The sequence below is a fragment of the Hyperoodon ampullatus genome (genome assembly GCF_949752795.1).
Source record: "Hyperoodon ampullatus genome assembly, chromosome: 1".
In the NCBI taxonomy this organism is placed as follows: domain Eukaryota; kingdom Metazoa; phylum Chordata; class Mammalia; order Artiodactyla; family Ziphiidae; genus Hyperoodon; species Hyperoodon ampullatus.
In genome coordinates this window covers 154873040-154945128 of record NC_136914.1, presented here as the reverse complement: position 1 = coordinate 154945128, position 72089 = coordinate 154873040, and the positions used below count along the sequence as shown (strand labels likewise).

The following is a 72089-nucleotide window of genomic DNA, read 5'->3' as shown; positions in this document are numbered from 1 at the left end:
GCACCCCAATATATAAGGGAAATGCTAACAGCCATAAAAGAAGAAATCAACAGTAACACAGTAATAGTGGGGGACTTTGACACCCCACTTACATCAATGGACAGATCATCCAGACAGAAAGTCAATAAGGAAACACAGGCCTTCAATGATACATTAGACCAGATGGACTTAATTGATATTTATAGAGCATTCCATCCAAAAGCAGAATACACATTCCTTTCAAGTGCACAAGAAACATTCTCCAGGATAGATCACATGCTGGGCCCTAAAGCAAGCCTTGGTAAATTTAAGAAAACTGAAATCATATCAAGCATCTTCTCTGACAAACTATGAGATTAGAAATCAACTACAAGAAAAAAACTGTAGAAACACAAACGTGGAGGGTAAGCAATATGTTACTAAACAACGAATGGATCACTGAAAAAATCAAAGAGAAAATCAAAAACTACTTACAGACATTATGAAATTATATTCATATAATTATATGAAGTTATACCTATTGGTTTATACTAAAGGAGACTATGACCACTGAAAAAAAAAATACCTACAGACAAATGAAAACAAAAATATGATCCAAAACCTATGGGACACAGCAAAAGCAGTTCTAAGAGGGAAGTTTACAGCAATACAATCTAACCTCAGAAAACAAGAAAAATCACAAATAAACCACCTAAAGCAACCAGAGAAAGAAGAACAAACAACCCAAAGTTAGCAGAAGGAAAGAAATCATAAAGATCAGAGCAGAAATAAATGAAATAGAGATGAAGATAACAATAGAAAAGATCAATGAAACTAAAGGCTGGTTCTTTGAGAAGATAAACAAAATTGATAAACCTTTAGCCAGACTCATCAAGAAAAAAAGGGAGAGGACTCAAATCAATAAAATGAGAAATGAAAAAGGAGATGTTACAACTGACACCACAGAAATACAAAGGATCATAAGAGACTACTACAAGCAACTATATGCCAATAAAATGGACAAATTCTTAGAAAGGTACAATCTCCCAAAACTGAACCAGGAAGAAATAGAAAATATGAACAGACCAATCACAAGCACTGAAATTGAAACTGTGATTAAAAATCTCCCAACAAACAGAAGTCCAGGACCAGATGGCTTCACACATGAATTCTATCAAACATTTAGAGAAGAGTTAACACCTATCCTCCTGCAACTATTTCCAAAATTGCCGAGGAAGGAACACTTCTAAACTCATTCTATGAGGCCACCATCACCTTGATACCAAAACCAGACAAAGATACCACAAAAAAAGAAAATTGCAGGCCAATATGACTGATGAACATAGACATAAAAATCCTCAACAAAATACTAGCAAACCAAATCCAACAATACATTCGAAGGCTCATACACCATAATCAAGTGGGATTTATCCCAGGGATGCAAGGATTTTTTTTAATTCTGCAAATCAATCAGTGTGATACACCACATTAACAAACTGAAGAATAAACACCATGTGATCATCTCAGCAGATGCAGATAAAGCTTTTGACAAAATCCAACACCCATTTGTGATAAAAGCTCTCCAGAAAGTGGGTATAGAGGGAACATACCTCAACATAATAAAGGCCATATATGACAAACCCACAGCTGACATCATACTCAATGGTGAAAAGCTGAAAGTATTTCCTCTATAATCAGGAACAAGAGAAGGATGTCCACTCTCACTACTTTCATTCAACATAGTTTTGGAAGTCCTAGCCATGGTAATCAGAGAAGAAAAAGAAATAAAAGGAATCCAAATTGGAAAAGAAGAAGTTAAACTGTCACTGTTTGCAAATGACATAATACTATACATCACAGAAAATCCTAAAGATGACACCAGAAAACTACTAGAGCTCATCAATGAATTTGGTAAAATTGTAAGATACAAAATTAATTCACAGAAATCTGTTGCATTTCTATACACTAACAAAAGATCAGGAAAAGAAATGAAGGAAACAATCCAATTTAACACTGCAACAAAAAGACTACCTAGGAATAAACCTACCTAAGGAAGCAAAAGATCTATTCTCTGAAAACTATAAGATGCTGATGAAAGAAATTGAAGATGACACAAACAGATGGAAAAACATACCCTGTTCTTGATTGGAAGAATCAATACTGTCAAAATGACTATACTACCCAACATAATCTACAGATTCAATGCAATCCCTATCAAACTACCAATGGCATTTTTCATGGAACTAGAACAAATAATTCTAAAATTTGTATGGAAACACAAAAGACTCTCAATAGCCAAAGCAATACTGAGATAGAAAAACGGAGCTGGAGGAATCAGGCTTCCTGAGTTCAGACTATACTCTAAAGCTACAGTATTCAAAACACTATGGTACTGACACAAATTATAGATCAATGTAACAGGACAGAAAGCCCAGAAATAAACCTATGCCCCTATGGTCAATTAATCTATGACAAAGGAGGCAAGGGTATACAGTGCAGAAAAGACAGTTTCTTCAATAAATGGTGTTGGGAAAACTGGACAGCTACCTGTAAAAGAATGAAATTAGAACATTCTCTAACACCATACACAAAAATAAACTCAAAATGGATTAAAGACCTATACGTAAGACTGGATACTATAAAACTCTTAGAGGAAAACATAGGCAGAACACTCTTTGACATAAATTGCAGCAATATCTTTTTGGATCCACCTCCCAAAATAATGAAAATAAAAACAAAAATAAACAAATGGGACTTAATTAAACTCAAAAGCTTTTGCACAGCAAAGGAAACCATACACAAAATGAAAAGACAAGCCCCAGAACGGGAGAAAATATTTGAAAATGATGTGACCAACAAGGGATTAATCTCCAAAATATACAAACAGCTCATGCAGCTCAATCAAAAAATAACAAACAACCCAATCAAAAAATGGGCAGAATATCTAAATAGACATTTCTCCAAAAAGCACATGAAAAGATGCTCAACATCACTAATTATTAGAGAAATGCAAATCAAAACTACAATGAGGTATCAGCTCACAGTGGTCAGAATGGTCATCACCAAAAAGTCTACAAACAATAAATGCTGGAGAGGATGTGGAGAAAAGGGAACCCTCCTACACTGTTGGTAGGAATGTAAATCAGTACAGCCACTATGGAGAACAGTATGGAGGTTCCTTAAAAAAAACTAAAAATAGATCTACCATATGATCCAGCAATCCCACTTCTGGGCACATATCTGGAGAAAATCATACTTTGAAAAGATACATGCACCCCAATGTTCATTGCAGCACTATTTACAATAGCCAAGACATGGAAGCAACCTAAACGTCCATCAACAGATGAGTGGATAAAGAAGATGTGGTACATATGTACAATGGAATATTACTCAGCCATAAAAAAAGAATGAAATAATGCCATTTGCAGCAATATGGATGGACCTAGAGATTATCATACTAAGTGACAAAAGTCAGACAAAATGATACAAATGAATTTATTTACAAAACAGAAACGTATTCACAGACTCAGAAAACAAACTTATGGTTACCAAAGGGGAAAGGTGGGGGAGGGATAAATTAGGAGGTTGGGATTAACACATACACACTACTATATATAAAACAGATAAACAACAAGGACCTACTGTATAGCACAGGGAACTCCACTCAATACTCTGCAATAATTTATATGGGGAAAGAATCTAAGAATAGATGTATGTATATGCATAACTAAACCACTTTGCTGTACACCTAAAACTAACACAACATTGTAAATCAACTATACTCCAATGTAAAATAAAAATTAAAAAATAAATGAGTTCAAAAAAAAGAAAAAATGGTTCAGTTGATATGGATACCATGATTACAACTGTATTCATATTATTTTAAGTGTTGTTATAAAAGGTGTTATAAGCCACTGATCATTAAAAATATTTAGAGCCTCCACCCATCAGCTGAGGCTCGTAGCTGGCGGCTCTGGGGTCCTTGGGTGGCCGGGGCCAAAGAAGGAGAAGGAAGCCGAGGAGGTCGGGCACGTGATGAGACTTTGCTGGGGAAGAGGAGCAAGTCACATGGAGATCATGGGAAGAACCCTTCAGGGAGAGGAAATGGCACCAAGCAATAGTCCAAGGCAGCGATAAGCCTGGGACATCCTGGATCTGAAAGAAGGCCCTGGAGTTCACTGTCTTAGAAATGGTGACTGCTTAGAAAACTGCACAGCCCACCAACAGCTGATGAAATTAGCGAACAAGCAAATCAACTATGTCTTACACTCCAGGAATTGGTGGTGACCCCGCCCAGCTGGCCCAGCTTATCTCTTCCAACATCCAGAAGATCACACAATGTTCTGCGGAAATACAGAGGACTCTGAATCAACTTGGAACACCTCAAGATTCACCTGAATTGAGGCAGCAGCTGCAACAGAAGCAGCAATATACGAACCAACTTGCCAAAGAAACAGATAAGTACATTAAAGAGTTTGGATCTCTGCCCACCACCCCCAGTGACCAGCGTCAAAGGAAAATACAGAAGGATCACTTAGTGGCGGAATTCACCACATCACTGACAAACTTCCAGAAGGCGCAGAGACAGGCTGCTGAGAGAGAGAAAGAGTTTGTCGCTCGACTAAGAGCCAGTTCCAGAGTGTCTGGTGGTTTTCCTGAGGAGAGCTCAAAAGAAAGGAATCTTGTGTCCTGGGAAAGCCAAACTCAGCCTCAGGTGCAGGTGCAGGATGAAGAAATTACAGAGGATGACCTCCGCCTTATTCAGGAGAGAGAGTCTTCTATTAGGCAACTTGAAGCTGATATTATGGATATTAATGAAATATTTAAAGATTTGGGAATGATGATTCATGAGCAAGGAGATGTAATAGATAGCATAGAAGCCAATGTGGAAAATGCTGAGGTGCACGTCCAGCAAGCAAACCAGCAGCTGTCAAGGGCGGCAGACTATCAGCGCAAATCCAGGAAAACCCTGTGCATCATCATTTTTATCCTTGTTATCGGAGTTGTAATTATCGGTCTCATCATATGGGGAGTGAAAGGCTAAGATTATAAAGGAGCACACTATTGCACTACATTATGTAAATTATGTAGGAAGATTCCTTTAATCATGGTAGTTTTTTTTATTGTTATTACTTTAAAGCTGTTGCTTAAAGGATGGTTCCCATACTTTGTTATTTTTATTTGGGGGGAAGTTTTCTTTGGATTAAATCTGATATTTTCTAATACTAAAAGTTTTTTTAAATATCACTGCTGGCATAGCTTCATGCTTTTCAACCTAGTAACTGTTAGGTTTTTGCCCACATTGTATATGCCTTTCATTTATAATTTATTTAACCTGTTGACTTAGTTTTTGGAATTAGTAAATTCAAAGGTGTGTGTGTGTTCTGTGTGCACCTCTCTGTCACGGTGTAACATGCACCCACGTTTGTGTTACTTCAATTACAAATCTTAAATTTAATTTTGGGGCTTCCCTGGTGGCGCAGTGGTTGGGAGTCCGCCTGCCGATGCAGGGGACGGGGGTTCGTGCCCCGGTCCGGGAGGATCCCACGTGCCGCGGAGCGGCTGGGCCCATGGGCCATGGCCGCTGGGCCTGCGCGTCCGGAGCCTGTGCTCCGCGACGGGAGAGGCCGCGGCAGTGGGGGGCCCGCGTACCGCAAAAAAAAAAAAAAAAAAAAAAAAAAAAATTTAATTTTGATTTGGGCCAGCAGAGGAAGTATTGTCAATAACTTTAAAAATTAACATATATGTTTGTGTTTGGAGTTTTGTTTTTATCTAGTTCACAGCAACACAAATTGTCTATTTAACCTTTACTGTTATTTTTCTCTTAAGACCCTTGTTTATTCTGAATGAAATCAGTGAATAACTTCCTAGTATATCTCTTACTCCTGATGTGTATATAGTAAGCATTTGCTGTAGATTGGCTAGTAAAATGCTAAGGATAGATTGTTTTTATATAGGTTCTGTTTAAGTCTGACGTTTGTTTGCAGGGGATTGTGTGGTCACTAGAAATGTTTAATGTGATTTGGAGGAAGAGTATGACAAATCAATACCTATTGTGTTAGAATTCTAAAGATCCCAACTTGAATTCGGCTGTGTATTTCCACAGCTGTTATGATGGAAAATTAATTACCTTCTCTTATGTCCTATAGAATAATAAAGATTACTTTTGGGAAGTAACTTTCCCACAATTACCGTTTCTGAGCACCGAACAATTAAAATTCTGTTTCCCTTCATACCATTTTGTACCATCCGTCATTAGAAAGGGAACTGATGTTCGCCACTTAACTCACTTGCCTTTTTTAATCAATGTTGTTTTAATGCACTAATCTGAATACTGTAAAGAAGATTATCTTAGTTTATAGCTTGTATTTTACAATGTTCTTATATAGCAGTTTGATAGTGAAGGCAATGTTTTACATGGCAAGCTATGAGACTTCAAACGGGAACAAATAAAATATTAAGTAACTAAGTAAATTGTATCTTTGCAGCCAAAATAAAGATGATTTTAAAAAGTGAAAAAAAAAATATTTAGCATTTCTACTGGTGCCAGTTTTTACTAAGTGCTATGAACCGAACTGTGTCCCCGCCAAAATCATATGCTGAAGCCCTAACTCTCAATGTATTTGGTGATAGGGCCTTTGGAGGGTAATTAGGGTTAGATGAGGTCATAAGGGTAGGGCCCTCATGACGGGATTAGTACCCTTATAAGAAGACGCACCAGAGAACTTACTTTCCCTTCACCCCTTGCCCCTACCATGCAAGAAGGCAGCTGTCTGCAAGCCAGGAAGAGAGCTCTCACCACAGGAAAGTGTTGGCTAAACCTTGATCTTGGACTTTCTAGCCTTCAGAACTGTAAGAAATAAACTCCTGTTGTTTACATCACCCAGTCTGTGGTATTTTATTATAGCAACCTGGGCAGACTAATACACAAAGCAAGCAAAAACTCAACAGTAGAAGAAACAACATCACAGTCAAACCAAATCCATGATTTATAAGCAGAAATGACAAATGACAATATCTTAGCTTTTCTGTACAGAAAGCTAAGGAAAAAAATGAGATAGGAATAAGAGTTTTAAAAACAAACCAGGTACTTCCCTGGCGGTCCAGTGGTTAAGACTCTGCCCTTCCACTGCAGGGGGCGCAGGTTTGATCCCTGGTCAGGAGCTAAGATCCTACATGCCACAGGGCGCTGCCAAACAAAACAGAACAAAACAAAAACCAAATCCACTACGTACAACTACATGGAAATACTATTCATTGATTTCACTTTTTGACTAAGCGACTGCTCTTATCTTGATGCTTTATATTTTATCATCTGTATGGGCAGTTGAAGTCTAAAGATTCTCCTGGACTGAGACAATTACAGTTCTTTTCTACATATTTTTCTTAATTTGGTGTAAATACCTTCAACAGACCAATTTCCTTCACCTGAAAGACATTGAAACGGATGAGAAGCATGAGGGGAAGCCTGTTGGGTCACAGAAAGATCTTATCACTGTGTTTTGTATGAAGCTGTACAGAATTCCAACCTGCTTTCCCAAACACTTGAAACTTTAAATTCCTGATTATTAATCTCCAAAGGCCGTTATGCTACTTTATTTTTCTAGTACATTCACTTTCTTATTTTCCTCAATCTCCAACACTTCTATTCCCACCTTCTCACTCAGCTGATGACCTCAATTCCTACTTCACTGAGAAAACCAAGGCAATGAGAGGGTAACTTGAACACTACCCACCTAACTGGCATCTGTGCCCATATCCTCTCTGCTCCTGGCCAATCTATTTATGTACTAGAACTCACTCCTCTCACCTAAGGACATGACTCCAATAATTAATTCTCCTTCCTCTCTCCCTCATTAGTGTTTTTACTCTCTGCTGAATCATTCTCAAAAGCATACAAATATGCTGTTATTTTTCCTAATGAACCGAAAACTAGTTTTTCCATGATCACCCCTCCCCCCCCTTTCAGTTAATGGCAACTCCATCCTTACAATTATTCAGGCTGAAAACTTTGGAATCCTTTCTTAGTTTACTCACACCCTCCTTCTAAGCCATGAGCAAATGCTTTAGGCTCTTCCTTCAAAATATACCCCAAATCCAACCACTTCTCACCACCTTTATTGCTACCACCCTGAACAAAACTACCACGTTTGGTCTGAATTTTTGCACCTGCCACTCCGCCTCCATTCTTGCTCCCCCACCTCTCTCGACCCTTTTTATTCTGAGCACAACAGCCAAAGGGATCCTGTTAAGATATCAATTACTGAATAAATTGATGACTTATTCATAATTCTAAAAACATTTTACAAGCCAATTTTGTTTTCTATTTTTAAAGGAAATTGGAAATTTTCCTTCCTCAATCTTTTCTGCTGTCAGGGAGAAAAAAGTTAAAAGAAAAAAACAGTGATCATTAAATTTGCTCCCCTAAGTAACTTTATTTCACTCTCCATAAAGCCTTGTTCCCACCCTAGGGAGGATGGCCAGAAGGAGCGAGTCTCCATAATGCTGGTCCTTCACTAGAGCAAAGATAAATGAATGCAACAAATCTGTGCCCTTTAATCCGACACCTCGCCCTCCGTTAAGTCTTTTTTTTAAGGCTCCCTTGACTTCTTTACTGTGACTATTAAACACCCCTTAATCACCATGCTCCTTTAATTTTGAGATTTGTCTGTTTCTGTTTGGTTCTGATTTGGTCACTAACATTCCAAAATACAGGAAAGGTTGAGATAGTGTTCCAGGGAGACTTCTCAAGTAACAGCAATTAAAGATCAATCTTCATTATGTTGGAATTATCAACACAGTGACTTGGAACCACAGTCCTATGAGCAGACAGTACTTACTAAGTACTAAAAGATTTTCACTGAAGCATACCGTTTCCTCAATTCTCGAGTTCATTTGTGTTTTTTATGCTGGAGACCTTGCTCTAAACTCCAAATGGTAAATTTTGTGAGGTTTGTGGAAGAGAAGAGGATTAAGAAAAAGGAAAGATTAAAATAATACTTTTAATAAGAATAGTATCCATTTAACTTCAGAGATATTTTAAATGTAATAAACTAAACTAAATAAATAAACTCTAGAACGCTTGACTCATAATAAATTTATGAAGACCGATCCTTCCAAGTCTTTCCTATCTCGGTAAATGGCAACTACATCCTTCCTCTGGCTCAGGCCAAAACCTTCAGAGTCATCCTTGACTGGCACTTCAGCTCTGGTCCTTTACACTTGCTGTTCCCTCTGCCTGGATTGTTCTTTCCCTAGATCATCACAGTGCCACCTTCCCCATTTCAGATTTCTTCCCAAATATTATCTCATCAGTGAGGCCTTCCCCCAACCTATTTAAATGAGTAAACTAACGCCTCCCAACACCGCCACTGACGGTTCCCCTGCTGTACTGTTCTGGAAGCACTGGCACACTTCAGATGTATACACACTGCAGATTTGGCTTGTTTTACTTATTCTTTAGTTTACTGTCTCTCCCCACCAGAATGTAAGCTCCATGGACAGAAATTCTGTCAGTTTTATTCACTGCCAAATCTCCAATTGGTACAATGCCTGACACATAGCAGGCACTCAGTTATTTGTTTAATGAATGGGGATGACTAAGTAAAACTATGACATCTGCCTCAGGAAAGGCAACCATTTAATCTTCAAATTACTCACTTATTCCTCCTAACAAGCTCTACAAAGACAAAAACATCCTTCCTGATTGAACACTGGTGGTAACGTTTAGGCATACATTTAAGAAGGGATGAAATTTAGCAGTTCATAGCATACAAGATATAGTTCATTCTTTACCTCCATTAACAGAAAACTAGAAATTATGACCACATGTTGCATCACGTTTTCACATAACAGATGTCCCTTTTCAATTCACCTACGTATAGTCCAGTTTTACCTCTAAAGTCCTTTAGTTCCCTATTATTTTGAGCTGCCAAGCATTAAATTAACTAGGCCCAAAACCTTGTCCACTTCTATGGGAAACATGATCTCCCAATTACTTTCTTAGCATTTTGAAATTCAAAAAAGAAGCCCAAGTACTTTGTCTGAACTATTACAACATCTAAGCATTCAAAAAAGTCAAGTGCTTCAAAAGAAAGATCTCTGCCTGAAATACTAAGTTATTATCACCAACAATGCCACCAAACAAGTTCTCAGATTCAAACAGAATTAAAGTTTAAAAATATGAAAAAGTAAATCAAAAGAATAATATTAATAGCAACTAACAATGAGGAGGCAGAGTCAGTGGTATCTAAGGAAAGAAAATTCCTGTCAAGTACTGCTAGAATCATTTCCTAGAAGAGTTAATCAGAACTCTTTCTCAACAGTAAAGTACACCAAAAGTCTGTACAAAGGTCGCAATTTATTGTCTGTAGCTTTGCAGAAAAAAAAAAATTTAAACCAATTCTTGAGAAAGTTAAAAAAAAGCATGACTTTAAAATTCCTGGTTATGTTTTGCGTGTTCAGCTGACTAATTTAAAGGCGCTAAAATCAGTCGGTTTCACTCCATCCCCATGACGCTATGTCACTAAGTTCTTAGGCAACTTTCATGCAATTTCAACAATAACAACAAAAGTAAATCAGACGCAACGAAAACAGAACGGAGAGTACGCTCTCAGGCGATCTCTCACATTCTAACAATAGTGGCGTGAACTCGTCAGCAGGTTTCTCAATCACAAGAATGGCAAAAATCTAAAGAAGTTTTTCCAGGGCCAGAGGACACCATCAAGGTCTGGCCGGCATCTCACACCTCCACAACCTCGGTCCCCCCCAAAAGCCCTGAAAGCACGGGCCTCGCAGGGCCTGGGGTTCCCCTCACCGTCATTGCACTTATACTGGCAGAGCCCGTCCTCGCCTCCCAGGAGGTCCAAGGCGGCGTTCAGGTACGTGTCTATCTTGTGAACGCCGTTCCGGATGGTCTTCAGGGAGGCTCTCCAGTCGGTGGTCTGGGCCTGCTCCTGGCACCTGAAAGCGGCGGTCAGGAGGAGAAGAAGCACGGCGAGCACGGGACGCAGGAGCAGGGCCATCCGCGCAGCGCCGGGCCGTGATAGGCCGCACGGGTTCCCGGAGCCGCGCCCTACGCAGCGTCCCTCGGGTCGCCCTAGGCAGCGGCGCGGGCCCGGGTCTTGGCGACGGCGGCCAGCTCCATGCCCACGCCTCCTGCCCGGCTGGGAGGCGGGCCCTCACCGCCTGCAACGAGCTCCCGCTGGGAGACAGTGAACCGGCGGAGATCAGGTTGCAGCACAAGCGCCCACCTGGGCGGGCCGCGGCTCCTGTGCGCCTGCGCCAAGCGTGGTGCGTCAGAGGAGCGGAGGAGGCGGGCCAGAGCGGCCGCTGCGTCCTCCCCACCCACGTGGTGGTCGCGGCGCGCCCTCTAGGCCGGCTCACCTGGCCCTCGTTAGTACTACTTCAGGGGTTGGTTGTACTAACTAAATGCCCGTGCCGGGCCCCGTACCCCAGACAGGCAGATTAGTTCGTCCCGGTGTCAGTGGACATCGGTATTTTTTTTAAGCTCCCGGGTAGTTGTAGGGTGCAGCCAGGTGGTGCAGCCCGGCCACCCCGAGCGACAAGCGTTTCAGGGTGTAGACAACGTCAGAGAAATGAGCCACCCCCACCCTCCCTACCCGTAATCCCCCGCAGAGAGCGCTGCTTGAAATCGTGATTCTGCGGGATACGTGGGCCGAACGCGCATCTCACCTCCTCGGGTCCTTACCCGGTCCTCTTGAACCGCGGTGGCCGCGGTTGGGGGATCGGAATTGGAACATTTTAACCCAAGGCCGTGGTGGTGCCTGGCTGACAAAGACGAGCTAGATGCTAGTTTAGAAATTTTGGAAGAAGAAAATGGTTTGACAATAAAACCATGAGTTTTCTTCCCTGGTAAGGAAGAAGCCGTACTCCATACTTCAACGCAGTTAAAAAAAAAAAAAAAAAAAAAAAGGAAAGCACAGTTTTCCTACTCAAGATATTTTGTAACTTGATGGCTCCAGTGACATTTCCCTGTATTTTTTCCCAGTGCAGCGCAGAATCCTTAAATAACAATTGCAGTAATTTCTACCAGAGCTATAAATAGTTATCTTAGTATCCTGGCAGTTTCCAAGAATTTTACAGTAAGATCCAGGGCAATATTGCGAGTGTTGAGAAAAGATGTGTCCTTTCTATAAGAATTACCAATAAATTCTAGATTGCCGTTTTGTGTTTCTTACAAGCTTCATGAGTTTATAATAAACGTGCAGTGCAGAGCTCATAAGAATTATCTCTCTATTTAGAGCTTAGTCTGTGCCAGGCACTTCATGGACTTGATCTCTCACACTCAGAACACTGCTTTTCAGGAATACAACCTTTGGGCGAATTAGAAACAAAAAAGGCGGTCAACCTTTGGGCGAATTAGAAACAAAAAAGGCGGTCGCCAGGTGAGCCCAACCCCAGGCTAGCTTAGTGGAGAGTGGCCTGTCTTAAGTCTGCCCTCAGATGCTCAGCCAGGCACCCTTGGGCTGTGATCAACTTGAACTACAGTGGAAGGAAGAGGAGAAATGTGCTTGAGAGGTATTATCCTTTTTACAGTAAAGGAGTTGAGGTGCCCGCAGAGCAGTCATGTGACAGTATCCAGCCAAATCAAGGTGGCTTGCGGCATCTTAGTTGTCCCACCAGGGATGGAACCCTGGCAGTGAGAGTGCCGAGTCCTAACACTGGACTACCAGGGAATTCCCAAGGTCTCTTTCTGCCATCACGAGATGCCAAAGATTTTTTTTTTCTTTGATTTTTGGACAGCACATTTCAACAGTTGGGAAAAGGAAACAGAATTCTTTTTTCTTTTTTTTTTAGCTTCCTGGAGCTTTGGGTTTCACATCTCTAAAGTTTGGATGTTGTACCAGATTACCTCTGAGGTCCCACCAGGGGAACACTTAAACCAGGCTCGGCTCTTTCAGAGAAACTCACTGGTATGGGAATAAGTCTTCAGAAAGAAAAGATAGAATACTGTATAGTAATGTTACCTGGTTCCAGCCCTGTTATAGATGCCCCAAATCTCTCCTTTTTACCTTTTCTGTATACATTTACTCCTTGGTGATCTCATCTAATTTCTTTATCCTAAATACAGCCTCAGCTCTGAGGATTCAGGTTTAGTCTTTTTTGTCGCATCTTTCCTTAGGGATTAAATTCTCAAACTCCATTTCCTCTGGCTGATAGAGATCTTCTCTTTTTCTCTCAAACAGATCTCCTTTTCTACTGTGTTCTTCATGGAAATCACTGCCATCTTTCCAGAAGACAAGATTCTAAGTTTTATTTTCACATTCTTTCATAATCAATCATTAAATATTTGTTCTGCTGTAATGATTCCAAGATTTACTTTTTCCTCTTAATTCCTGCTGTCAGATACCAGGGTATGGCATTGACCACAGGATCAGCTATGTGATTGCAAGGCCCCTTGTTCAAAAATTATTAAGAATTTCAAGGTGATAACGGGAGATATGAAAGCAAGTCTGGAACCCTTCTCGGTTCAGGGCCTTGTGCACTGGCATAGGATGCTTGCTGGTGAAGCCAGCCCTGACTGACCATATCACATAACTCCTAGATGACCCACTTTCATCTTTTCTTCCAAATAGCATTTGAGGCTTCTTTACAGGGTACTTTCATCTACTCAGCAAAACCTGTTATTATCGAGACAGACACTATTGGTTGCAAACCCACAGCTTCCAGGTCTTGCCTGCATGCAAATGGCTAGTTTGTCTATATATACTTTGACTGTGGATGGACAGGAGCGGAAGTCAGGAAGCCAGTTAGCGCATTGTAAACTAGGTAAGATATTATTATGGCTTGGCCCAAGGAGGAAGCAGTAGAGGTGTGAAAAGTGGTCACATTCTAGATGTAACTTCATGGTAGATCCAACAGGATTTACTGATGGATTGAATGTGCTGTAAAGGGAAAGAAGACTCAAGGATAACATTGAGGTTTTGGCTTAAACGGTTGGAAAGATAGAGAGTTCTTACCAGCTAAAATGGGGAGGATTCCAAAAGAAGCAGATTTCAGGGAAAATTTAGAAAATTAATTTCAGACATACCACGTTTGAGAAGCTGACACTGAATTTGTAGTTCAGAAGTAAGATAAGAGCTGGAAATAAACTTGGAAGTCGTCAGCATAGAAATGGCTTTTAAGCCATGGGACTAGATAAGATCCTCTAAAAAGTGAGCATGTAAAGAGGAGCGAACAGGGTCTAAGTCGTAGGAGGTCAGGTAACTAAGCAGCAGCAAAGGAGACTAAGAAGGAACAGGCAAGTGCAGCAGGACAGTGCTACATTCCAGTGTGTCTAATGAAGATAGAACCATCACTTCAGCGGGTGTGCAAGAAGGTGAGGACAGGATATTGATCACTGGATTTAATAACATGTAGGTTATTGGTGAACTTCACAAGAGACGTGTCCATGGAGTACTGGGGAAAAAACACAATTGTAGTGCAGGAAGAAAACATAGAAAGAGGAACTAGGGAAAGAAATTATGGTCAAAATTATCAAAACAAATTATGAAAATATAAAATATGCTGTTTTGTGCTGATTCTTGTCTGAATGATTAAATGCCTTGGAATTGGAACTTCTGGGTGGCTGCAACTAGGCTGTGTTTTTTGTTTTTTAAAATTTATTTATTTATTTATTTATTTTTGGCTGTGTTGGGTCTTAGTTGCTGCATGTGGACTTTCTCTAACTGTGGTGAGCGGGGCTACTCTTCGTTGAGGTGCGCAGGCTTCTCATTGCGGTGGCTTCTCTTGTTGCAGAGCACAGGCTCTAGGCACGCAGCCTTCAGTAGTTGTGACTCGCGGGCTTTAGAGCGCAGGCTCAGTAGTTGTGGCGCACGGGCTTAGTTGCTCCGCAGCATGTGGGATCTTCCTGGGCCAGGGCTCAAACCCGTGTCCCATGCATTGGCAGGCAGATTCTTAACCACTGTGCCACCAGGGAAGTCCCTAGGCTGTTTTTTGTTTGTTTGTTTGTTTGTTTTTTGCAGTACACGGGCCTCTCACTGCTGTGGCCTCTTCCCATTGCAGAGCACAGGCTCCGGACGCGCAGGCCCAGCGGCCATGGCTCACGGGCCCAGCCGCTCCGTGGCATGTGGGATCCTCCCGGACCAGGGCACGAACCCGTGTCCCCTGCATCGGCAGGTGGACTCTCAACCACTGCACCACCAGGGAAATAGGCTGTGTTTTTTATAGAGAGCTTCCCAGTACAGTTATAAGCATGATCAGTCAGATACCCTTCTAAAAACCCCTAATGGTCTCTTCACTGGACATGGACATCATGGAACATGATGGTATTAATGAAGTAAGAATGCAAAATTTATTGGGTTTAATGTAACATATTAACTCAGAATGCTTGGAAACTAGGATATTATGCAATCCTTTGTGTTGTGTGAAATAATGCAAAATCAACAAAATACAAACGATCAAGGGCAGTTTCTGTTTTTAGTCTTTTCCAATGTCTCATTAAATGGCCCCAGCAGTGTTATCGTGATGAAAATAAATGCCACATGGTGAAACAATTCCAGCTATAATGATCAATCTTTACCCAGTGCTAAGGCTGGAAGTTTAGTTTCTAAAAGAGGCTCAAATTAAGGCTAAATAAGTGCTAGGTTCCAGCCCCTGCCAGAAAGAAAGAAAGAAAGAAGAAAGAAAGGAAGGAAGGAAGGAAGGAAGGAAGGAAGGAAGAAAAAACCAAACTCAAAAAACAAACAAAAATCCCTCAATGGCTGAGTAGCTTTCAAGCTGGGAATGAAGTGAAGGACAAGAAAAGGCTGTATCAGATCTGTGGACAAGAGCTGGTTCCGTGATATGTTGAAGGTAATGGCTCTTTGCTTGGGGAGGTCTACAATCAGACAAATCTCTCTGGGCTGCTGTAATAAAATACCATAGACTGGGTGGCTTATAAACAACAGAAGTTTATTTCTCACAGTTCTGGAGGCTGGAAGTTCAAGATCAGGGTGCCAGCATGGTGGGGTTCTGGAGAAAGTCCTCTTCAGGGTTGTGACTGCTGACTTTTCACTGTGTCCTCACATGGTGGAAACGATGTGGGATCTCTGAGGTCTCTTTTATAAAAATACTAATCTCATTCGTGAGGGTTCAAACCTCATGGCCTAGACACCTCCCAAAGACGCCACTTCCTAATACCATCACACTGGGTATTAGGATTTCAACATATAAATTTGGGGGCTTAACCTAAAACAATAAAACACCCAGTTATCTTACCAGCAAGCCAGGTTTAGTCTGGAGCAGCAAAGAATTACATTTCAAGACATGCAACTATGGTGAACCACATGCAAGTCCACATGCAAGCAAAGGAGAGGAAACTTTTATAAAGGAGAAGGGGAAGTTGTCAGGGGCTGAAATAAACAAAAAGTCCATTGGAGAAAACTAGGAGCTTGAAGTATAGTAGCTTTTCATTGGCTGATTTGTGACAGTCTCTCATTGGCTGAGCTGTTGCCAGGCAAGGAGAAAATCTTTTTTCCTTCTGCTGGTGGTAGTAAAGTAGTGGTGTCAATTCCTGCTGGAAAGGCAAAGTAGTCTCTTCCTATTGGGATCTGTACTATTGATTGATATATGGAGTGGTATGTGCATGAGAGCTCGCCCTTCTAGCCTCTCAACTCCCATTTTAGTGAGGTTTCCCTTTGCTAATTTTCACAGGGGGATGCAAACATTCAGACCATAACAATCAGGGAGAGAGATTTTCAAGTGACGTTTGTGGTTAGAATGTATGATTACTTGGCACACAAAGAGGAAACACTGGAGAAGATGGAAAGGAACCTGCTTAGGTGAAATCGCAGGTTTTAGACCATCAGGATAAATTCAGGTGCCTGGTTTCTCTCGGTAGGGTTTCTGGCTACTTTCAAACCTCTGGTTGATTTTGAGCTTTATATTTCCTACTATTTGTCTTCCCTGGGATCCTATAGATAGCACAGCTTCAAAATATCCCTAACTAACTAAACCTACTTCTATTCCTTTCTTCCCTTTATTTCTGCAATCAGTGGCAACACCAATCACCCCATTATCGAAGAGAAAACCTGGGAATCATCCTAGACTTCTATCCCTCTGCCTACTGCCCTACCTATTCTGTCCCCAGATGTCATCTGTTTCACTCCTTAACATATCTAGAATTAGTCCCATTCTTTTTATAAGTGCCCTGCTTTGGTTTCTACATTCATCATTTTTCATTTGGATTACTCCTATAATCTCAACTCTCTTCCCTAACTCATCTCACTTTCTCCAGTATATCTTCCTCAATGCCTCCAGCATGAACTTTCCAGATGTTTCACTGGTGCCAGATCTTTGGCATGAGGCCCTCTGTGATCTGGCCTTTCCTCCCTCTCCAGCTCCTCAGCTGTGCCCTGGGCTCCAGTCATGCTGAATTGCTCTCTGTCCCCTTGATGTTGAGTTTGGCTCCTCAAGCCACAGGGCCTTTGCATTTGCACCTGCCTGGAAAGTTCTTCCATAATTCAGATTAAGCTCACCTCTGGGGAAGCCTTCTTGGACTCTTAAGGCTGATTTATGATTCTCCTATGAGGTTTCCTTACCATTGTACCTGGCAAAGTGATGCTTTATAATTTATTTTTCTCATCTCCCCCCTATAAGATGGTGAGTTCTGAGACCAGGGTTAAGTGAGATGATGGCAGAGCTCCACATTTAGTGACCTCTGTTTGTTGACCACCTTCAGGGAAGACCATGCTAACTCACAGAAGCAGTGATGGCAAAGGGTCAAGCAGTAGTGTCCAATGCCCAGCCTCTGCAGTACAAGCTGTGCATAGATCCTTGGACCCAAGCTAGTGGCAGTGGGAATCTCTGATGAGTGTTCCTACAGTGGTCTTTGTAGCCTTCATCTTTCTGGCTTTTCTGGAGATTCTGTGAACTGCATGATATATTTGAATAAATCTATTTTTTTTCATTAAACCAATTCTATTGGCTTCTGTGGTGTGCATCCAGGAGCCCTCACACAAACCTCTAAATTGGGAGAGCCCGGAAGTCAGGTCATCCCACTTTTGCTGCTCCTGGTCTCTGCCACACAGGGTCACTGTGGAGAAGCGGGCTCTTCACACTTCATGCCCCACCGTGATACACTCTGTTGTGAATCCTCCAGGTCTCGAGTCATCGTGCAGACTGGTCCTTCAAAGGGCCACGATGCTACTTCCTCCTAAGATCAGCTGAGGGTGCCCATATGCTGGGTTTCCCAGCTTGCAGCCCTTAGTACTCTTCTTTTTTTGCTCATAAACAGACACCTGCTAAAGTGCCACATGCTCCAGGTTTGCTGGGTCAGGACAAGGTGGTGGTTTTGAAATATGCCACACATTCTTTGACACCCTTCCCATCAAGAGATGGATTATATTTCTTCCCCTTGAACCTGGTCAGGTCTTTGTGATGGAAGTGAGGCTAAATGACTTTCCAGGCAGGCTAGGTATAAAAAGCCAGCGCAGCTTCTGCAGGTTTTCCTGGGACACTTGTCAGCTGCTATATAAGAAGTCTGGCAACTCCAAGTCACCATGTTGAGAGCCCATGTGGAAAGACCACATAGATAGAGATGCCTGAGAACCCCAGCTGTTGAGTCTCACAGCCCAGGCACTAGACACGAGCCATGAGTGAAGAAGCCTTGGAGATGACCCTTGTTCCAGCCCCATCTGATGGCAGCTGCATGAGAGGATGGAAGAACTGTCCAGCCAGCCCAGTTAATCCCCAGGTGCAAGAGCAAAATCATAAAGAATTGTTATGTAAATCACTACTTTGGGGTTCTTTCTTTCACAGCTATAAGTAACCAAACACCCTCCTGCCTTCAATGACAAAAGGAATTAAAAATGGGCAGCATGGGAGGGGAGGAGGAGTTACTGCTTAGTGTTTCAGGAGTTTCAGTTTGGGAAGATAAAAGACTTCTGGAGATGGCTGCATAAAAATGTGAATGTGGCTTCCCTGGTGGTGCAGTGGTTAAGAGTCTGCCTGCCGATGCGGGGGACACGGGTTCATGCCCCGGTCCGGGAGGATCCCATATGCCACGGAGCGGCTGGGCCCGTGAGCCATGGCCGCTGAGCCTGCGCGTCCGGAGCCTGTGCTCCACAATGGGAGAGGCCACAACCGTGAGAGGCCCGCGTACCGCAAAAAAAAAAAAAAAAAAAAAAAAAGTGAATGTACTTAATGCCACTGAACGGTACAGTTCAAAATGGTTAAAATGGTTTAAAAAAAATTTTATGTATATTTTACTAAAATTTTAAAAAGGAAAAAAAATCTGGGCAGTAACTGATTTTGGAATATATGTAGAAATGGGCATTTGTATTATTAAAGCAATTGGGCTGTATCCAGAGCTGGCCCCCAGGTGTTTTTGCTTTTTTTTTTTTTTTTTTTTACCTCAGGTTTTAAAGGTAATATTTATATGAAAAATATACCTCTGCCTTCAGGACGATGACAGCTGTGCTTTAAAAAAAAATAATAATAATAAAAGCAGTGAGCACCTTTTATGAACAAAGTGCTAGGGATGCTGATGAAAGGAAGCCAAAATCTTTCTTCTCCTGTGTCTTACAGTGTAGTGGGGCCAGTGGGATGGTGGGCGAAGAGGTAGACAATGAAAGCAGAATATGTTGGGTGATGACAAGCGCTACACTGGGATTAAGGCAGGCTCACGTGATAGAAAGAGACTGGGTGCCCACTCTACGCTGAGGCCATGGGGGATTTACTAAGGAGGGAGGAAGGGGTTTAAGAAGGGGCAGAGTTTGGGGTTGGCCTTCTTTCTTTGAAAATATCCAGAAGATATCCAGAAGGAGATGTTAAATGCTCAGGAGATACAGTCTGGAGTTCTAGCAAAGGTCAGGGTTGGAGACATGGATTTGTGTGCCGCCGGACTGTGGTGGTATTTAAAGCTGAATCTAGATGACACAGAATGAGAGAGGCGACCAGAAGGAGGAGGCTGGGAAGGAAGCTGAGACCAGCAGCTGGGGAGGCAGCAGGCCTCAGAGTGTGGCGCCCTGAGGGGCTGACTGCTGCTGCTGCGGGGCTGGGGCGAGGCGCACATGGCTTCCTGGCTGTGAGGTTTGGCACCAAGGAGGTCCGTGGTTGTGTCGTGGTATCTGTGGGGACGTTTAAAGAAAGGGTCAAGGAGAACTTGTGAAACGAGGAACTCAAAATTTTCAAGAGCTCTGAATGCTTAAAGAAGCAGAAAAATGGGACAAGAGTTGTGAGGTCTGTTATTTCCCTGTGATGGGTATTATGTCAAATATTTTCCTTTAGTATGCAGTTTCATTTTCTCAAAATTCCAGTTTCCACTTTAAAAGTGCAAAATGAGACACAAAAAAGATAATAAATTGACCAGGGCCAAGCAAGGAGTAGGTGGTAGGGTTGGGGTTTGAACCAGGCTTATGTGAAGCCAATCCAACTAGCTAAATCTTTAATACAGTCAATACAGCACTCCTGTATGAAGAGATCATTTAATCACATTTTGTAATAAATAAAATATGTATGCTTGACTAGAATTTTTATTTGAGAATTGTACAGAATTCCAAAATGGCATAAACTTTGTAGAGACCTTTAAAAAATGTCCAATAAAATTGCCTTTATTTTTTTCCATGAAGAAGTACTACTTATGCAGTATCATTTCAATTAAAATGTAACTCCTGAGAGAAAAAGCATAGAAAGAAGAGAGAGAGCACAGTTTTTTATACATTGTGCTGAGAAATAAGAGACCTTCCTACATGAAGACTAATCCAGTCAAAATAATTGGCCACTTTTGTGTAAACGCCTGGGAACTCTGAATTCCCGCAGTTTTCACCCCAACTCACAACACCCCAAACATAAGTCACATTGTTGGCGTCCTTACAGACTAAGGGGCCTCCAGAGTCCCCTTTACAGGCATCAATAGAACCATCATCTGTACCTGAGAAAGACCAAGGAAAAAGAAAATCACACATTAATTCCATTTGTCAAGGCTGCCATGCAGGCTTCCACCAATGCCTGTACTGACACTGACTTTCTTACACTTTCCTAACAGGCAATAACACGTGCGCTCCCTTACAGAGTGGGCCCACGGACTTGTAGAGATGCAGGTTGGGAAATGCTGTGTCTTCTACTCATTCTCCAAGTTTAGCAAAGTCTCCCCCTGCTTCCTCTACTTTGTGGAAGCATATACTATGATGAGATAGCAATCTGAAAGTAACACCAAAGGCTGAGTGGGAAAATAATAGAAGTACCTAGTGATCATTGAGTGCTTAATATGTATTCGTCATTCATTGTTTTAATCCTCAACTCAACCCTATGAGAGAAGTATCATTATTATCCCTATTTTACGATGAGACAAGACACAAAGAGGTTAATTAACTTGTCTCAGGTCATACAGCTAATAAGTGGCAGAGCCTGGACTTGAACCCAGGCAGCCAGACCTTGTCCTCTTAACTGTGCTATTGCCCCTTGGTAGATTTTGTGCTATTCTCTCCTTTTGTCCTCTGTAATCCTGAACTCCATTTTAAGATGGGAGGGCACAGGAAATGGCCTGTATACTTTCTTCTTATGACTTTCTAAAATTTTAAATCACTGTATCCAAGAAGTTATAGGAGGTCAATAACTCTGCCTTTTTCTATAACCCACTATTTATAAATGGTTTCAATAAAGTGTCCTAAATGCACTACCCTGGCTGGTACCCTGCCTTTGGGTCACCAACAAAAGTAGGGACTGCTGTAGTTGTGTTAGGTAGTGGCAGTAGCATCTCTGTGATCTTAAAGGAGAGAGTGGAAGGTATTGTGGGAAGCATAAAGGGATTTCTGAGGAGGGAGAATTTACTTCCAACTGGACGCATTTGAAATGAGATTGTTTGGATTTTTACTTAGAAATCTGGGTTTTGATTCTGAATATACCACTTCTTGTGTGTAAGACTTGGGCAACTTATATAACTGCTCTGCATCTCACTTTCCTCATCTATTAAGATCACCAAGGTTGCAGGTGAGGAAACTTGCTCAAGGTCACACATGTAGTAATTGGTAAAAACCGAAATGTAAACCCAGGCAGTCTGGTTCCAGAGGCTGTGCTCTTAATCACCTTGCTAGACTGCTGCATAATGGCTTAAGGAAGATTTTTCCTCTTGGTATCAGATGGTGGAACTTGAGCTGAGGGAAAGGGACTGAAAAAGTTTGATGATGCAATAGCCAGAGGCCAAAGTTAAGAGTTGGAGGCCCAGATAAAGGAGGTGACTCAGTGGGGAGGAAAAACATGTTTGGTTAGTGCGTATAGAGAGACATCTCTGAGAAGCCACTCAGTGCTTACCTGCACACTCCATTTCTTTTTCAAAGTAGCGATCTGGGTAGAACTTAGAGCAGTTTGCTATTAGGCGAACTTCACCCCACTTAAGTGAATAGACTTTTTGGTTATCTAAACAAAGAGAGAAAGCAAGTAGACATTTTGAAGTTACAAATGAGAACTCTAAGTATTTACTTTCATAATTTAGTAAACCATTAGGAACATATAAGAATATATATTTTCTTTAATACATATGTAAACTTTTGAGGATAATTGATTAGCAAACTTAGTCATACAACTGATGGTATCCCCAGTTTCTAGAATTGTCTTTCTAAAAATAGTCAAGGGGCATTATTGAACGTCTGGCCTGGGTACTGTGAGATGAATAGGATAGACTATTCCACTCTGATCACTGAGTCCAGTGGCAGGGCTGGGGGATGGCTAGGAATCTGTTATCAGCTTACGTAAATAGCTCCTGTCTTCTTATAGTCCCTTATTTCCTTGAAAGTGCTTGTTAGAGTGCAAACAACTTTTTTTTTTTTTTTTTTTTTTTTTATTTTTCTTTTTTTTTTTTTGCGGTACGCGGGCCTCTCACTGTTGTGGTCTCTCCCGTTGCGGAGCACAGGCTCCGGATGCGCAGGCTCAGCGGCCATGGCTCACGGGCCCAGCCACTCCGCGGCATATGGGATCCTCCCAGACCGGGGCACGAACCCGTATCCCCTGCATCGGCAGGCGGACTCTCAACCACTGCGCCACCAGGGAGGCCCACAACTTTTTAATATAAGAATTTAAGATGAAGGAAATACATATGAAGTTACCAGTATCTATGTGTTTTTGTTTCTGTGAGGAGCTCTATCTCCTAAATGATCTGAAAGTGATTGAAAGAGGATTTAGGATTTCCTTTCCTTTTAAGTCACAGATTTGCGACTTGAACTTGGTCCAGGGAAAGAGAAAGACCAGGTGCTGTTGCTGATTGACAGTCCAGGGAAGATGAGAAAAACCTAAGAACACAGGGTGAGATGTCTCAGGTACAAGGAGTGAATTTTTGCCCTGTCTCCCCTCTTCCTCTCTCCCAGCTTGCAGCAATTTTTATGTGCTCTAAGAGGGCAGGGGCTAGGCCTGATAAATTCACTGCTGCACCAGCACCCAGCCTCATGCTAGCACAAAGCAGTTACTTAATAAATATTTATGTAATTAATGCAGGAACTCAGTAATTCTATTATACACTAAATATTTTATGCCAAATGACATGGCTCCTCAATTAATCTCTAAACTACCTGGGGACAGAGACCTCTTGCTTATCCTGAGAGGACACCGCCACAGACCCTAGCAGTGTATTGAGCACGTAGTAGTTAACTATAGGACTAATATTCTTCTCTTCTGGGAAGCAGAGGAAGAAACAAATCCACCAATGTATGTAGCAAATCAGGAAAGAGATTTTCTCTCCGTCAAGTCCTACTTCAAGTTAGTCTTAAGATGACTACCTTATTCAGGATAACAGCTTTTCAAAAATTAGTAATTGGGTTTCCCTGGTGGCGCAGTGGTTGAGAGTCCGCCTGCCGATGCAGGGGACATGGGTTCGTGCCCCGGTCCGGGAGGATCCCACATGCCGCGGAGCGGCTGGGCCCGTGAGCCATGGCCGCTGGGCCTGCGCGTCTGGAGTCTGTGCTCCGCAACAGGAGAGGCCCAACAGGAGAGGCCACAACAGTGAGAGGCCCGTGTACCGCAAAAAAAAAAAAAAAAAATTAGTAATTTATTATTTCCCCTAACTCAGGATAAGCCTCCAAAAACTGGGGGCTCTTGTAACATGTGAGAGATTTTTAAGACTCAGGAGGTTGCTTCCTCCCCTGAACTCTTGTTTTGTATGCTTCTTGAAGCCTCTGTCACGTTCTGCTGTCTGGAGATGGCATTCACGTCTGATGGTGCCTCTGTACTGTAAGTCCCTTGAGAGCTGGCCTTTGCCATCCCACTTTGTAGCCTCAGCACCTCTTGTTTGTTGGCTGGGTTCATATTTTTCATCAGTGAGATCTTAGCACTTTAGCCTTACTATCTTGCACTCACAGAAAGGGCTCAATAAATGTGTAGAATCACATTTGATTAATAAATAAATCAGTGCATAAGAGTATATCTACTAGTTTATAGAAAATACATGGAATAGAAGCACATGTTAAATGCCACATCAAGGATACAATCATCCAAACTCAAGGTGTGGAAATGCTAAAATAAGAATGACTCAGTTTCATTTAAAATAAATACGTTTTAAATGAAAGGAAGAGGTAACTGTTCTAGATTCAAAGAGATTTAAGAAAAATAGCCACTGAATGCAATGTGTGGACTTTGTTTTGATCCCAATGGAAATAATCTGATTGTAAAAATTTTTTGTCAATAATTAAGGCACATTCAACACAGCTGGTTATTAGACGATATTACGGAATCATTTTTATTTTGTTGGGTATGAAGGGTGTTGTGGTTTTGTTTTTGTTTTTTAAGTCCTTACCTGGTAAAGATGTATACTGGAGTATTCATGGGTAAAATTACATGATAGCTGGGATTTGATTTGATATGCTGCAGGAAAAAGTAAGTGCATGTGGGGGAATATGTTGAAAAGCTCCTGATTTGTCTTTTGGATCCTTTCTCCACCCTTCAGTGCCCTGCCCTCTGCCCTGAGAGCCTGAGCTGGAGGGATTGCCTCGATAGGAATGCCTTCACCTCTGGTTTCCAGCTGCTTTCCAGCAGAGGACTCCAGCAGAAGGGAAGGAGGGAAGGAAGGAAGGAGAGAGGATAGTGAGATTGGAGCTGGCTATAACCTTCAACCCAAGGTCATTACTTCTCTCAAGGTAGCCTGCTTTACCTAAGACTCTTTCCCCTTCTGGTAATTTCTCCTTCACCTTATACCTTCAGATCCAGGAAAGGGCTCAGTTCTGGTACTGTTAGTCCTGGGTTCCTGCATAGCCCTTGTGGTTCCCCAACCTCCCACCTACATCTTTGTTATTAACTCCTTTATGAATAAACTTTCCTAATTATCCTAGTGTGACTGTGATCAATTCAGGGAGCTAACACAAGAATGGTGGAATATTGATAACTGTGAAAACTGCGTGAGGAAAGGTAGGTTTATTTTACTTTTATCTCTACTTTTGTGAGTACATGTGAATGTACATAATAAAAGTTTTTAAAAAACAGAACATGGAATTCCCTGGCTGGCCAGTGGTTAGGACTCTGCTCTGTCACTGCCAAAGGCCGGGGTTCAATCACTGGTTGGGGAACTAAGATCCCACAAGCCACAAGGTGCAGCCAAAATAAAATAACATAAAATATTAAAATGTTGATATTAAAAAAACAAACAGCCAAGAGGCACATGAGAAGATGCTCCATATCACTAATTATTAGAGAAATGCAAATTGAAACTACAATGAGGTATCACTTCACACCAGTTAGAATGGCCATCATCAAAGAATCTACAAACAACAAATGCTGGAGAGGGTGTGGAGAAAAGGGAAACCTCTTGTACTGTTGGTGAGAATAAAAATTGGTACAGCCACTATGGAGAACAGTATGGAGATCGCTTAAAAATGTGAAAAATAGAGCTACCATATGATCCAGCAATCCCACTCCTAGGCATATCCAATGAAAACCATAATTCGAAAGAATACATGCAGTCCAGTGTTCATTGTAGCATTATTTACAATAGCCAGGACATGGAAGCAACCTAAATGTCCATAGACAGAGGAATGGATAAAGAAGATGTGGTACATATATACAATGGAATATTACTCAGCCATAAAAAGAATGAAATAATGTCATTTGCAGCAACATGGATGGACCTAGAGATTGTCATACTGAGTGAAGTAAGTGAGACAAAGACAAATGTCACATGATATTGCTTATATGTGGAATCTAAAAAAATGGTACAAATGAACCTATTTACAAAACAGAAATTGAGTCACAGATGTAGAAAACAAACTTATGGTTACCAAGGGGAAAGGGGAGGGGGGGGATAAACTGGGAGATTGGGATTGACATATGACATAGTAGACATATAAAGTCTACTATATATAAAATAGATATCTAGCAAGAACCTAATGTATAACACAGAAAATTCTATTCAATACTCTGTAATGACCCATACAGGAATAGAATCTAAAAAAAGAGTGGATATATGTATATGTATAACTGATTCACTTTGCTGTATGGCAGAAATTCACACAACATTGTAAATCAACTATACTCCAATAAAAAATTTAATTCAAAAAAAAAGAACGAATATAAGGACATAATACTTTCTGGATGAATTAATTACTAATAAAATTTTAGTATTTTGTAAATCTTGGGTATTCAAACATACCACAAATCCAGGTTCATTTACATGCATATTTTATACTTTTCAATATGGCAATTATAAAGAATGTGTTGGAATAGGAGTCTATTAGACCAATGCAGTGAAGTTATTTATAAAGAGAGTTTAAGAGGTCAAAAGGAAGCTAAATTTCTAGGCTGACTTTGAGACGAAGGGAAAAGCATTGCCTAAATTAATTCTAATCTATCTCCAATTTAGCATGTCTTGCTAATAATTTGTCCCTAAGAGTCTACATCTCGTATTCATATGAATTTTCACCTCAGGTCTTCTTAGAAGCTCAAAGAATGAATTCTTTATGTTCTCTTTCTCTTTGTGGGTTGTGGAGGTGTGAGGCATGGAGAATAGGGGAGGGCAGTGGAGAGAGCTGAAGGGTTGTGGGATCACTGACTCAGCATATACTATGACTATCCCTTTGAAAACCTTTTTATCTTTCATCCATATCATTCCAAAAAATCCAGAAAGTCCATGCTGTATATCCCCCGTCACTCTATTTTTTTCTTGGTGAATGGTTACCCCTCAATGTACGTTCTATATCACAGAGTATAGGTATCCTTTGAAACTCGAGGCCAGGATCAATTACATAATTTGCAGAACCAAATGAAAATTGAAAATGTGAGGTGGGGCCCCTGCAAAAATTATTAAGAATTTCTTGATGGTGACAATAGAGCAGTACACCAAGCACAAGGCTCTTTGGTGCCCAGAGCCCATGGGCAGCCACACAGGTCCTATGCCCATGAGCTGGCCTTGGCTGGACATTCACTTTTCTGGATTTGATGCAATGTTTCTTTCTGAACACTAGGAGATTAGCTCCTATGCATTTCTATTCCTATTCATTTTTCAGCCCCTGGATTCTGATTAACAAACTGTAAAACATACCTTTTTCTCGTCCCCAGCCAGAAATGATGCATTTATCATTAGGTTGAAATAGATAGGGAGACCAGGGGACACAGGCAGGGACGGAATGAGGCAACACACATTCTTTTCGGCTTGGGTGTTTTTTCATTTCAATCAAAGCTATGTCATTTTGGTAGGTGGCTCCACTGTACTTATCATGGATAATAATTTGATTTACCAACTGAACAGCTATCTGAGAGTCAGGTTTTAACAAGTCTGTAAATGATGTCCATATTTGGTAACGACGAATTTTGCTGATTCTGTAACAGAAAGGAAAAGGGAAATAAATATATTGAGAACAAAAACCAGCAATATAAATTGGACTTCTGATGCTTCATCTTTAAATTTTCCCTTTTTTTTTTTTTTTTTTTTTTTTTTGTTACACAGGCCTCTCACTGTTGTGGCCTCTCCCCCTGCGGAGCACAGGCTCCGGACGCACAGGCTCAGCGGCCATGGCTCACGGGCCCAGCCGCTCCGCAGCATGTGGGATCTTCCCGGACCGGGGCACGAACTCTTGTCCCCTGCATCGGCAGGCGGACTCTCAACCACTGCGCCACCAGGGAAGCCCTAAATTTTCCCTTTTTAAGGAAGTTTTTCATTTTCCCAGATTTTTTTTTTTATCTTTGCTGTCATGAAGCAGTGCAATTAAATTTTCTTAGGACAGAATTAAAGTCCGTGGGTAAATGAAGAGAGGAATAGTTCATCTAACTGCTCAATATTAGGGACATAAAGATCTTACTAACTACCAGATATGCCAGAAGTAGAATGAGTTGGCTGCCTCTGAAGTAAGAGCACCGGCACTGAAGGTGTTTAAGCAGAGACCAGAGAGCATCTAGCAAGAAATGTGCTTGAGGAAATAGGGAGTCAGAGCACAGAACCCCAGAGATTCCCAGGGTGAAGACCACAACAGTCATCATTCTGACCTTTAAAACTGACTTCATCCTAACTTTGCATTGTATTTATTTGCTCACAAGACTTTCTTCCTGTTTGTGCTACCTGAAGTCAAAGATAGTGTCTTATCATCTATAGATAGATGCCTGTGTTGAGTATTATACCTGGAACACAGCAGCTGTTTTAGAATTTGGTTGAAATGGTGAATGGGCTAAATATTGCCTGTCCCAATGCCTCACTCTATTTTCATATCAGTTTTCACCTCGCGGTTTCCAGCAAATTGGGTGTCTACCATCACTTTCTCAGGGAATCACCTTACAGTTAAACAGTGATCTCCTAGAAACTAATGAGTGTTCAGGATGCTTTTATTTAAACTGAGAATTCCAAGAATGCTGTGTTTCATATTACTTTCGGTTGTTTTTCAGGATCAGAGGTCCTGAATATTGTTTAACGTTTAACTGTTGATCCATTCAATTTACTTAACAAATATTTAGTGTGTACCTACTATTACCAGGCACGGTGTTAGCCACTGGGATGCAGAAATGAGCAAATCGGAAATAGTTCCTGCTTTCATGGAACCCAGGGTCTAGGAAAGGATGCAGCATTAAATTGATAATCACACCAGTGAAGATATGTATTCGAGGAACTCACAGCACATGGGTTCTGAGAACATATCAGGAGGGCTTAGACTTTAGGGAGTGGGGGAAGGTTCTCTGAGGACGTGAGGATTGAGCTGAGATCTGAATAATGAGCAGCACTAACTAGGGAAACAAGGTAGGAAAGATGCTTTCAGGCATGGGAAACCATATGTGAAGGTCTCTTTGCAGCAGGGAGCAAGGTACACTTGAATAATGGAAAGAAGGCCAGAGCAGGTGGAATAGGGGCAAGAAGTGACGCTGTGGGGCAAGACGAGATCGGCAAAGGTAAATAGGGGTCACATCACTTGGGGCCTAATGAACTGTGTTAAACATTTTGTTTAGTTTTTTATCCCAAGAGGAATGCAAAGCCATTGGATTTTAAGTGGGAAGTGGTCAAAACCAGGTATGGAACTACTACTCTTGCTTCACAGTAGGCAATGGATAGATGGGGGCAGTGCTGGGCAGAGTGACTGTGGGTAAGCCAATTCAGAAACGGTTGGTATAAGCCAGGAGACAGGTGGGAGCAGGGTAATAGTGGAGACGGAAAGAAGTTTCGAGAATTAAATAATTGGAAATTAAAGATGCCATCTGGAGTTGGTGACATACTGGCTGAGCTATGGTAGGGTTGAGGGAGTGAAGTGTGAAGATTTTTAGATTTCTGCCCCGTGTACCTAGATGAATGGTGCTGTCATTTGCTAAGACAGGGAACACTGGGTCAGGACCATACCTGGGGGAAGGGGCATATCATGAGCTCGGTCTTAGACCTTTTGAATTTGATTTACTTCTGATAGAGCCAAGATAGTCAGTATACTGTAGGGTCAGGGTTGGAGAAGAGGTCTAGGCTGGAAATATCGTTGTGTCAGCATACGGTGGTATTTTAAAGTACAGATAATTTTAGGAAGAAGAAGTAAGAAGAGAAGAGAAAGCCAGGATACACCTTGAGGAACTCAGGTATTTCACGTAAGCAATAATGTTCAGTCACTGGAGGAGGAAGCTGCAAAGAAGGCAGAGAAGGTGTGACCAAAGAGGTAGGTAGAAAACCAGGAGAGTGTTGTGTAACAGAAGCCAAGAGAAAAGGGTCATTCAGAAAGACGAAATTAGAGTTGGTGCATTGCTCCAATCCATGAGGATTTTTATGGGTGTCATTCAACAGATTTCCTATCTCTCTCAACTTTGGGTCACCTGCAGATTTTCTAAGCAGGCCTTCATCTAAGTTACTGTCAGATACATTGAACTTGATTTTACCCTGGCTCTGCAACTGACTTGTAGTGTTGCTTTAGCCAACTTATGTAACTTCTAGTCTCAGTCTGCTTATCTAGAAAATGGGAGGAATAATATTTACCTCTTAGGACTGTTAAGACTATTAAAACAAAATAACATATATGAAAGTGCTGGACACAGTATCTGGTCTGTAAGAGGTGCTCAATAAATGGTGTTTCATTCATTCTAAAGGTCATGACTGAGGGCAGAATTCTGAACCTGTTCTCCATGCTGACCTTGATCCATGCAAATGATCCAAGTGAAATAACTTGGTACGGACAGGTTTGATCTGCCCTTGCCAGCTGGGATCAACAGTTTGGTGTGAGGGGAACACAGTGGGTTCTGGGGAATTGGCCTCTGGGATCCCAATCATGAATACCAGAGGGCGTTTAGCAGATAATAGAGTGGAACTTGTCAATTATTTTTCTTATATATGTTTTTATTTATCACCTGCCACAATCTCTATTACCTAACTTCATTGTTTCAGGAAATCCAACATCTACTGGAGATGTTTTTTTACCTGACACAATGTGCAGCAGTCAGAATCCAACAGCCACCGATATAAATTCCTCCACAGTTGATTTTCTCACCTTCCTTAATTGCCACCTGCCATGGGAAGTCTCCCTGTAAAGACATTTGTGTGGTCACTGCCATCCTCCCAGACAGGTGGCTCAAAGATATTTCCATTGCAAGACTCTCAGTCTCTTGTAATTACCACATTCCACCTCCACCTTTATTTTTTCAAACTTGGGCTGTTCCTGGGAAGTGACATTATAACTTTTTGTGCGGGTTTACCACTTTTGCTGGCTTTCCTCCTACGACTCGTTTCCTTCGAACGTGCACGCTGTTTTTAACTCCACAGGAGAGTTTAGGGAAAAACGATTTTATCCATTTTCTTTCTTTAAGAAAGGAAGAGATTGTATCATTATGATTTTGAAACCATTACCTTCTGGGCAAACTTCTTGATTATCTATGCCATAAAAACAGCAAAGTCACAATTAATATGAAACAGGCCAGATTCATTAGTAAATTATTTTGGATGCTAAACTGTGCTATTCACCTTGTTTAAAAATTCTGGCTTAATATTAAAATTGGCTTGATTCTCTGAAGTTCTGCCCAAGGTGGACTAGTGGCAGAAAGAGGCTGCCTGAGGGGTTAAACATTTACCAGCCTCTGGAAGATAAGAGAAGCCACATGCCCAGGCATTACTACCATGACAGTTCAGGATGGGGGTCACATGCAGAACTCCAGCTTCTTACTTTCATAGTTTTTACTTTCTAGAGGCTGTTTATATGGGACTCTTTTCAATAATATTAACATTAATGATGTTAATGTTGAGTACTTTCTGTCAGGCCCCATGCTAAGTACTTTGTATATAGTTTATATCACTTAATCATCATATTAACCCTGAGAGGTAATGTGCCAGGAACCCCTGGACAATCCAGGAGCAGTGGGCTGGGAGGGGGGTTGTGTTTTTAGCCACTTGACATGTGACGATATTTCCTTCCTCTGTGAGCACTCAGACAAGGCACGTGTGTCACTGCGAGACATGGTAGAGCAAGGCTTAAGACATGAATTTGCAAGAGAATTCATGACAAAGGAGGAAAGTAAAAGTATAAGATGCTCTTCTTATTCTCTCGCTCTATTTTATCATGTCACAAAAATTTCTGCAATCCCAAATGAGAAAGAAAAATTAATATCACTCTCAACTACTTTGAACATATAAGAAGGAGGTAGGTCCTCAAGGGAGAGAAGTTGTGAACAAATGTGGATAAAAGATTTTGGGGGGAGTCCCATCCATCCTAAGAACTGTATTGGGGGAAGAGTGTGATGATAAATTTTAAATTTCTGCTTGGACCTTTGAAAGAAGAGGGACCCCATCATTTGAGGACTATGAAACCAGCTTGGGTAGTACCTGAAAATTAATGTTACCTTGAGTAGAAAATAAAGGGCCTTTGTTGGAAATCCCTCTAACTGATATCTGTAGCTTTGAGATCTAAATCTTTCACTCATTGCCTGATTTTTAAAAAATTGTTGATAGTTTTTGGGCCTGGCAATTGGAAGGGAGTCTTACATGAACTTCAGTTTTTAAACCTCCTAAAATAGGGAGATACTTCATTCCTAATTTGCATTTGAGATTGTTACTCACCTAAGGTCACACAACTAACAGATAACTGAGTCAGGATTTAATACAAGTCAGTCTGACTCAAAAGCTCTTATCAATTACTGTCTTCCCAGAAACTTAATACTTTAATTGAATTTGGCCCTCAGTGCAGAACTGGCCAAGATACAGACCTTCACAGACCTCCTGCTATCATGGTTTAAAATATTGCAAAAGAGCAGGTTCATTCAATTAACATCTATTATTTTTCTATTTCAAAATGTATGCCCTGGGTCACACTTGAAATCTGGTTGTTTTTGACAAAACTGACCTAACAAATCTCATAACAAATAGAAAAATCTTTTGTAGGACTAGAGTGTTGTTTTCATTTCAAAACTAGCCATATGAATTAACCCATTTTAAAAGCAGTTCTCAAGAAGCATTTATGCTTGTTTTTCTTAAAAATGATAAGGAAAGTAGTAATGTTATTTTTTTCTATTTAAGTTGATATCAAAGGTAATTGCTGCTTGAATAAATTATGTTACATATATGCATACATACACACACGCAAATGACATTAAAATGCAAATTTAACCAGTGAAGCACCAGTAAAAAAGAATAATGCTAACTTACCTGCATCCATATCAGCAGTCAACATTTCTGTTTCTTCTATAATCAAACAAAAGTGCCAATGTTTAATATTGTGTTTATAGTAAGAATTAAATCATTAAAATCATTTAAACTTTGATAATAATTATCTGTCTAAACCTTGTCCTACCTTTAAAAAGGACAGTACAAAATCTTATTTCCTTTCTATAGCTAGGTAATTGTGAAGGCTCAAGGTGAACTACGTAAGAAAATTTTCAGGCACAAACTACAGGTGTCTGTTGGTACAAGTGAATGGTTAGACTATGGTGCTGCAGAGTTCTGCATTTAGAGCAGGCGAAATGCCTGGTTCAGAGAAGAAAAGCATCTCTTTCAACTCTGCATTTGCAAGGTCTTTTTTTTTTAATTTATTAATTTATTAATTTATTTTTGGCTGTGTTGGGTCTTTGTTTCTGTGCGAGGGCTTTCTTTAGTTGAGGCAAACGGGGGCCACTCTTCATTGCGGTGCGCAGGCCTCTCACTATCGCGGCCTCTCTTGTTGTGGAGCACAGGCTCCAGACGCGCAGGCTCAGTAGTTGTGGCTCACGGGCCCAGTTGCTCCGCGGCATGTGGGATCTTGCCAGACCAGGGCTCGAACCCGTGTCCCCTGCATTAGCAGGCAGATTCTCAACGACTGCGCCATCAGGGAGGCCCTGCCAGGTCTTTATATACGGTAGGGAGCAGTTATAGACACTGACCGAAATAGTCCTGAGCTGACATTAAAAAGGGTCTTCTCATTTTGTATATATAATAAGGCACCTCTTAACAGGGGTCATGCAATGTTTAATTGGTTTCAGTGTTAGGCATAGTTATTATTAATCATCTGGGATGCAGAAGTCAAAAGTTAAACAAAAAGAAAAACAGAAACACATTCTCTCTTCTTCCTTTTTTTCTCTGAGACCTTTGCTTGAAGTTATATGGGATGATTCCATCTTCACTCTACTGTCCTAGAACATTTCCGTCATGGACAGGATCATCAGTTCTTTGACCTGAGGATCCAAAGGTGAATTCCCACAACGTGTTGTTCTGTCTTGGATGAGGTTGCAGCCCAGAGGGGCAATGTTACTTTGCTGCAGCAATCCTGTGTTTTATCACTGGATTTCCCAACTTCTTTTTGGGAGAGACATACATGTATCTGTTATGCTACACATCTAGGTTATTTTCTGCTCAGAGCTTTCACAAAAGCAACAACATGAACCAAAGAGAAGACTTCATATTAAATGCTCAACAAAGGAAGATGGGGAAAGTCCAGTGTAGCTGAGATATACTGGATATTAGAAGAGCAGCATAAAACTCCAAAAGCACAGGCCGTAAGAAAAACAATCAATGAGTTTGATTAAATAAAGATTTAAACATTTAAAGATTAAATTTAATCTTTAATCTTGGCTAAAGTTAATAGATGGGTGACAGAATGGAAGAAGGTATTTGCATGTCTAAAACTGAACATGGATTAATATCTAGAATGCAACAAGAAAGAAGACTGCAGCCCCAATATGAAATGAGGCAAAAGATGTGAACTGGAAAAAGGACAGAAGAAAGAAAAGGAAGAGGAAACTCAAAAAGCCAGTATGCATATGAAGAGAAACCCAAAATCATTGGTTACGACAAAAATTCAAATTAATAAACAATGCCATATCACTTGAGAGTATGAGACAAGCAAAATTAGAAAGCTGCATAGTACTAAACGTTAGTGGGTTTGAGGCAAGCCCTTGGGTGTTGTCGGTGGAGGTGAGGACCACTCTGCCAGAGAACGAGCAGGCACTAGTTTGTCAGATTAAGTAGAGGCATACCCCAAGACCCAACAATTCTTGGCCCAGCTAGATGTCTCAAAGAAATCCTCCCACACATCCTTAAGGAGAGGATATTCACTGCACTGTGAGTGCAGGCTGAGAGTCCATTACTGAGAAGGTAGAGAGTCACTTGTGAAAGATGAACACCACACTGTTTTATCATGTGGCAGTTAGAAGCAACAGATTAGATGGAAACATCACAACATGGACAGCTCTTAAAAACGTAACGCTTTGTGAAAAGATAAAAAGGAAATATAAGATCTAGAACACAATACTATGTGAATTACAAATGTATGCTCACAAGATGACAGTACACACTGGATAAGAATGTATACAAACAAAAAGACATACACATTAAATCACATTAAAATGGTTGCTTATGGGGAATGGGAGTCAGGTATAGAAATAAAGGAGAATAAATAAAGCAAGAGAGGGGGCTTGCCTGGACAGAGATGATCGTGTGCAATGAGCTAGGGAATATCATTAAGTCTTCTCTTTGCCCCTGAGTTCTGAAACTAGGAAGGAAGGAAGGACAAGAAGGAGGGAAGGCAAAAAGGAATGAAGAAGAGGAAACAAACAAACAAAAACAAAACAAAACAAAAAGGACAGCAGCCTTGGAGGGCAAAATGACAAGAGGGAGGGAATACAAAGACATAGTTGAAACTGCCATTTAGGACAGGGTTGATCTTGAGCATATAAAAGTCACTCAGGAACCCTAAGGAGGACCGTAAATTTTAGTAGTCATTTTATATGAATAATGAAGAAAGGGATGACCCTAAAGAGCTGGAAGATTTCGGGATATCTATCACAAAAGTAAATAAGAAAATACCTGTCATAAAAAGATGTTATCTTTTCTCTGGTGACAATTTCTTCAGGAGCTGCCTTGGTTTTGGGGAAAAAGCAAAGGAAGAGAAGGGTATTTGGCAGAGATGAAATGTGCAGGGGATGCGCCTTGGGTGGTTTTTGGCTAGCAGGCTGTGAACGGGGAGTGTGAGAATGAAAGTTTACTACACTGCGGGGAAAAGGCCACTGTGCCTAAACAAATGTTAAAACTGGTTATGTCATCCTCAGTTAATAGTTACCTTAAAATATAAGGTAACAGCAGTGCTTGCTTGTATTTTGTTTCAATTCTGCAATACCCCGAGAATTTAATAAATTTTTTTACCTTGAGCCATATGTAAAGCGCCTGAAAAAAGAACAAAAACAAAAAAATTACCACAGCAAAGGATAATTTTTATTTGGAAAAAAAAATGCATACCATTTCAAGCTAGAACACCTTATTCTTCTCAATTTTGTAATATGAATTTACAAAATGTATTTATTTAAATCTATTGTAAAAATAGATTTACCTTTAATTTCAGGATGTCCAGTTCCTAAAAACAAAACAAAAATCTCACTGTAGCAAAGAGATCATTTTCACTTGAATTAAATATACACTAATCATTAATATTTCAGTAATAATATAACAACTTTAATATTTACAAAAAGATAAAAGGGAACCACAGTATGCCATTTTTTGTGGGCACAACCAAATACTTTGATTTTTAATACTGCTTAACAAATGTTTCATCTTACACTTAAACACACACCATTTTCACCACAACAAGGAAATCATTTTAACTTCAGTTTTAAAAAAAGATTCATATTTTAGATATATTTGAATACATACCCAATAGCAGACTTATTATATAGTTAAACAAAATTTATTTACTCTTTTTAACTTATATTAATAAAAAGTGGGTTTATAAAGGATAAATGAAATTAAAGTATACTCCAAAACTCCCTTGGTTTAGTGATTCTGATCTGTTCCCTGAAAGGAGAGATCAATGGATATATTAAAATATTTATATCACATCTCTGCTCTCACTTGCTGTTTCTCAGAGAGGGAAAAATTAGAATCCTTATTGAAATATAAAGCAGAGCTCACTCTAAAGATGGATAAACTGAAGTAACAATGACAGTTGACAAAATGTATTTTTGATGCGGATTCAAGAAATTAATACTAAAAGTAAGCTTTATGTTGTAGTTATTCCCTTGCGGTAGGATTCTTTTTTTTTTTTTTCTGATAAACTAACAAATTCTGAGGAGGAGGAGAGGGAGGGAGAGGGGAAGAAGAGGAGGAGGTGGAGAGGAAACCCAAAATATTATTATACTGAAGCAGTGAAATCAAACTGTAGAGCTTCAGAGAGAGACAAATACTGTATGGTTTCACTTATATATGGCACCTAAAAAATCCAAACTCATAGAAAAAGAGGTCAGATTTGTGGCAACCAGAGGCAGGGGTTGGGGGCTAGGGGATTGGGTGAAGGTGGGGAACTGGGTGAAGGTGGTCAAAAGGTACAAACTTGCAGTTATAAGGTAAATAAGCACTGGGGTTAGTGACGTCACCAGCATGGTGATGGTAGTTAACACTGCTGTATGGTATACTTGAAAGTTGCTTTGAGTATATCCTGAAAGTTCTCATCACAAGGAAAAAGAATTGTAACTATATGAGGTGATGGATATCAACTAAACTTATTTTGGTAATAATTTTGCAATATATGAGTCAAGCTCATGCTGTACACCTTAAACTTCTACAGTGTTGTATGTCAATTATATCTCAGTAAAACTGAGGGTGAGGGAAGCTATCAAGCTGCACTGGCAAAAGTCAGGGCACTGTCTTCTTTCCTGAAAAATATTTTGAAATTTCTTTCTCTCCTCTCTTCACTAAGGATTTCACTACATTTAACCAACATTAAAGTACTTTGCTCAACTGCTTTATACCCTTCAAAAAAATTAACGTGATTTGAAATCCTAAAATGTGTGTCTTTTAAGAACTGATATCAATGGAAAATTAAACAAAATTTCTTTAAAGTCAAATACTTGGCATATCAAGCAACTATACATGATATAATTAATATCAATTAACTTATCCATACATATCTTCAACATTTATTTAATGCTTATGTGGAAGGCACTTTACCTGGGACATTTGGAACGTAAAAATAATTTGATCCTGTTTTAAAGGTGTTTGCTGTTGAGAAGGAAAGGTAAGACGAGTACAAAAAACTACAATAAACCATTAACAGTAATTCAGTGGTGTCCTGACACGGACTTTACCACTACACAAGAGGCTGTTGTGTCACTTCCCAGTTTGTGTTCTGTGACATCATGTCAATGGCTTGAAATCACCCACAGTGGGAGTAATTTACTCCCCAGAAATTAGCAAAAGCCACAGATCAGGGAGTCCCTGTCCCTCTTCAAAGCCAACTGTTAAACATTTACCAGAGCACCACTGGATTCATTCCATAAGTGAGGTGGATTCAAGGACCCACACTCCTCCTGCAGCCTTCCCAGCTTTGAAGAAAGCAGCTCCATCCTTTCCATTCTCAGGCCAAAGCCCCTGGAGCCGCCCTTGACTGCTCATTTGTTCTCACACCCCCATCCAATCTATCAGCAAATCTTCTTGGCTCTAGTTTCAAAACATATCCAGAATCTGACTGCTTCTCATCATTTCCATTCCTACCAACTTATCCTAGTCACTATCATCTCTTCCCTGGATTACTGCAGTAGCTTCCTCACTGGTTGCCCTGCTTCACCCCTTGCCCTCATACAGCCTATTCCCCACCCAGCAGCCAGGGTAATCTTGATTTAAAATGTAAGTCAGATCATGCCATTCCTCTGCTTAGAGACCCAATTTCACTCACTAACAGGCCTCACTGAATCTGCCCTGATCTTTCACCCAAGCACCGCTCCAACCTCTCCCACTGCTTGTCTTTTAACCCACTAACCCACTTGGAACACCCGCCACACTAGCCTCCTTGCTGATTGCCTCTCAAACATACTGGAATGGTCCTGTCTTAGGAACACTGCACTGGCTGTTGCCTCTGCCTAGAATACTCTTCCGCAGATGTCTGCATGGCTGGCTCCATCTTTTCCTTCGGCGCTTTGCCTAAAAGTAATAGTGAGTGAGCCTTCCCAAGCTGCCTCACCTAAAATTTCAGAACTTACTGCTACCCCCCTCCCCGGGGCATTTGATATCTTCCTTGCTTGCTTTATTTTTTTCTTAGTACTTATTATTTTACTAGATATTTTTACTTATATCTCTTTATTGTTTCTCTTCCTCCACTAGAATATAAGATCCATGAGGGGGCAGGGATTTTGAAATATTATTCACTATTGTAACCCCAGCATCTGGAACAGGACCTGGCACACATATTAAGAACTTAATAAACATCCGTTGAGTAGATGAATGAATATATTAACTTAGGGAGATTTTTCCTCCAGAAAGCATCAATGGGAGCAAGAAGTCAGTCTGTGTGGGACAGAGTAGGTACCTAGTAAATATTTTCCACCTTTGGAGGTTTTCCAATGAGCATCAAAAAGCAAAGAGCACCTACTCACTGCTTTGAAACTTGGTAAGTAAAGGGAAAGAATTAAATATAATTCTGCCTTTCTACGATGAACTGAATTTCGTGGAAACAAAATAGTTCTTCTCTATAGAATTCCAGTTAATGAACGCAGAAGGAATGTTGAGTTAGAAATTGCCATTTTTAAAGAGAAGGGGGGAGAGATAAATTAGGAGTTAACATATACACACTACTATATATAAAATGGATAACTAACAAGGACCTACTGTATAGCACAGGGAACTCTACTCAATATTTTGTAATAACCTATAAGGGAAAAGAATCTGAAAAAGAATATATATATATATATATATATATATATATATATATATATATATATATATATATATATATATATATATGTCACTGTGTTGTACACCTGAAACTAACACAGCATTGTAAATTAACTATACTTCAATAAAAATTTTAAAAAATGAAATTGCCATTTTATAGTCCCTATTGACAAATTGGCTCTAGGAAATAATTACAAAGCCTGCTAAAACCCCTGGGTCAAATAATGAAAAAAAGTAACCATGAAACTTTAAATTACCTTCACAACCAATTTCATCTTCTCCAGTAATGCAGTCCACCTCACCATTGCACTTATACTGCTTTGGAATACAAACACCCGATTTACAGAAAAAACTTCCACCTCGGCACTCTGTGCAAACATAAATACAAGAGGGGTATTTTTTTTCATTCTTAAAATGGAATGAGATGGAATCTTAATTCAATGGTAAAGTTGCTTCTACTTTCTTAGTCAAAAGAATGCTTTTGAGGGTTTAAAGGCTAGATTCATTTCTACCTTTACAGCACAACTCATCACTCTGGTCTCCACAATCATTGACACCATCACAGGCCTTCTTCTGAGGAATGTGTTTCCCATTCACACACTGAAAGGAGTCATTTGCTGGAGAAACTGTAAAGTAGGAATTATCTTTGTGAAATTTATCTATGGAGTTGTGGGTGACATCTTTATCACATGTTTGGAATAATGGGGACCTGAAGATAAAGCCAGGCACAAATAAAAAATGATATAAAATGTATGGGTGGTAGTACTGACATAGTATATATGATTAATAAGGAAACTAAATGCCAAAGCTGGCTTGTGGACGCCCTTTTATAATCTCTGAAAACCAGCATTTATTGTGGAGGTCTCTGCTCGCTGAGATGGGGAAGGGGTTTCGGGAATCAGGAGCCCTTGCTAACACTGGCGAACTCTGGTGCTCATCCATTCCTTTCACGCTACTACTTTATCCCCCACCCCCATCCTGAGGCTTACTTGGCAGTGCTGTTTACATTTTGATGGTACTTATTTTTTAGCACCAAAAAAGGCTTTGGTCTTTAATACTGTATATATGGCTAAAATATTCCAAGGTCAAGATGAAGGAGAAAAGTGGCAATGATTGCCTGAGGCACAGATGTGGTCACTTAACCATTTTAAAGAAATGTGTAATTGGCTGGACCTCTCGAGGGTGATGATGAGTTTCTTCTAATGTTTTATTAACTTGTGTTTGCTACATAAACTTTAATCCATATGTTCAAGGAATTAAAGGGGAGTCAAGCAACTTTACTTCCCATATAGGAACCTGGATAGAAGTAATATTTGAATGGCAAAAAAGGTACAATAGGGGAAAAGCACCCATTTTGGCTCTAAAACCCAAAATATGATTTTGCCATTGTGTTTGACTGGCAAGAGGGTATCTGTAATTTGTTTGTTTACTACAGACTTGACATGAAATAAATAACCTTGAAGGAAGGGAAAATATCAGGCCAGTACTCCACTAACCTGCACTCCCCGTGTAACACACCACACCAGCCAAACCCTCGGAACTGCTAGTGAGTCCCTTAGTAAAAGTACATTCAGCCAAACTGGTCTCAAATCCTCGACAATGTACATGTAGACATTCAGTGGAATTTATATGAGGATCTCTGCTTTGAGTATCAACAGCACCTCTGCAAATCAAATAAATGAAACAGTAAGGTAGAATAATTAGTACTTTGTATTTATAACTTTACTGTAGGAGGTAAAGGACTATTTCCTCTTATTTTCTACATATGGGTGATAGATTGGGCAATATGCTTAAATTCTCTGAGCTTCAATATCTTCACCTATAACAGGGAATATAACTACCTGAGTTTTGCAAAGATCAACTAAAACAATCAGTTTAAACTGACTGGCCAAAGTTCAAAACATGGCAAGAACCCACAAATATTTGTTTCCTCTCCTCTGTTTCTCATTAAGGAGGAATGCCTCTTCGTCCACACTGCTTTCTTTCCAACCTGAGATGTGTCATTCTTGGCCTCTCTCTACGGCTTAACTCCTTTTCTCTCCAGGAAGGGAGTGGATTAATTTTATCAGGGAATTTTGGAAATGTAAACCAGGAAAGGTCAGCCCAGCTCTTCCATTTTTTCCTTTTGGGTCCTCTTCACCTGCCGAATGCTGTAAGTCTTACCTGGTTGGCCCCATTGTTGCCTGGGATCAGGGAGGTTCAGTTAGTTTGATTCTAGCAGGTCCATTTTGCTTTTATGCTAAGCTATATCCTCAATTCAGTCTTGACAGTATTAAGTGATATTTTGACATCTATGTGCCATTGCTTGGACTTCTCAGTTTGTTCAGAATTTGTGTAGCTAAGAGGCTACCTCAGTGACCCGATATCTTAGAGATGATGAGTTAAGTGAGCTATTCTTCCAGAACATTCAATTGCTCCCTGCTTTTCTCTAGAAGTTAATGGGGAAAATGGGTTAAAAATAAAAGGTTGAGCAAAAATGCATCAGGCAAATATAAACAAAAATTAAGCAGTAATGGCAATATAAATATCAGATAAATTACAATGAAAGGGAAAAGAGAGCAATTAAAGGGAACAAAGAGGTTCAGATCCATAATGAAGATATAGTGGTCATGAAACTGTGCCAAACCACATCGAAATATGAGAACAGATGGGAGCCATTTGGGGCAATCTGACAGGTGAATAATCTGAAAAACCTCTCAACCTATAAATATCTAAAAGTACTAGATAAATGCCCTCAGTGAGCTCTTAAGGAATTAAGGGAAATACCCACTGTCTAAAATCAGAGAAGTCTGTTCATGAGCTTATACAAAATACAAGAACAAAAATTGGGAGATCAAAGAGTGAGAGAGTTTGCCATTAGGTTGAATCATAGGTTGTAGGTCACAAACTGTCGAAAATAAGAAATACTCTATGGCTCAATTTAATGATAAGAGACACTCACTAATGAACTACTAGCAGATGTGGTTTATGAAGAAGAAAATTGAAGCCAGAACAAAGAAGTGAGATGAAAGAAGCAACAACAAACCAGGAAGTTGGTAAACATGAAGTACATCTGAGTAAGCACTGACTGAACAAAAGTAATGATAATTGCTTTGTATATAATGATAGCAATTAACTTCAGGAATATATAAAAATAAGGTTGAACAAAATACTGGAAACTTGACACGATAATGCCATTCTTTGTATTGATATTATTCCTGAAGAGGCCAAGGACTTTCTAAGTTAACGGTTCATGGTATAAATGTAAAGATAACTGCTAAAGGAATAGAAATAGGATGTATATAATTTTCAAACAAATTAGAGGGAGAAAAAGGAGAAGATTAAGAAACAACAACAACAGCTTTATTAACCTAATAAAATTTAAAAAGGAAGAAACGAGAGGAAGCAAGTTAACTAATAAGCCCAAAACAAGATAGGAAAAATAAATTCAACAGTGTAAATAATCACAATAATGTAAATGGACTAAACTCTTCAGACAGTTATTGTCATATTGTATTTTTAAAAAAAAATTTAGATATGTGTTGTTTATAAGGGACACACTTAAAAGATAAAAGCATAGAAAACTTGTAAGTAAATAAATGGGAAAGTATTTGAATAAAGCAATCAACAAGCTTGCTTATTCTAATGGATAACACATCTATTATGCAGAACGCTGCACATGAAGCATTTAAAATATACTCAGTACAAAGCAAGTCTCAAAAAAATATTTAAACAATTGTCATCATATGGAGACGTTCTCTCTCGACAATAAAATTAAATGGGAAATCTATATAAAAAAGTTAACCAAAAGTGAACTAATATACTCATTAGGAATGTAAAAAAAGAAACTTCTAAATTATGTATGAGTCAAAGAAGAAATTATATTGAAAATTAGAAAGTATTTTGAACTGAACAATAAATAAAATATCCACTTATAGAGGGTTATGGCATGCAGATGAAGCATTACCTAGAGGGAAATTTGTACCTTAAATGCTTATATTAGAAAATAAGAAAAACTGAAAATTGATGAGCTAAGCATTTTAACTAACAGAATTAGAAAAAATACAATAGGGAAAAGAAGAGAGAGAGCCAAAGATAAAAGTCAATGAAAATAAAGAAACGAGAAAATTTACAAATACAAAAATCAAAAACACTAATCAAATAGACAAATCTCTGCAAGGTTGAGAAAAAAGTCCTATATAAACAACTTTAGGTATGAAGGGGTGAACATAATCATAGGTGAATAGAGATAATGATGAGTGTATTTGCAAGTCTACAGATGGGCAAATGATTGCATCCAGATACCTGAGCAAACTTTGGGTGCTCAGCAGTGTTCTAAGTGCTAGTTGAGCATAAACACGCTTTATCCTCATGACAGGCAGTTAATATGCTCAGGTTACAGTTGAGGAAGTTGAGGCACAGAAAGATAGGGTAATCAAAAAAAAAAAAAAGTTGGAATAATAAAATCAGCCCTGGGAAAATTCAGTGACACGAAGCACTCACAGTTGAAATCCAAGGTCAAGGCAGGCCACATTGGCCTGTGTAATGCTCCAGCTTTTCCCACACACAAACATTTTTTTATCTTGGTCTACAAGTTTTACTTCAACAATTCCTTCTGAATGTCCTTTTTCATTCTCCAAGGAAACACTAAATTGTTCTAAAATTAAAAAAAAAAGAATGAGCAATATTCAGGCACTCTTTCTCCTCTTGATTAATTCTCTAAAGTAATAAAATACATAATTTCTAATTAACTTTGAACACCATGAAGCTTTTTTTCTTTTTTTGGCTGCGTTGGGTCTTCGTTGCTGGGCATGGGCCTTCTCTAGTTGCGGTGAGCGGGGACTACTCTTCGTTGCGGTGCACAGGCTTCTCATTGCGGTGGCTTCTCTTGTTGCAAAGCACGGGCTCTAGGCGCGCGGGCTTCAGTAGTTGTGGCTCACGGGCTTAGTTGCTCTGCAGCATGTGGGATCTTCACGGACCAGGGATTGAACCCATGTCCCCTGCATTGGCAGGCGGATTCTTAACCACTACGCCACCAGGGAAGACCCACCATGAAGATTTTAACAAATGGTAAGCAATCATTTTATGAGGGCTTATTATATGTCAGTGGCTGTGCTACCCAATTGTAAAAAAAAGTACCATAAAATCTTCATATCAACCCTATGAAGATTAGGGTGATATTTATCCCTATTTTTACACATGAGGAATCTAAATTTATCCATTTTTATACATGAGATTAAGTTACTTGCTCAAGGACTGAAGCCAGGAATCTGAACCTGCTATATTGATCTGACTCCAAAATCTGTGCTCTTAAAAGTTAGCCAAGCAAATAATGAAAATGTAAGAAAGGTTTATGTATTCTCATATATTTAAGGCATTTCATGCCTCAAGAGAACAAAAGTCTGACCCTGACAAAATAATCTCCACGGTTGCTTTCGTCCTCTCCAACAAGTAAGAGAGATGGACTCAATTATGGATCTTTCTTCTTCCTGTTCCACAGTACCTTAACAGCTTAACTCAGCAATACAAAAATATTTAGGCTACTGTGTGCTGGCATACATCATGGTAACTTTAAAAAGAATGTTTTAAGCATTCTTCTGTAAATTCATGAAATGTCTGTGATAATTCATATCAGAAGACAACGAGCTTAAGGTTTGCTGTCATAGCTAAAATTTCATGAGCGCTCTCTGTGTACTATTCACAGAGCTTTACGTACATCATGTTATTTAATTTTCACGAGAGTCTTATGAATTAGGAACTACTGTTACTCACATTTTACAGATATGAAAACTGCATTCCAGAGAGGCCACATAGTTTGCAATAAGTGAGGTGGGGTTTGGAGGGGTTTACAACTAAATCTGACTGACAGTGAGACCCTTAAACCTTAAGCACTCTGCTAATCTACATATTAGGGTCCCAGCCCTCCTCACTACATTAGGCACCTGGATGAAGTCTTGACAAGCTCTCTGATCTGATGTGCCAAGTTTGCTAGGTTGGAGTATATCCTAGGCCAGCAATGGCCTGAGCTAAACCTTGGATCAGGGCTGATGGGTTGGGGCTAGGGAAAGGGGTAGGGACTGGTGGGATGGATGCTGGAAGAAATTATTGGGGCTGGGGTCCAAAGGGGTTCCATATCAGTACCAGTCTCATGTAAAGCCCTTTTCACTGGGTTCTGAACCAACTCAACAGCTCTGGGAATAATTCCTTTAGCCAAGTAGAAGTGAGAGTGGTGATCATTCTGAAGGTGCAGGGCTGGGCAGCAGAGAGTGGCATAGGCACTGAGGGGAAGGACCAGCCTCAGGGCCTCATGCTCTAGGCTCAAGGGCTGGCTAGATTCTGATGATCCCCTAATTTCTTTAGTTATCACCCCAGTTACTAGTGAGGGTCTAGAGAAGAATTTTGAGTTGTCGTCATAACATTTCATAGGAAAAGTATTTTCTAATAGAAAATATAGTAGACAATTTTCTTCTTACAAAATAAACTAGGCTTTTCCTACCTTCACCTGTGCATGTTCCTGTTTTTAAAAACTTTGCCTCTGGACGAAGACATTCCAAACTCTTTTGCTGACAGTAAGTTGGGTAGCTTTTCCCATTAACTGAACATACCCTGGTACCATTCTTTGGGCACTGATAAGGAAGTTTACAAATACAGGTCCCATCGATGCATTTCTGCCATGGTTGACAGAAGACTTTATTGCAGGAGAGATGTGTGTATTTTTCAGTTAAGCACTTTTTCTCCACGAGATCCTCTTGAGATGTGTCTGATGTTGAAGTGGACTATAAAGCACAAAATAAACATTAGCTTAGCAACAAACTAAAGTCTTTTTAAAGATGAATACATGAGCTACAAATGACCAGTGATACATGGGTATTCAGATTAATCAGTATCACTGTCCCAAAGAAATGCATACAGTATAAGACATGTTTCATCAGTGATAATTCTCTGTGCTGATAAGGGAAGTGTGACAGATAATTTTTAAACTCAAATCATGGAAATCAATGTTGATATAACCCTCTTCAGATGCTGTGTATCAAAATCTTCCCCGTCCTGGAATTTATTAAAAATAGAAAAATAGTCTAAACATATGTTATCAGGGCATCATTTAAGTATATTATGGCACATTAAAAAAGAAAAGATGAATACATGAAGGAAAGGAACAAAACAGACTCATATACCCCACAGTATAGATGAGGGTAATGTGGTCTGGTGGTTTTTAGAATCAAACAACCCTGGCTTCTAGTCTCAACTTGGGCACTTACATGGCCTTGAGCAAGTTACTTACCCTCATGAAACATGTTTCCTCATCTGTAAAATGTTTCCTTCTATTTTGCAAGGTTATTGTAAGCATTAGAAATAAAATGTGTATAATGGTTGGCAGGTACTAGGCAAGAAATCAGTGGGACCTGTTATTATTCAAAAGCCAACATAAAATTCTGCCTTTGAAGAAATCAATAAATCTCGACAGTTATGTTAAGGAGTAGAAAATTTGGTGGTAATTATAGTCTCATGGAATGAATTGAGGAATGAAATTGATTAATTCTATTAATAAATGTAAAACCATTTGCTAAACTCCTACTTTGTGCAAAATCCTGCTAAGATGAACATGACATGGGCTCTGTCTTCCAAGGGCTTGATATCTAGACAATAAGATAGAAACACACATAATAACTGGGGTAAGTGATATAACAGTCATACAAATAAGATACAGTATTCTTGGAGATCCAGAGTGGGAGAGAACAAGTCTTTCCGGGGGCATTTTTTTTTTTTTTGGCTGCTCCCTGTGGCATGCAGGATCGGGGATCCCAACTAGGGATTGAACCCATGCTCCCTGCAGTGGAAGCACAGAGTCTTAACCACTGGACCGCCAGGGAATTCCCCCCAGGGGCATTTTAAACAGCCTCATGGGGCATCCGAGCAAGGTGAGGAAGGTCAGGTGTTAGCAGAGGGTAGGTGCTAGTAAAACACAGGAGGAATGGTGCACAATGTATTTAGGGAATCGTGAGCAGTCCCAAGTGATGGGCTTGTGTGTGCTTCAACTAGGATGGTCATTGGTTAGGAAACTGGGGAGGAAGAGGCAGCAGAAGTGGAGCAAGAAAATGATTTGGAAAGACACTTGAACAAGCAAAAGCAAGAGGTCTGGACAATTTAATGCATGTAGGGGTTGACAGTAGAACTAGGTTTTGAGGCTGAGTGTTAGTAAGGATGTATAGTGCCATTAATTAATATAGACATTAAGTTAAGGTAGAGAATTATGAGTTTGGCTTGGGACCTGTTAATTCTGATATGCCTGAAGGATGTGCATTTGGAGATATTTTGTAGAAAAGGGAAATGTGTGTCCGAAGCTTGGAAAACAGACGATTAGCTCATTCATCAATTAATTCACTGAATGATTTAGTAAGCACCACTCTGTGCCAGAGAACAGCCTGAGGCTAGGATCAGAGGGATAAAAATCCCTGTCTAAGGAGTACACCAACCAGAAGAGAGGCAGGCAAGCCTGACTGACAGTTTCCCTGGTAGATGTGGGCCGGGGATGCTATTAGGACAGTGGTCCCATGGCCTGACTAGGAGGCTTGAGAACATCTCCAAGAAGAGCTGATGTCTGGGATGAGCACTGCGAGCACTGAGGAGTCAGCTGGCAAGGGTGGTGGGAGGTGCTCGGGGCAGGATTGTGAGAACAAGAACAGCAAGAACAGGGAGCCACTGAGAGACTAAACAGTGGAGCAAATTTGCATTTGAGGAAGATCTTTCTGGAGATCAGATCAGACAAACAGGCAGGAGGCCAATTAGACCTGCAGGAATCCAGAGGAAATACAATGAAGGCTGGGAATAGGTCAACGGGGTCAAAAGCCAGTTGTGGAAAGTCAACACTCTCTCTTTGTCCCCTAGACACCCCCTTTGGAGGATGGACATCCTTTATTCCAGTCTCCCCAGCCTCCAACCATAACACACCCCCAACCTTGCTCAGTGCCCTCCAGCTGCAGTAACAGCAAGCTGGGGCAGAAACAAATTGAACGATCTTTAAGGGCTATGATGAAGATAAATAAAAACCAGTCATTTAAAAACCACACAAAAATTTGCAAAAGCTGTGAAAGTCATTCTATCCAACATGCTTTTCAGTAAACTTTATCAAATAGCCAGGAAATTTGACAAATTTGTCATTAACTACACTGGTTTTTGACACACTGATCTAGAATAAAATCTAGTAATTACATACCTTTCATGATTCCATGTACCTCTTTTGTAGCACTTATTAGAGTTGACAGTTTTGTAATCACTTAGCTCCTAAGTCTTCCACTGACAAAATTTAAGTGCCCTGACAGCTGGGACTGTCAGCTTTTACGTATCACCTTTCTACTGAAAGAGCAATACTCTAATTGGGTGCAAGCAGAAAAAACTTGATTTTTTTCCCCAAATGTATCCCTTTCTGAGGTGTCATTTTTCCTTGATCTCTAGAAAGAAACTTGGGCAAGTGCTATCAACTTTTCAGTCACTCTTAGATTAGAGCAAAAATGAAAGATTAAAAGACTTTTGGTCCCAGGAACAGTCATATATTACAATGTCCAGTTTTGGGTAATCATTTAGACTCTGACCTTCATTTCAGTTGAAAGGTCCTTTCTCCTAGCTCAGACTTTCTTCAGGGGCATGGTGGGCCTGGTATTCATTGAATGAATGGTGAAAAACAAAAACAAAAACAAAAAGAGAACACTGAGGAGAATTTTACATTTTAGAAGCTGAAGATTTTAGGAGCATGGGCTCTAGGCGCGTGGGCTTCAGTAGTTGTGGCTCGCGGGCTCTAGAGCACAGGCTCAGTAGTTGTGGCACGTGGACTTAGTTGCTCTGCGGCATGTGGGATCTTCCCAGAGCAGGACTCAAACCCTCCATGTCACCTGCATTGGCAGGCGGATTCTTAACCACTGCACCACCAGGTAAGTCCCAAGCCTAGTATATTTTTAAACAACAGGTACTTTTTAAACAACCCCCCTATGGAACAAAATTATTTTCAGTAAAAATCATGAAAGAAATGAATAATAAATTATATAGAAAAATTTAAACAGCAAATATTTTCTTTTATTGAAATTTCATATATAAATATATACAAAATCAATCATGCTTGTGAAAAATAAAAAAGTAAAAAGTAGGGCTTCCCTGGTGGCGCAGCGGTTGAGAGTCCGCCTGCTGATGCAGGGGACACGGGTTCGTGCCCCGGTCCAGGAAGATCCCACATGCCGCGGAGCAGCTGGGCCCGTGAGCCATGGCCACTGAGCCTGCGCATCCGGAGCCTGTGCTCCTCAACGGGAGAGGCCACAACAGTGAGAGACCCGCATACCGCAAAAAAAAAAAACACAAAAAAGTAAAAAGTAAATTTCATAGTACGGTACAAATAAGGAAAAAAGTACTAGACAAATATTTTAAATTTCATTCATATACTTAATGAAAAAGGAAAAACTATACCTATATATAGGCCTGTTGCAGTAATGAATAACAATATTACAGTTTAAGAATAATTAAATATATTAATAAAAATAATAAATTTCATTTTAAAGATACTGAATAGTATCTTTCAGTATCTTTACCTAATCTGATATTTTACCTAATATTAGGTAAAATATTTCCTGTATGAACTACTCTTTGCACTTAGCAAACAAAAATATTACACCTTTCAGGCTGCATTGTTTTTACTATTTTATATTTTGAAAACAAAAATTCCAAATGGCCATTAGAATGACAAAACTGAAAAACTCACCTTTTTTTGTTTCTTCATTCTTATAATCACTGTGACAACACTTTATTTTGAATCTATTATAAATTCAGGAAAACGTAAGAACGTAGAGTTTGAAGATGAACTATACTTGAAGCGAATTTGAACAATTCCAATGCATATGAGACTGCCTATGTCAGGGTAGAACTGAAAGTTGGCTGAATTAACTTCCATTTTTAATATAATGTCTATTAAAGAATAAGTTTTAAAAAGTGCTTATTTGAAGTTTACATTTGTATTTTAAAAACTCAACCTCAGCAACCCCAGCAATTGTTAATAGTGCCATCTAATAAAATAGCCACTAACTAAAAGTGGATATTTAAATTAAAATTATTAAAATTAAATGGGAATTCTTCTGTTTCTAGTCAAGATAGACTTATAAGGGTACTAAAGCTACCCTAGTTCTTATTCAGCCTAAACCAATCAAGAAATGGACAAAATACAGATGACAATGATTTTCAAGACACTGGACATCAGGCAATGAAAGGTAGAGATCCCTGAGACTAAAGAAACAAATGAGGTAATTGAGCCCTACAGCTGTTCCATGTGATTTTCTTCAGAGAGTTTCCAGACTATGGTGTGGAGAGGAGGAACTTGAGCTGAGCCCAAGGGACTTCTTGAGTTGAGGAGACAAAGCTGAGAGTCTTGGGAGACCAAGGCAGCTATACTTCACAGAATAAAGTACTGGAAACAAGTAAGTGGCATAGAGAGAGAACTTTGTAACTCTGTAGAAGATCCCCTTTTAATTGTTCAGCTGAGTATTTATCAGCACCCAAATGTGAAGAAACTACCAGAGACTGGGGAAAGAACCACCCAATAGAAATCAAGGTAACAGGGCCCACGCTCAAATGGTGCCATGAATAGTGCTTTTTCTCAACATTCAGACTGGAAAATTCCATTATTCCTGGGGCATTGGAAGGAGTACAAAGAAGGATCTTGCCTCAGTAGTATGGAACAATTAGTCCTAGACTGAGCATTGTTCTGGTCCTACCTATGAATGCTCAAAAGCAAGACCTAAAAGGACCAAACTGTTTTCAAGTAACTTAACTGCATCTCAGAACAAAGCTCAAGAATATGTATAGGAATACAAAAATACTCAGCATCTAACAGGATAATATTCCTAATAGTTGGCATCCAATAAAAAAAATACAGGCATGCAAAAATACAGGAAAATATGACCCACAGTGAGGAGAAAAATTAAATTGATTGAAATTTACCCAGAATCCCTAATATTGATGTCAGAATTTGCAGGCAAGTATATTATATTTATTATAACTGTATTCCATATGTTTAAAAAGTAGAGACAAGAAAAATATATAAGAGATCCAAATTGAACTTCTAGGGATGAAAATGACAATATCTGAGATAAAAATACACTGGATGGAACTAACAACAGATAGGACACTGCAGAAGATTAACAAACCTAAAGATTTATTAATAGAAACTATCCAGAATGAAATGTGGAAGTAATAGAGATTTTTTTTTTAAAAGAACGGGGTATGAGTGAGCTGTGGGACAGGTTCAACTGGTGTAGTATACGTAGTATATGTGTAATTGGAGTTCCACAGGAGATGAGAATGAGATGGGAACAAAAAAGTTATTTGAAGAAATAATGGCTGAAACTTTTCCAAATTTGATAAAAATGATAAATCCACAGATTCAATAAACTTAATGAATCCCAAGCAGAAGAAACATGAAGGAAACTCCACCAAGGCATATCATCTCAAATTGCTCAAATAACAACAGTGAGAAAATCTTTAAAACAGCCAAAGAAAAAGACCTATGTGCAAAGCCACAAAGGTAAGGGTGACAACAGAGGTCTCATGCAAGTGAGAAGACAGTGAAGCAACATTTTAAAAATACCAGAAAAAAAACCCCTGTCAACCTATAATTCTATATCCAGCAAAAATATCACTTGAAAATTAAGGCAAAATAACAACCTTTTTAGACATACAAGAGTTGAAAGAACTAATCACCAGTGTATCTGCACTACAAGAAATGTAAAAAAAAAAAAAAGTCCTTCAAGCAGAAGGGAAATTATCCTAGATGAAAATCTGTAGCTACATGCAGGAATGAAGAATACTGGAAATATCTGGAATTTTTTATATGGGGGTGGGGAGGAGGTAGCCGTTATCTCTGCTTTGTACCTTTTCTTGTAGTATCTTTGACTTTGGTATCAGAGTAACACTGACCTCATGGAATGATTTAGGAAGTAAGTATTCTCTCCTTTTTGGGGGTGGGGGTGGGCAAAAGAGTTTGAGAAGATTTGGTGTTGTTATTTGGTAGAATTCGCCAGTGAAGCCATCTGGTTTTGGACATTTCTTTGATAGAAGTTTTTTCTTTCTTTCTTTTCCTCCTCCCTTCCTTCCTTCCTTTCTTTTCTTTCTTCCCTTCTTTCTTTCTTTCTTCCTTTCTTTTTAAATCACTGATTTAATCTCTCATTACATGTCTGTTCAGATTTCCTATTTCTTCTTGAGTTGGTTTTGATAATTTGTATATTTCTAGGAATTTGTCCATTAATCTAGGTTATCTAATTTGTTGGCATATAATTGTTGACAGTATTCTCTTATCATTCTTTTGATTTATGTAAGGTCAGTAATAATGTCTCCACTTTCTGATTTTATTTATTTGAATCTTCTCTGTTTTTTATCAGTCTAGCTAAGGTTTGTCAATTTGGTTGATCTTTTCAAAGAACAAAATTTTGGTTTAATTGGTTTATTGTCTTACTATTTTTAGAATTTTTTCTGTTTCTATTCAAATATTTATTATTTCCTTCCTTCTCCTAGCTTTGGATTTAATTTGCTCTTCTTTTCTAGTTCTTTAAGGTGTAAAGGTAGGTTATTGATTTGAGATTTTTGTTCCTTTGTAATGTAGGTATTTACTGCTACAATTTTCCCCCTAAGTACTGCTTTTGCCAATCCCATATGTTTTGGAATGTTGTATTTTGTTTTCACTCATCTCTAAGTATTTTCCAATTTCCTTTATTATTTCTTCTTTGACTACTGGTTAAGAGTATGCTGTTTATGTTCCACATATTTGTGAATTTTCCAGTTTCCCTTCTGTTACTGATTTCTAGCTTTATTCCATTGTCTTTAGAGAAGGTACTTCATCTGATTTCAATATTTTTAAATTAATGAGATATATTTTGTAGTCTAACATATGGTCTATACTGGAGAAGTTCCACGTGCACTTGAGAAAAGAGTGTATTCTGCTGTTGCTGTGAGGAGTGCTTCTATATGTCTAGTTGTCAAGTCAGGTTGGCTTACAGTACTGTTAAAGTCCTCTATTTCCTTACTGATCTTCTGCCTAGGTTTTCTCTTCATTTTGAAAAGTGGGTATTGAAGTCTCCAACAATTATTGTAGAATTGTCTCTTCCTCCCTTTAATTGTCAATATTTGCATCATGAATTTGGGGCTCTATTTTTTGGTGTGTATATGTTTATAAATATATATTTTTAACAAACTGACTGTTATCAATATCTAATGTCTTCTTTGTCTCTTGTAACAAGAGAAAATTAAGGTCAATTTTGTCTGATATTAGTGTGGCACTCCAGGTCTCTTTTGGTTACTATATGCATGGAATACTGTTTTCCATCCTTTCACTTTCAACCCATTTGTGTCTTTGGATCACAGATTTGTCTTACAGATAGCATATAATTACATCTTTCTTTTAAAAAATAAATTCTACCAATCTATGCCTATTTATTAGAGAACTTAATCCTTTTACATTTAAATTAATTACTGATAAGAATGCCTCACTTTTGACATTTTGCTATTTGTTTTCTGTATGGCTTATACCTTTATTTTCATTTCCTCCATACTGCCTTCTTTCATGTTTAGTTGATTTTTTTGTAGTGAACAATTTTGATTTTTTTCTCATTTTCTTTTCTTTTTGATTATTTAAAAAATATTTTCTTTGTGGTTACCATGGGGATTATACTTAATATCTTAAATTTATATCAGTCTAGTTTGAATTCATACCAACCTAGCTTCAAGAGCATATACATACTCTGCTCCTGTACAGTTCCATCCCCTTTTATGTTGTTACTGTTATACGTTACATCTTTATACATTGTGTGCCTGTTAATTTATAATTTTTAAATACATTTGTCTTTTAAACAGTGTAGGAAATAAAAAGGAGTTACAAGCCAAAAATAAAATTACATTGGCTTTTGTATTTATCTATGTAGTTACCTTTACTGGAATTCTTTATTTCTTCATATGGCTTCAAGTTACTGTCTAGTGTCCTTTCATTTAGCCTGAAGGACTTCCTTTCTTGTAGTGTCTTTCTTTCCTTCTTCCTTCCTTCCTTCCTTCCTTCCTTCCTTCCTTCCTTCCTTCCTTCCATCCATCTTTCCTTTTTCTTCTTGTAGTGTGTTTCTTATAGAGCAGGTATACTAGCACCTTCATCAGATTTTGTTTACCTGAGAATGTTTTAATTTCTCCTTCATTCTTAAAGGATAGCTTTGCTGGATATAGAATTCCTGGCTGATAGTTCTTTTCTTTCAGCACTTAAAAAATGTCATCCCATTGTCTTCTGGCCTTTATGGTTATTGCTGAGAAAGATGCTGCTAATCTTATTGAGGATCCTTTGTCCATGATGAGTTGCTTTTCTCTTGCTGCTTTCAAGATCTTCTGTTTTGTTTCTCGGCTTTTAATAACTTCATTATTTTGCGTCTTGGTGTGGATTTCTTAGTGTTATCTTTTTGGGGACCAGTAAGCACCCTGAATCTGTAGATTCATTATCTGTTATCAAATTTAAGAAGTTTTTGGCTATTATATCTTCAAATATTCTCTGACCCTTTCTCTCTTCTCCTTCTGAGATTCCTATTTTGTATATATTGATGGTATCATACAGGTCTCTTAGGCTCTTATTCTTTTTTCTTTCTGTTCCTCAGATTGGATAATTTTTTTTTTTTTTTTTGTGGTACGCCAGCCTCTCACTGTTGTGGCCTCTCCCATTGTGGAGCACAGCCTCCGGATGCGCAGGCCCAGTGGCCATGGCTCATGGGCCCAGCCGCTCCGCGGCATGAGGGATCTTCCTGGACTGGGGCATGAACCTGTGTCCCCTGCATCGGCAGGTGGACTCTCAACCACTGCGCCACCAGGGAAACCCTGATTAGATAATTTAATTGAACAATCTTCAAGTTGATTTACTCTTCTGCCTGCTCAAATCTGCTATTAAAACCCTCTAGTGAGTTCTTTGTTATACTTTTCAGTCTAATTCCTTTTATGATTTCTGTCTCTTCACAGATATTCTCTATTTGTTCATACATCATCCTCCTTGTTTTCTTTAGCTCTTTGAACATATTTAAGATGGTTGACTTAAAGTCTTTGTCTGGTAAGTTCAAAGTCTGTTCTTCCTCAGAAATAATTTCTGTTAATTTTTCCTGTGAATAGGACATATTTTCTTTGCTTCATTACATGCTTCATAATTTTGGGTTGAAGACTGAATATTTTGAATATTATAATGTAGTAATTCTTGAAATCAAATTCTTTCTTCTCCTCAGGGTTTGCATCCCTTGCTTTCTGTAGATTGTAGCTGTTTGTTTACTAACTTTTCTAAACTGTTTTTGTAAAGTTTTTTTTTTGTCTTGTGTGGTCCCTGAAGTCTTGGTTCCTTTACCTTGCATTCAGCTAGGGTTTAGACAAAGATTTCCTTGAAAACAAGGAATCAGAAAGAGAGAAAGAGAAAGGGAAAGGGGGGGGAAGAGAAAGAAAGAAAGAAAGAAAGAAAGAAAGAAAGAAGGAAAGAAAGAAAGAAAGGAAAGAAAGAAAGAAAGGAAAGAAAGAAAAAGGAACCTCTTAAATTGAAAACAACAACAACAAAAAAAACTCCCCCAGATTTGCAAATTGGCTCTGTGCTGGGGCACTCCTTCAATGCTTAACCAGGCCATTTACAATTATGTCTTAGCCTTTACTTCATGCTTGCACTGAGCCTGGAGGTATAGGCTTAGAGTCTTAGGTGTTTTCTGAGCTGCATCCTGCCCTGGGTATGTGTGCTGCTTTCTAAATTCCCCAGTATACACAGGGACTTTTGAATGCACTAATTTCCCATTGAAACTCTAACTTTTCCTTCCAAGCTTTGGCACGCTATTGTATGTCTCAAATGTAATCTTTTGCCCAGGTGGCTGTAGGTTGTTTTTTTGCTTGCTTTCTAATGTTCTTGAGAAACGTCTGCTGGCTTTCCACTCTGAGTTCCAAGTTAGATGAAACAAAGACAAGTACATTGTGTCAGTCTTTCAAGTAGCCCCCGGGTAGGTTAGAACAAACACAGTTCTTTTTAAATAAATTCTGCTCTCCTCCTTTTAGAGCTAGGGACTAGAGTTCCATGCTGGGAATGTGGACTGCCATCTTCAGGACTGTCACTGAGTTGGGAACAGGGTTGGGTAAGGGCAAGTAGAAATGCTACAGTTTTCCTACCATTTTTAAATTGCCTTTTTCCTTCATTCAGCATTCACTTGGGTGCTGTAGACCTCTGATAACTGGAGTTCTGACGAAGGTGGTTCTGAAAGTTTGCTTGATTTTTCTATTTTTTTTGTGGAGGGACAAGTGTTTGGATTTTCCTACTCTGCCACGGTTGCTGACATCACTCTCTGCATTGTGTGTTGCCTCCTGTGCATATTCTCTTTCCAGCATTTTGTCACTCTGCTGAACATCACCCTACTTCTTTCCTCCCAAAATACTACCCATATAAACCAAGGTTTTCAATATGCTTGTAGGGTAAAGTAAAAATGTAAGGTTTCAGTCAGGGGTTATGTCACAGCACAGTACTATAACTGTAGGTAACCATATTGACTGAAATATCTGGCTTCCCTGTTCTTTAATATCCCTTGGTTATTGATGCAGCAGCCACTCCCTCTGTGCTCTGAGTTTCTCTCCCATCCTTTCCTAAGTTCCCTTACCTCTTTGTCTGGGTAGGTTCAGTAAAACCAGAATTCTCATTTCACTATTCAGAACAACTTAAGTCTAACCCACTGCCAGCCCACCCCATCACTGACATCATTGATTCAGTGACGTAATCCACCCATCATTGATATATGATGGGTGGATTATCAGTCCATCAAAATGGACTCCAAATCAGTCCATCAGAATGTTTTGATATAAAAAGGGAGTAGGGCTTTTTATTCCCTAGAAGGAAATCTGCTCCCAGCTTTCAAAATAACAAACGTTTCTCCTAGCTGTACATATTTTATTTCATGTTGAAAATGTAGATATATTTTAAAACTTCTTTGAACACATTTATGTTGTCTCTATGGTAACCTCCATTTTAAAATGGTTATTTCTCAGCAGGTGGGATACAAAATCATTCCATTTTATTTTATAAACTAATATTTTAAGAAGTTCTGGAATTTTCACAAATGTGATATTAACTCTTTTCAAAATGCTGTTTCTTAAAGGAATGAAGACAAATTTATTGTTGGATGATTTTTCAGTAAAAGAAAGAGGCTCTTTTCCTTTGTGTAAGTGAAAAGTACTATATTCAGGTTTTTTTTTTTTTTTTTTTTTTTTTGCGGTACGTGGGCCTCTCACTGTTGTGACCTCTCCCGTTGTGGAGCACAGGCTCCGGACGCGCAGGCTCAGTGGCCATGGCTCACGGGCCCAGCCACTCTGCGGCATGTGGGATCCTCCCGGACCGGGGCACGAACCCGTGCCCCCTGCATCGGCAGGCGGACTCTCAACCACTGCGCCACCAGGGAAGCCCTGTTGTTTTTTTTTTTTTTTTCCTGTTTTTTGTCCAGGAATCCAAAATGTGGCTGAAATATCTATTTTTCAAAAAACAAATTTTTCTTGTTATAATGCAACATATTTATTTGGTATTTAAAAAAGAAAAATAAAGTGAATAAAACAGAATTTCTGAACTCTGAAAATTCATAAATGCATAAAACAAAATAAAAATCACCAGCAATCCCATTACTTAGAGATACCAACTGTTATTTATTTGATATACATTCCTCATGAACTTTTAAATTGCCATTTATATAAGCAGTTATATGTGTGTATTTGTGTGTGTGTGTGTGTGTGTATTTTTCTCTTTAACAAAAATAAGATTTTTTAGTGAGGGTTTTTTTATTTCAATAAATATAAAAGCACAATTTTAATGGCTACATGATAGTTCATTTATGGACTACAATAATTTAATCGATTTTAATCAACAAGCACTTACTTTACTTCCATTTGTTCTATACTATAAACATTGAATATATATTTTAGAAGTTACAAGAAACAAAGTATATAATTCTGATTTCTTAGGTAGTTTTCTCTAAATATTTGCTGCTATAAACAGGCATTAAAACAAATTCTGGAATTGTTTCAAAACTCTTTGATCACAAAAGCAGGCAACCATCAATAAGTATCTAAAATGTCTTAAACATTTCTAACTTTAATAGATCAGCTTTCAGACTGCCTACAACCTGTCATTTCGGTTTTAACTCCTTGAGTTGCCTACAAAGTCTCTACTCTGATCAAATGGGTTTATTCATCTGGAAGAGCCCAGTACTGTGCTATCTTTCTGCCATAACACTTGCTGCTTTTTCAGGCTGAAAAATCACTTCCTCTTGCTCTCCACTGATCAAATCTAATCCAGAATTATAGGCCTAGCTCAAATCCTATTTGACCCATAAACTCTCCCTGACTTCTTAGCAGGAAGGGACTTTTCCTCTCGTTAATGTCCCTTGGCAGATAGTATTTGTACCATTTTTTGGCAATTAAATATATATGTCTTTTAAAACTTCCTTCTCTTGTGTTTTCATATATTATTTAAATTTTGCTTATTTCCTCATTGGCATACTTGTATCGTCTTTCTACAACTGTACCAAATGGTTACTGAAGGAAGAGATCAGTCTTGCCATTTGCCCAGCACTCTACCTTGCACACAGATAGAGGGAGCTTGATAAATGTTTACTGATTTAATAATTACTGTAAATATAGATCTATATTAGTAAAATTCTCATTCAGTTCAATTTCTATGCACAGAGAATAGCATATGGAAAAAACAATTTCTTAAAGCTCTTTCATCAAGATGTTAACATAAAATCTTTGTTACTGACTAGATACTCTCATTTTTGGCACCTGAACTATGTAATCCTTAAGTCAAAATAGTATCCTTAAGATGTTTTCTGTATTTTTATAGTATTTGAAATATCTACTTAAAATAGTTTGCATAAATATTGAATTACTTACCTCACAAAAACTTAAGCAGAAGCACAAAAGTAACAGAACAGCATGAGCAAGCTTCATGTTGGAGACAATCAGGGTCTGTATCTCTACTGTGGACTCTTCTGCACCTCAGATATTCTTTTGAAATTTAATTTTTAACCTCTGAAAAAATATTTAAAAAGAGCAATCCTCCTAAAGAGCTTTGTACTTTTGAACTCATGTAGATTTTGGCAAAACTTCAGAGTTTTACCGTAACTGAAACCAAAAAAGGCCTCAGTAAATAGCTGAGGGACTGTTTCCTGAAGAGGAAACTGATGCCCCACCTTGATACTGAACAATGCCTCATTCTGTTTTCTAGAGAAGACAGAAATCACTAGAAGAAATTTCTTATATTTTGGTAAAATAGAATTATATATTTTTCTTTAAGGACAAAAACTAGGAAATGCTAAGAAGTAAAAGTCCATCATATTGAAGGTTATGCTGAATACATTAAAAATCCTCACCAAAACACTTCCTTTCATTCACAAGTTGTTCTGTGATCAAATTATTTTCTCTAAGCAGAAATGCTGTCAACAGTTTGGATTCTCCTGAAGCAGATGTGAGACAGAGTTTGGGGTGTGAGATACTTATCAGGAATCAGCTCCTGGGAAAGGAAGGGATGAGAAGCAGGAATGAGCAGAAAGAGAAATCAGACTGCAATGCAGGTTCAACAAAGCCTTGCCCAGCTCATGGGGGCCTCTGGAGCAAGAGTGGCCAGTCACAGTGGCCCTGGGTCGTGCAGAAATGGCTGAATCCTGCCTGCCTTGCTCAGTCACCTGGTGAGGGTTGCCCAGGAAATGCTTGCCCTTAGCTGAGGCAGGTCTCTGTCGCTGAGGCAGACCTTGAAGGATCTGACAGTTAGTTGCTGTCAGAAGGAAGTGTCAGCTGACCACACACTTCATGGCCAGGCAGCCAGACCTTCCTTGAAGGCGGATCTGGGAAACTCATCTCCCTGTCTTTCAGAGTCTACCATTTGCACCTTTTAGACCTACTTTCCATATATGCTTCAAGGGCAGCTCCTTCAAAACTGCAGTGGACCTTTCTTCCTGAGAGATTATTTAGGAGAGGGAGGTTGCGGAGAGGGGGAGGGGAGGGAACTGTAGCCCCTGCCCTTGCAGTTGACCTTGGGGCTGCAGTTGATACTCACCCCCTGCCTCCTTCCTATCCATTATAGACTCCCTTCACCCTGAGTTTCCACCTCTGCTGACCTCAGTGACTTACCTGGTGGGATGACCCACAACCTCTTCCAGGAGTTATCCAGCCCCTGATTACCATTCACTTCTCAGACCATAGTTGCTGTTTCTATCCCTTTACTGTCACAAGAGACACCTGAGCAGCTCATATGGTTCCATACACATTTCTCTCTACCCTCATTGTATAATAGCAGCCTAACTTCCTCTGAAGGATCAGGGTCAGTTACTCCTGTCAAGATGGTGACGCCTCCTCTTTCCTGTTGGTCCCCAGACACAAGCAGCTCAGTGTGCACCAGGCAGAAGGCTCACCTTATAATTCAGTGGGATTCCTGTTGTGCCAAAGGACAAAAGTGTGCTTCCTGTGAGGAACAGACCTCAGAGTACAAAGTGTGGTGACAAGAGCACACGGCCTCCAGGTGGTCATCAGAAGTGATGGTAAGTGTGGTTATTCCTGCTTCTGTTCCATGGCTCCCAGACCTGTCTTCTCTCTGTTGGGGAAACAATGCATATACTGCTTCCTGGAGGATAGCACCCAGTGCTCACAGAGTATTGCCTTTAAGTAGCACCTCAGCGTGGCATTCACCAGGCTACTCTAATGCTCCATAAGGCTGCCAGCTTCACAGTGTTATAGTATGTGATATGACCAGTGGATTGCATGGTCATAGGCCCACGCTCACATCTCCTTTGCTATAAAGTGGGGAATTCCCTTGTCTGGCAGGATGTTATACGGGATCCCCTGTTGGAGGATTAAATACTCTGTAATCCTTTAGCTCATGATCTTGAGGCCCTGCAGACAGAAAAGGTACATCCTTACCCACAATTTATGTCTATTCCTGTGAGAATGTACCACTGGCCCTTTTAAAATTGAAAGAACTGAATGTGTCAATTTACCAGCAAGTAGCTAGCTGGTATCCTTGATGAATTGTGCCGTCTTGGGAGCTCAGTTGTGCCATCTTGGGGGCTTGGTATCCTTGATGAGTTGTGCCATCTTGGGGGCTCAGCATTGGTCTCTGTTGCTGTCAGATTGGACATTTGTTGATGGCAGTTGCTAAAGAAACCTTCAGGGCCCATGCTATTGGCCTCATGGGTATCTTCCATCTCTGCCACCATGGCTACTTTATTCTTGTGCCCATTGTGCTAGTACTGAGGTGGTTGATGACTGAGATTGGCTGATTATCAATTGGCTGAGTCATTTTGTTGATTATTTATTACTTTTCTTTGGTGGATGTTCTCTGGTGGGCATTAACATGTGATAAAAAGATTTTTACACTTCAGCCCTACTCCTATATGTACATCCACGTTTCTCCCCTTCTAGAAACTGTGATTCCGTATATAGTCTAACCTTAGGCCACTTATTTTTCCACACAAAGTGGAGAGCCAGGTGTGCCACCTGAAGCTCTGCCCATGGGGACGACTTTCTTTCACCACTGTCTTTCAGAACCATTACTAAGTATGGCTGTAATGCAGCTGCTATTTTCAGGTTGTACCTTCATACTGAGCCCATCTGTGAACCAAACCCAAATTTTTCCCTCCTCCTTTAGCTGGTCATTACCAGTCTCCGCAGAGCCACAGGTGTGAGCTGAGGGAGGAACACAGGTGCAACAGTTTAGATTTGGGGGAAAGGGGGGAATTGGGGCCACCTGCTCATGTACTTTGCTTGTGCCCTTTTTTGCTGTTTATATTTGGTTCCAGATGTAACATTTTCATCTTACGTTTTTGCTAGGCCTCCTCAGCTTTGTACTTCATGGGTCTGTTAGGACCCAGCTCATAATGGGCATCTCTGCCACAAGGTGACACAGTGTCATGTTCGGTTGTTCCACATTTACCAGGGTTCAGTAGTGCCTAGGTTGTTTCTCAAAAAGAATATAATTCTCTGCTACAAATGGCATGGCCTTGCTCCAGAACCCCAGGGTCCTGTATTGTAGTTCTCCCAGAGTCTTCCTCAAACACTCCACAATGTTTTCTCCCACCATTGATACCTCCAACACTGCAGGGTCTTCTGGATTAGTGCAGAACTCTTTCCTGCTCTGGTAGCCAATGAACTATTCTTCAGTGTGAAATATTTGCCCAGAAGTCAAATATTCCCCAAAGGGAATATCCCCAAAGAGGCTCACTAAATTTTGTGCTTCCTTCTTTGTGAAAAGAAGTACAAGACATAATAATTTATCTTTTAATTTAGAGAAGATGTTCTGGAAGGTTTCTGAGCACTGTTTTCCTAAAATTTTACTGATGTACCAGGATTTATCACCTCTGGAGCATGTGTGTCTAATCAAGGCATTCAGTATGTTAGCCACCTCTTGCTTATCTGCTCTGATTAAGGTAATGCCATTAATGTAATAAAACAATGTAATGTTTTATAAGAAGTCCAGGTGATACCCAGATTTCTTCAGACTTTATTATGGCAGAAGTTGGGATATAAGACCTATGAAAAAATTCTAAATGTGTACTGTTGTTCATCCCACAAGAATGCAAACTGTTTCCAATATTCTTTTCTGCTTAAAATACTTATAGTGGTTTTGGTTTTCCTGACCAAATTCTTATTGATATACTTTATAATATTGCTAAAACTAGAATCAAGGTTCTTATCTCTAAAAGAAATTTTATTGAAACAAATATTAAACCTTAGGTAGGGGGTGAAATTTCTAAGCTTAGAAAGAAGAAAACAAAAATACATCTATATATTAAGTTATGTTAAAAATTTTATAACAAAAAAAGCACTGAAAAAAATGAACTAAGCATGCAACTCAGGATACCATTAAAAAAATAACAAAAAGAATCAAAATGATAGAAAGGAACTAATAAAGACATAAGCAATAGTAAATAAACCGAAAAGTAAAAAAGTAGTGGACTTGATAAATAACACGAGTCATTTTGAGAGATAATTTTTGAAAAGAGAGAGTAAAACAATTTTAGAGGAAAGCTATTTAAGTGGACATTTTTAGGGGGCTGCCAACATCCATTATCCTTTATAATAGGTTCCCAATTTTCTGTGTGGAATTATCTTTCTTCTATTATGAGTTGTTTTGGTGGGAGAGTAATTCCAGCCACCTGCTTTCCAAATGGAAGTTGAGAAATCCATATCCAGCCTCTTTCCATTCCTTTTTATAGCCCAGGGACTGATCAAAGAGTCTCTCTCTCTCTCTGGTGTTTGAGTCTTGAGTTAAGTGATAAGAGAACAAAGAAACAGTTGTGGATTATTTATTGAGGCAGCAGAAGCAGCAGCAGCAGCACACTAGTTAGACTGCTTCAGCTATAAGATAAGCTTCTTTTGATTCCTTTTGGCCTCGTTAAGTATCTTTAGTTCTTAAGCCTAGGTGCTTAGTCACCTGTCAGTACTGTAAACATCCTATTATCTTCCAAGTGAATTTTCTTTTACTAAAGTTAGCCAGAGTTGGTTTGGTGGCTTGTCACTTAGAACCTTAAGTGATAAAATCATGTGCAATTTATGAAATAATCTGAAGATCTGGAAGAAAATTTCCAGGAAAATAGAATTATTGGAATTGACTCAGGAAGAGATAGAAAATTCAAATAAATTAATAGCTAAGAAGACATGGAAAAGTTAAAGATTTTAAACCCCCAAAGATACTAAGTTTTACCAACTCTTTTAGGAAAGATCCTTCTTCTGTTATTTAAACTTTTCCAGAACATGAAAAAAGATAAAAAGCTTTCCAACTTATTAGCAATACTCTAATATACTTATCCAAAACTGGATAAGACAAGCCTCTGAAAGAAATCTATAAGCTACTCTTAATTATTAATATACATGCAAGGACTCTAAATAAAATGTTAGCAAACCATATACCATAAACCACAATATAGTAAAAGAATAACATACCATGACCAAGTGGGGACCATTTCAGAAATATGGGGGTGTTCAACATTAGGATATCAGAGTAATTCAGTATATTAAAATCTTTAATTAAAATAATAGATTAAATAAGAGAGTCTGTATAATTATATCACAAGATATGGAAAAGGTATTTGATATGAGTTTAACACCAATTCTTAATTTTAAAAAAAGTGAGCAATCTAGGAAAAGAACAAATATCATTAAACTGATAAAGGGTAGAAACAAACAGTAAACACCATATACACTGGTGAAACACTAGAGCCAAACCCATTAGAATTGGGAATAAAAGCAAGGATGCAATATTTCAATATTGCTGTTATTGGAGGGAATAAACATGAAAAAATTTATAAATATTGGAGTAGAAGAGACAAAATTGCCATTATTTGTAGATGAAATGACTGTCTACTTAGATAAAATTAATTGAAAACTATTAGACCTAAAGTCAAAGTTTATTAAAGCAACTGGATACACAATCAACATAAGAAAATGACTTTTCCTATTTGTCAGCAATTAACAAAGAGAAAATGTAATAAATGGCTCACAATGACTGACATTCTATATAGTTTACATCTCTTCCCTTCCAACATCTCAGTAAAAATAAATATAAAAATAATTCCATTGCACCATTGAAAAATGAAGAGGGAGTCCATCAACAGGATACAAACAGTGAAGATTTACTGGAAGACATAAAACAGAGAAGAAGAGATTAACTGCAAAACTTAAAGGAGGTTTTGAAATGTTAAACAGATGTAAGTGACAACAATTGTATCCAGAATAAGGGAGACCACAAAGTAAATAAAGACAGTGGAATCTGTGAGAAGTGATAGACTAGGTAATCAATTAAATAAAGAGCAAAACAGTTGAGCCAGTACCCCATTCTTCAGGAAACTTACTTCAGCATTTGCTCCAGGATAAAGCCTACAAAAGGCTCTCTGTAGTGCATGCTCTAACCTAGTTTCCCTGGAGTGAACAGTGGGGCAGGAGAAGCAGAGAACCATTCCAGGTACAACTTCATGGGGTTCAGGGTATCTCTGCACTTAAAAATCAAGTTATAGGCAATCTCCCAAGGCCTCACATCCCACCCCACCTTCTCCTACACAATCATCCACACAGTGCTCTGTAGTCAGAAGCTACACAACCAGTATGTACGGCACAATGAAAAGGAAGACCAACCACATCTATGACTATAGGTGCAAAAATCCTAAACAAAATATCAGCAAACTGGTACAAACAAAATCTTAAATAGGATTCAGCAGTCTGTTAATAATAACATTAACACTTGACAACTTTTTATGCACACACACATACATATGTATATAGGCTCAAGTAAATAAGTAATTATGTTAATGTCATAATTTCAGGGTAGGAGAGGCACACGTTTAAATTCAAAAGAAGCAAAAACCTTTTAGTCTTAACTTTGGACATGTCAGTACAAACCATGTTTTCTTTTTTCTTTCTTTCTAAAAATATGTACTAAAGATATCTCCTATCTCTGTCCAATGATAAGGCATAGAAGTCGTGATAATCCAGAAGCAATGACCACCCCTTAGTGCCAGATTGTGTTCTTTGCATACCTTTTCCTACTAAAAGGAACAAGGGCTCCCTAAAGAAAGGGCTGGGGCAGGAAATGTATAAGATATGTTAGATAGAGACATCTGGTGTCAGAGAGCAAGGAAGCTATCAGAGGCTAGTAAGTGGTATTAACAGACAGAGGACCAAACTTGAAGGGTTTCTCACAGCCGAAGATGAAACAATTTAAACATTAAAAAGGACAATGATAACAAAGGATTTAAGTAAAAATAAATATTAAAAAATAATGAAGAAAAGTTCTTTATTTCAGCTAATAATTGCTAAAGGAATGATAAAATTAGCATATCACCATTTTGCAATCCCTCATGAATAGACGAATCTAGATGAGGATCATTGATAGCTGCTAAAGCCGTCAGGTGAAAAGCTGGCAGGGAACTTTCTCACAGATGGATCAGGGTGGTATACTGATCCCACTGATCAATCTTAACAACACCAAAAGAGAAACAACCAGATGTCATGTGCCTCCTCCTGTGATGCTGTAAGAAGTGTTCTTGGGAAAAAAAAAATTGAACCTGAACATAATCAATGCTCCAGATCTCACTACCAGGCAACTGCCAGTTTCCAGGAAACACAGAGGACAGAGAACCATGGTTTATATGACCAAGAAGATGGGAAATTCTACAAGATAAAAAACTCAGTTTCTACAACAAGTAGATGCCATGAAAGAAAATAAGGAGAGAAAACTGATAAAGAATAAAAGAGACTTAAGAGACATATCAATCAAATGTAACGCGTGGATAGAGCTTGCATGTTAATAGTGAATTGTTGTTATAAAGATTTCATTTTTCTTTTCTGATTTCCTTTTTTAGTTTGATTGTTTTACACTTTATTAACACCTGTTTTACAAACATGAGTTAGAGTTCAATGTGGTGATTTTTGAAAACAAAGTGGGAGATGAAAGAGAATTCTAGGCCTAGGTAATTCTGATAGTAATAAAGAATCACAACTTATAAGTGCAGCAATGGCTCCAGAAAAATTGAAAAGACACTCAAATCACAGTAAGAGAGCAAATAATTTCAAATGGCCTTTGGAATCCCAGAGTAAAAAACTTGTTTAAAAAAAGTCACCTTTTAGAAAGGCAGTTATCAAGTGGCAGAACTTTTTGACTAAAAAAGGAAAAAAAAACCCACAGTTGGGAAGGACCTCACAATTTTAGTACGTAAATTTAGAGAGAGCAAAATGTCAGGATAAGACATTATATGAGAAACTAGAAAGGTTTCACTCTCAAAGTTTGATAAATTGATGACATGTCACATGATGCTAAAGAGATTTTGTATAATAAACCAAAAAACAACCTTTTATCCAGATTGATGGATCAACAGATTTCAACAACAAATGTCATATGAGAGCACTTGTAAGATGTAAATTGTGGTGAAATTTGAGAAAATTTTTCTGCTATAAAATGCTGCCCAAAACAAGAAAAGGCCAAGATACATTTACTGTTTTGTCTTCATGTTGGAAACAAACGGTACATATTGGAAGAAATGTGTTGGCAACTGACTGATGGTGCCCTGTCAATGATTTGAGCATTGTTCCCTGAGATGTTTCACTTTCATAAAAGAGAAAATTTTAATGAATTCACAACACCTTTCTTTCCTCCAGGAGAGTTGCTGGTGTCAGAAACTTTTGGAGCTGAAATGAAAAAAATTCTGGATGATACAAAAATGATTAACCTTATCAAAGACCAGTTTACCTGAGAACATTTAAAAAACTGTGTAAAAATCTGGACAGAGACCGCATAAATCTGCCACATGCATAAAATCTTATGACTTAAGAGATCATATTTGTTCTGGGGGATCAGATTTATTCTGGGGGAAGACAGCTGCCATGTCATGAGAATGCTTAAGCCCTCTGTAAAGAAGCCCACGTGGCAAGGGACTGAGGGCACCTCAGAGAGGTTGATCCCCCACTCCCAGTCATGCCTTCAGATGACTGCAGCCCCAGTCAACATCATGACTGCTACGTCATGAGACCCAGAGCCAGACCACCTAGCAAAGCTGCTCCTGAATTTCTGACTTACGGAGATTATTCAAGATAATGTTTATTACATAGAGCCATTAAGTTTTGGGGTAATTTGTTATACAGTAAGAGAAACTAATATTGATTTTGGTTCTTAACAGGATGCTTCAGCTGAAAAGTGAACTGTGGGAATACTAGGGTCTGGAGAAAATATCTTGATTTCAAGTGACAAGATTCTTGGTTTTAAATGGAAACTGAAACTCTGGAAAAATCATACGGCAAAAAAAAATCTTGAAATGTTTCTACTGTTGCTTGCACTTTAGAGTGAGGAAGTCTCAAGTTAAGACCAAACCACCTGAGGGAACTGCAGAACAAAACTGAACCATATTTTCCCTCCCCTTAACACAAGTAAATGACTGAATGAGGGCTCCTTTCTCTGAATCTGCTCCTCAACCTGTGCACCTGACTTTGAGAGAAGAGGGAGAGTTTGTAAAATTATGATTATAAACAGAAGATGAAACTTAACTGATTTGCCTTTCTACAAGTTCTGGATTTTTGTGAAAGAGTATCCTGCCATTCATACGAAATAAACATTTCACTGTACTTTCAAACTTCTTACTTGTGTGAGCAAGCTTTTTCTTTGAGCTTAAAAACAGTGACTGAAATAATCTTATTTCAGCTGAAAATAAGATCTGTGTATGTGAGTCTCAAAATCGACTCAGAATTGACCATATACGTAGCAAAAGACAAGCAAAGATTTCACATTATTTTCTTTAGTTTCAAAAATAACACTTTTATGCACATAAAGGCCTATAAAATGATTAATATTCATTAAAATCAATTTTTGCAATCTAATAAATTAAATGAAAAATTGAAGTTTCCTCTCCCACTTAATTTGCATCAGAATCGATATCCAATTTTAAAATAACTATAAATGGAGTGTAACCTTTAAAAATTATGAATAACTATATTGTACACCTGTAACTTATATAATATTGTACAGCAACTCTACTTCGATAAGAAAATTTAAAAAAAGAATTGAGATCCTTTGTGAGAGGGGGGAAACTACACAGAGTAGGCTAGTAAGTTGGACAAAAATAAACAGGTTCATAGAAAAACACCATTCTCTACTCAAAAGAGTACCAAGTTACACAATGTGAACCACTGAACTATACACTTCAAAATGATTAATGTGGTAGTTTATGTTACGTATATTTTACTACAATTAAAAAAAGAGCATTGACAATTATTATTGGACTACCATGTCTACGTGTCTATAAGCTGCTGATGTTAATGTACTAGGATGGATATATATATATATGTATGGATATATATATACTTTTATATTACATACATATTTATATTATGCAGGGTTTTCTGAGACATAAAAATTACTTCAATGGTTCTTCCAGGGTAAAAAGATAGAAAAAGCCTGGTCTAATGGATGGCAAACGGAGCTTTTCCAAGAAGGAAGTGATTGCCAATGGCAGGAAAAAAGAAGCAAGGCAATGATGCTTGCCTGATGGGACAGAGAAATGGTGAACAGCACTGGAGGGAAATAAAATTAATTATATAGAAGGCCTAGTCAATGTAGAGATTTTACTTTAGACTTGTTGTTAAAGGAAATGGAGAACTATTTGGGATCCTGAGGATGGCTATGGTACGAGGAAACTTTTAATAAGTTCAGTATGTCATCACATGCAGTACAGATGGGAGGAAGAAAAGCCTGGAAGCATTTAATTTGAGACAACAAAGATGCTCAGAACGTGAGGATGTTATAGTTCACTGTAATTATTTCTCAACTTTTGAGTTGCCGTAGATTATACTGGGTGATTTCGGTTAGGAATAACAGAGGAAAGTGTGGTAGTGGCAACAGAAGGCCTGTAACAACAATACAAGCTTTAGATGGAATGAACAGAAATTGAGCGCTTTAGATAAAAGAGACTGCAGCCAAGGTTGGGTGGGGATGGTGACAAAGATGATGGAGAGTGCTCAAAGGCTTGAGTCCAAAGATGCGGAAACCAAGAGTATGATGCTACCATGAGGACAAACAGGGAACTGGAATGATGAATAATTTGGAGAGAGCAAGGAGTGAGACTGGGGGTGGTGGTACAGCAAAGGACTGAGGGCTGTGAGAATCCATGGTTCCACTTTGTCCCTCTAACTAGCTGGGGAAGTTACTTCGCTTCTCTGTGTCAGTTCCTTACATGTAAGATAAAGGGGCACCACGTAATCTTGAAGGTCCCATAAAAGTTCAATGGTTTCATCACACTGAGTTGAGGATAATACTGGGACACCAAATGGAGATAAAACATTGAACGTAAACAGAGTAAAATAGAGCAGGGCAGTTATGAATAATTCTACCTCTGTATGATGTATAGAATTTAAAGTACATTTATCAAATCTGAATAAAAGTTCATTTACCAAAATTTTTAAATCTATATGACTGATGCTTTTTCAAGAAGCTTACACTTTAGTGTAGAAGACATACTGTGATTCCTAATATTTCCATCGTTAAGTTTACGAAGTTCTTCCAATATGAAACTAACCCTCTAAAAAAGGTACCAATCCCCACCCTCTTTCAAAGAGGCGGTTGACTGCGTTAAATATCAGGGTAAGGTCTCAGAAGATTCGAGTGAAAAGAGACCAACCAAATTTAACAAGTAGAGGGTCGCTAGCCTTCTTTGGGAGAGAAGTTTTAGCGGAAGTTGAAGTCAAATATCAAGGACTTAAAGACAGAAGGGGAGAGGGGCTTGTGGTATAGACAGTGTCGTGAGGGGCTGAAAACGTACTTGACAAAGGAATAAACTATCTGGTACAAAAGACAAAAACATGGTCTGGCTTTCTGTCAGGTAACAGTTTCTTTAAAAGGACACACACACACACACGCACACACACTTTTTTTTCTTCCTTTCGTGAAACCATAGTACAAAACGACGGGCGCAGTACTGCCCACAATTTCGCGTACTTCGAAAGATCCGGAAGAAACGAGCGACTCAAAAGAACGCAGACAAGCCCTTCCACTAAGTGCCGACGCGGCCAGATCCACCTCCCGGCAGAGCGCGGCTCAAACGTCCTCAGAGCCGCGGGCAGCACAGTTGCTGGAGCCGCAACCAACTGACGAGAGAGGGGACTGCAGCGCAGCCTGAGAGAACAGGGTGCACGGCCACTCAGCTGCCACCAGGAACAAGCCGATCCACTAGGAGATGGGCGGTCCCTGACGCCAGCCATCGCCAAGGGCAACGCCGCGGGGCGGCACTTCCTGCAACGTCATGCTGCAAAGGACGCCGCTATTGTACGTCACTTCCTCCGCTCTCCGTAGGCAAATAGTCGTAACTGTCGTAAAGTAGCGGTTGACGTTAGATATTATTGATACCCTTCCATCGCTGAAGGCTTTTTCGGGCAGGTGACAGCGTCCCTGATTCCGCGGGTGACTGGCTGGCTTTCTGAACCAGTTATTCGAGTTCCTAGTTGGTTCCCTCCCCACCTGTTTTGTGCCGGTACGGTGGCCGAAGAGGCTCGTGTGCGGCGGAAACCGGTCGGGAGGGTGTGAGCCTCCGGGCCTGAGGTGCACGTGGCGCCGGTGAGTGGCGGGAGGGGGCCGGGCGGTCTGAGGATGCTGGAGGTGGAACCCAGCGGAGGGAGGGGGGGAATGCGGCTGAAGACCTTGCTGCCAGCTGGGGGAGGAAGTACTCACCGGGGGTGACGGGGCTGGTCAGTGGATGGTCGGCGCTCACAGGGCTATGGGGAGGGGACGCTCACTCTTCGGGCTCGTCGCTGGCCGCCTGGCCATGGGTGAGGTGGCAGGGTTGCTATTATTATTGTTGTCTACTTTTATGGATTCTGACTGAGGCTCAGAGGGGTTCGGTGGTGCCCCCAGAGGCCACAGTGACTGAAAGGCACTCCCTGTTTTTCTAACCAGGTGGGAGCGAGCATGTCTTTTCGAGGCCGAGGTCGCGGAGGCTTTAGTCGAGGTGGCGGCTTCGGTCGCGGCGGCGGCGGCAGCAGCAGCAACCACCACTTCCGAGGTGGAGGCGGTGGCAATTTCAGAGGCGGCGGCAGAGGAGGATTTGGACGAGGGGGCGGCCGCGGAGGTTTTAACAAAGGCCAGGACCAAGGACCT

General features: G+C 39.5%; 4 protein-coding genes across 4 annotated transcripts in view; 2 read left to right on the top strand and 2 right to left on the bottom strand.

Moving 5' to 3' along the window:
* PLA2G12A (phospholipase A2 group XIIA) overlaps window positions 1–11150 on the bottom strand; it is a 23940-nt gene extending 12790 nt beyond the window's left edge. The window contains exon 1 of the mRNA XM_079718087.1: window positions 10775–11150. Within this exon, the coding sequence (XP_079574213.1) occupies window positions 10775–10982 (208 nt within the window). The 5' untranslated portion in view covers window positions 10983–11150. The remainder of the gene's footprint in view (window positions 1–10774) is intronic.
* Window positions 4217–5002, top strand: LOC307048422 (syntaxin-7-like; the record flags this gene model as incomplete). Its single annotated transcript, XM_079697503.1, has 1 exon — window positions 4217–5002. One exon carries the CDS (start codon window positions 4217–4219, stop codon window positions 5000–5002), a length of 786 nt encoding a protein of 261 aa, XP_079553629.1.
* A 9465-nt stretch (window positions 11151–20615) lies between the features above and the next one.
* On the bottom strand, window positions 20616–59491 carry CFI (complement factor I; the record flags this gene model as incomplete). Its single annotated transcript, XM_079715452.1, has 14 exons — window positions 59360–59491; window positions 45915–46194; window positions 43922–44075; window positions 40936–41102; window positions 39952–40065; window positions 39697–39807; window positions 36108–36131; window positions 35924–35944; window positions 32957–32992; window positions 31018–31121; window positions 30743–30846; window positions 27416–27693; window positions 22213–22317; window positions 20616–20833 (listed from the first exon to the last, which is right to left on the bottom strand). Exons 1-14 carry the CDS (start codon window positions 59414–59416, stop codon window positions 20616–20618), a joined length of 1773 nt encoding a protein of 590 aa, XP_079571578.1. The 5' UTR covers window positions 59417–59491.
* A 12409-nt stretch (window positions 59492–71900) lies between these two features.
* Window positions 71901–72089, top strand: part of GAR1 (GAR1 ribonucleoprotein) — a gene marked incomplete at its 5' end in the record, with an annotated part of 6316 nt that continues 6127 nt past the window's right edge. Inside the window, one exon of the mRNA XM_079697286.1 lies at window positions 71901–72089. This exon is cut by the window's right edge and continues 16 nt beyond it. Within this exon, the coding sequence (XP_079553412.1) occupies window positions 71901–72089 (189 nt within the window).